The 72,089-nt window shown below is 35.9% G+C and overlaps 2 protein-coding genes and 1 long non-coding RNA gene across 25 annotated transcripts; 2 read left to right on the forward strand and 1 right to left on the reverse strand.

Moving 5' to 3' along the window:
* The first annotated feature begins 29,078 nt into the window (after nt 1–29,078).
* On the forward strand, nt 29,079–32,255 carry LOC141679059 (7-deoxyloganetin glucosyltransferase-like). The gene is made up of 4 exons (XM_074485543.1): nt 29,079–29,889; nt 29,988–30,058; nt 30,281–30,284; nt 31,384–32,255. Exons 1-4 carry the CDS (start codon nt 29,373–29,375, stop codon nt 32,253–32,255), a joined length of 1,464 nt encoding a protein of 487 aa, XP_074341644.1. The 5' UTR covers nt 29,079–29,372.
* On the reverse strand, nt 30,196–31,618 carry LOC141679060 (uncharacterized). The gene is made up of 2 exons (XR_012558015.1): nt 31,493–31,618; nt 30,196–30,549 (listed from the first exon to the last, which is right to left on the reverse strand). It is a non-coding gene; the product is annotated as an uncharacterized LOC141679060 (long non-coding RNA).
* Nucleotides 32,256–39,082: 6,827 nt separating the features above from the next.
* On the forward strand, nt 39,083–53,024 carry LOC141677937 (phosphatidylinositol N-acetylglucosaminyltransferase subunit P-like). Of its 23 annotated transcripts, XM_074484079.1 has the most exons (10): nt 39,084–39,373; nt 40,116–40,188; nt 40,489–40,607; nt 40,692–40,870; nt 41,173–41,353; nt 50,356–50,470; nt 51,088–51,177; nt 52,049–52,442; nt 52,557–52,649; nt 52,760–53,024. In XM_074484079.1, exons 1-4 carry the CDS (start codon nt 39,160–39,162, stop codon nt 40,850–40,852), a joined length of 567 nt encoding a protein of 188 aa, XP_074340180.1. In that variant the 5' UTR covers nt 39,084–39,159; the 3' UTR covers nt 40,853–40,870; nt 41,173–41,353; nt 50,356–50,470; nt 51,088–51,177; nt 52,049–52,442; nt 52,557–52,649; nt 52,760–53,024. The 23 variants fall into 23 exon arrangements, with proteins under 23 accessions (XP_074340179.1, XP_074340181.1, XP_074340183.1 ...); XM_074484071.1 differs by having other exon boundaries at nt 52,049–52,649; XM_074484069.1 differs by lacking the exon at nt 52,760–53,024 and having other exon boundaries at nt 52,046–52,711.
* The last annotated feature ends 19,065 nt before the right edge of the window (nt 53,025–72,089 follow it).

The raw sequence follows: 72,089 nt of genomic DNA on the forward strand, positions 1-72,089 counted from the left end.
TTCCTTTTAAGGGGATTTAAATACTCGCTCAAAACCTGAGGGATCCGGCTCTATGGAGTATTTTATATTCGCAACAAGGTTGCTGTTTTGATAAATGAATTGATTACTTGCCCAATGTTCGGGAAGTAAGCCCATCTAATTGAGTCGACATAAGCGACAGGCCGGGGTACGGTCTATCAAAGTGTAAGTGGCTGGGTGGCAGTCCATCAACGCGTAAGAGGCCGGGTGGCGGTCCAGCACAAGGTCCTTATGTGGCCAGGGTGATGATCGGTGGGGGATTCATCCATCTACTAGTAGAAAAGGTTACTTATTGGTATCTTTGCCTGATCAGCAAGATATCTGGTTTATGCCAAAATTCTTTTCCTTTCCAAAAAAAATTCATTGGATATTATAACTCTGTTCATACTTTACATGACAGAGATTTTCAGGAAATGTATGAGATATATATATATATGGATATATATATCAGGACTTAATGAAGTATCTCGTAACTTCGTGATTTATAATGATATTTCAAAGATTGAATCTATTCAAGTCTTATCTTGTAGTCTCATCTGGGTGATGAACTTTGAAACTAATTATAACTTGAACGGTGGTAGTTCAAGTAGTATTGGGAAAAGATATAAGTATATTGGAGTATCTTGTAACTTCATTTTTTTAAACTTATATCTAGTAAATGATAATCTTATGCATGACAAAGATTTTCAGAAAAACGTTGAGACAAGGTTAGATATATGAGATCACCTTGCAACGGTATTTTTATACAGTTATACACTGGAACTCTGTGTGTATTATGCATGGAAGAGGACTTCCCATATTTTGAAAAGTATATATGTATATATATATACTGAATATTTTGTGACTTCATCGCATTAAGATATCAACTTGGTTCATTTCTTTTGACCAAGACCTTTATGAGTACTATGAGAAGGCTCATATATTGTTAATCATTATGCATATTATTTTGGTGGGCTTGCTGCTCACCCTTGCTTTCTTCTTTCATCACACAACAACAGTTAGGAAAGATGGCCAGACTCCAGCAGACCCAGCGCAAGCGCGTGGGAAGCGTCCCGCGTCTTCTCGTTGATGTGGTAGCTGCTATAGCTGCAGAGGTAGATCTATTGTAGATCAGACCATCTACTTTTGAGAATCAATTATGTATAATTATAACTTGTGGCAGATAATGGCAATTAACTGTAAATTTATCAAGTAATCATTTTGGGTTGTAATAACTTTTAAATTGTGGATTCAAAGACTTGTACTTATTTAAATTTCATCTCTGAGACTATAACGGGTTGCGGTGTGTGTTAGTGTGGGGTCACAGCATAAGGTTATTTATTATTAATTAAGTGAAGTGATATTGTGGAAAGAAAGACCGTGACGACCCGGATCCCCGACCTCGGATCTGGGGGTGTTACACATGACTGGAGATTCTACCCTGCTCACAGAGTTCAAGGAAAGAGCTGAACCAAGTATCACTTTTAGAGATGACATCAAAAGTTATACTGTGGGATATGGCTTGATTTCAAAAGACAGTGTCATCATTGAAGAAGTTTCCCTAGTGGATGGTCTCAAGCATAATTTGTTGAGTATCAGCCAGCTTTATGATAAGGGCAATTAAGTAACCTTCAATTCAGAAGCCTGTGTTGTGACAAACAAAAGAAGCAACAAAGTGGTTCTCACTGGAGTGAGAAAAGGAAATGTGTATTTAGCTGACTTCAACTCATCTAATGCAGAATCTGTCACTTGTCTTCTCAGTAAAGCAAGTCAAGATGAAAGTTGGCTATGGAACAAGAAGCTGTCCCATCTAAACTTCAAGACCATGAATGAGCTTGTCAAGAAAGAACTGGTTAGAGGCATTCCTCAAGTGGAGTTTTCTAAGGATGGATTGTGTGATGCCTGCCAAAAGGGAAAGCAGATCAAAACATTATTCAGAAAGAAGCTTGATTCAACAATTGAAGAACCTTTGCAATTGCTACACATGGATTTATTTTGGACCAGTCAATGTGTTGTCCATCTCAAGGAAAAATTTTGCCTAGTAATTGTGGATGATTTCTCAAAGTTCTCTTGGACATATTTCCTAAGGTCTAAAGATGAGGCTAGTGAAATCATCATCAATCACATAAGGTAAGTCAACAATCATCTTAATTTTAAAGTAAGGAGAATCAGGAGTGACAATGGAATTGAGTTCAAAAATTCTGTAATGAGATCATTTTGTGAAGAGAATGGGATAATGCATGAGTTTTCTACAGCAAGAACTCCACAATAAAATGGAGTAGTGGAAAGAAAGAACAGATCTCTTATTGAAGCAGCAAGGACAATGCCATCACAGCAGAACAGATCTCTTATTGAACCCAATCAATGCAAAGAGCTAAGGATGCCATCACAGCTATGCCACCTAGTGCTGATGATGATGTTGACTATGGGACTGAGGAATCTACTGATTTCTTTGGAGATGATGGTCAAAATGAGGAGCTCATGAACATAGGGGGAGAAGCAGACACTAGCTCTAGATCTGGCCTTCCTTCATGGGCACTCTCCAAGGACTGTGATCTTCAACATTTCAAGGTTACTCTCATTCATCAAATCCAGGAAATACAAAATTCTATTCAATCTACAACAGATGCAGGCACTAGGCAGCTCTTACAGGCACATCTAAATTCTCTGCAACTGCATCAAATCCAAGGCCTCCAACACAACCAGGATATCAATTCTATCAAGACAGAGATCAATCAAGTAAAGAAGGATATTTCTGAAAGATTAGATGCCAAACTTCCAAATGCCACAATGATTGATATTAAAAGATAGTTAAGGAAGAACACTAACCTTGCAACCAAGGTGGATTCCTTGGATAAAAGAATGACTGCTATGAAAGCCTCTCTAACTGCTATACATCTTTATCAAGCACAACAAACAGACTTGCTTCAAAAGCTAGTGGCAGCACAAACTTCTTCCTCTACTCTACTTGCTGATAATAAAAAAGGGGAGAAAGAAAGCTCTATTTTCCCAATCGGTCAAGAGGAATCAAGGAGTGAGGGGGAGAAGAAAGTGCTAAACATCCAAGTCAGCAAAGTGATTGTGCCAGCAATTGCTTTCCCAAAGCTACCAGTCATGGACAACATTGACATCATAATTCTGGCAGCAGCAAAACTAAACACAGATGACAAACTGCTAAAGATTGATGTAGCAGCAGCTGAGAAGGAGTTGAATTAGGATTTCATGGAAACAAAAGGGTTTTTATTCTTAAATGATTTAGAATAAAGATATGTGTTTGCATGTGTGTATTACTTGAGAAAATTGGTGGTTGATGGTTGGAAACCCCCGAATGGGGGCACCACCGAGATGCCACCGCCACCGGTGATGAACTCCGGTGAACCGGTGGTGAGCAATGATGTTAAACACTGAGCTCTAGTATTTAATCGACTATTTTATGTTCGCATACTTGGTTGGTTTGAAATTCAAAAAGGGTTTTGATATTTTTAGTTAAGTTGATAAATACTTGGTAGGAATGAGTTGTTGAAGTTTAAGTCTATAAATTATGATTTGATTTGAATGATTGGATGAATTTAAAGCAAAAATAGACCATGCATGTGTTTATGTGAAGTAAAAGCCGCATAGGGCTTTGATTTATCAAGAATGAATTGATTTTAGTTGATAAAAAGGATTGTTTGATGGTTGTTTGAAAATGATAAGTTAAATAGAGTGTTTAATGAAATTAGGGATGAGAAATTCGAACATAAATATGAGATTGTAAGTTGCCTTGGTTCGAATTTTATTGATAAGAAAGAAGAAGTAAATTGGTGTGTTATTCTTGCTTGGATTCATTAGGATTTAGGATTAAAACTATGGAAAGATGCTTACATGCTATGTATGAGATCCAAAATTGAAATGCATGTCGTTGTTCTTGAAAATTCGAATGATATGGTTGTTTTAATTGGAAATATTAAGTTGGATTAAGTGAAGGTTTGATTGATTATATGTTATGTGGATTTGGTATGAAAATTTGCTTGAATTTGGAAGGTGTTTATAGAAAGGCTGAATGGTTTATAGTACTTAAAAGGTCAAATTCTAATTTAAGTGCTTGAATCGATCATGGAGATTAGTTAAGGATTGTATGTGAGATTTTTGCCTAATTTGCTATGTTGGTTCGAATTAAAGTATAAGAGAAAGGGCAATGATTGATCTGTGATAACTATGGTTGTCATTATAATTTTTGTCATTTGTTTATTTATATAAGAATTTCAAGTATAAGGAGCTATGTGTACCAATATAGAGTACGATTTGATTTTGAGTCGAGATATGGATGTTTATAAGTCGATTGTCAAATATATAAAGGAGAAAAGGTTAATAATATAGTATATGATGTGCTATGTGCTTATGTATATAAGCTATACTCGTACATTTGAGTCAAGAGTATAATCGAGTTATCGTAATCGAGTGATCGTTCCGGGAACGAGAGTTGAGAAACTGATTAAGGTTTTTGTTTTGATTGTAGATTCAGAGCGTGAGGGCATTCAGGCTAGGAAAGGAAAGGATATACTAGGTGGCAGTAGTTCAACCTTCAGGAAAGCAAATTCAGGCAAGTAACTCTAATTACTTGTGTAAATGGTTATAAAGAGAATGTTGTTCATACCATGTAGAGTATTGAACTGTTTAATTATGAAACCCTGATATTGATACCCTGCCTTTGTTCTTGATAAACTGTAATTGATAAGCTTAATGATTCAACCCTTTTGATATTATGTCCTTTCTGTTCAAGTTATTTATTAAGCCATGGATTATATTGAACCCTCTGATTATCCTTGTTAACCCTGTTTAATGATACCCTGTTTTCCTGATCACCCTATTGATCCCTAAATAGATGTTGATCCTTATAACTTAAGAGCTTTATCATCCCTGATACAGAATCCTTATGAATTGTTCCTTGCGTATCTTTGAATCACTCCCTGAACTTTGTTTCCTTAAAATATGAATTAAGAATGAGTTTCGACTTGAAAGAGTCCGAATGATTTCAAATTCTTGGTAATGATAAAATGAATTTTAGAAAACCTATTTGTTTTTCCAACTCAAGGTTTTCCAAATGAATTCCTGATGGATTGGATTGGGACGTAAGAGGCTAGTGGGACTAGTCCGGTCATGGTAAGAGGCTAGCGGGGCTAGTCCAACTTAAGGCTGAAATTATGCCGATTGGTACCTTAAAGACCGGATTGGAGGTCGGTACGGGCTGATCACCCATATATAATGAAATGGAAAGATAAAGTGATCCAATCAAGGGTTCTAAATGATTATTTAAAAAGGGAACTGAAACTATCCATTCAGTAAAATTGATTCTTGAAAATGAAAATGGTTTATATTGTTTTGAAAAGAGTTGATTATGTCAATGTGAAGCTTAAAGCTCGAGAACCCTGATTCTTGAATTTGTTGATTATATGATTGATTCAATATAATGAAATACTGTTGCTTTCCTCTATTGAAAGATCTATTCTGATCCTCTAATGATTTGTGATGAATGTCGGCTTTCGTCCTGCATTGTGCCTTGTTCCTTGAAAGCCCCACATTATCCTTCAAAACCTTTCCTTAACCCAAAAGCTGGAAATCTGCCACCTAGATCAAATAAAGTAGAATGCCCTGAGTTTGGTAAAGCACATTGTAAAATTGATATTGTAGAACTGCTATATAGTTACTTGTTGAGTTTTATACTCATTTGTTTTGTTTTAATCTAACCATGGCAGTTAAGCAAGAAGATGGCCAGGCTTAGGCGCACTGCTCGTAAGAGCGTACCTGGTGGTTCCTACAGTGTTGAGGGCTTCCGGTTGCCAGAGCAGGTAGTGGTATTTGTGAGTGAGCTCGCGCCTAGAAGGAAATGTTTAAAGATACAATGGGTTATCTGTCGGTTCTCAGCCGGAATCGATATTGTTTATTTATTAATATTTTAGGTTTGTAAGTTATATTTTATGATTGGTAGTTGTAATCTTGTCTCATACTTTATCCTGTTGATCCTGTTAGTAGTTAATCGGGATTTATGCTTATTTAATTACTAGATTAGAGGTGAGTGAGTCCTCATTTCCTAACCCCGAGATTGAGGGCGTCACAAGTTGGTATCAGAGTTACAGGATCTAGTCCCTGAGACAAGTAAGGATTCAAAAAGGGGTATTTTGGGAATATATTTATATCGCGAGAGAGTTCGACTCATATAGAGTTGAGTTAGACTATTAGGTATAGTCTAAGGAAAGTGTTTATTGGTGATGTGGAAACTAGAGTTAGGATGTGAGTTAGCTGGAAGCTTTATTTAACCCTAACATTGTTTCTTGGTTGCTGTTTTGTGTTTTCTCTCAGGATCCTAGTAGTGGTAGTGACTCAGACTCAGAGATTAGTTGAATGGTACCCCTGTGGACCCCATTCGACCCTCTCCAGAGGAGCCTGTGTATGTTAGTTCAGACCCAGAGGAGGACCCTTCTGAGAGTAGTGAGATCCCTATGCAGATTTCACCCTTGAGGCCAATTTCAGAGACCCCTTCCCCTGAGCCAGAGTCCGAGATGCCTAAGACTGTACCTGTCAGTGTTGGTGGCAAGTTAGCCCAGGATCGAGACTTTGTGTACTCCCGCATTCCTGAGTTGGGAGCTTTGGTGGATAGGTTGATTCGAGATTCTAGGCAGAGGACTTCAGTAGTGATGGAGGAGTGGAGAGCTAGGATTCAGTTGGTGGAACAGGTTGTCAGGAGGAGATTGGATGAGGGATCATCCACTAGTGATGCTGATGCTGAGGCCCGGAGGCTGCATAAGATCATTCGCTGGATGTTGGTTGTGTTGAGAGAGATTCTAGACGATTAGACGGGACTGCTGGTTGAGCCCGTAGATTGTTGTTTTTAGCGCCGGTAGGCTTTGGGATACTTGGTCAGATGCCGGGATCCTTTTTTCATTTATTTTGTTGTATTTCAGATTTGTATCATAGTAGTAGTTGTTGGAAGTTAGGGATAGATAGGGGGATATTTTCCAGTTTTTCCTCTGTTTAACCCTGCTATATTATTGTACCTTATTTCAGAACCTGTGATAGCCAAAAATATCTTTATGTACCCTTTGTTTAAATAAATCCATTGTCTTGCTTTCCATTGTTCACCTTAAATATCTCATAAACTGTTCTCAATACCATGTTTTAATACAACCATGTTTTCGTATAACCATGTTTAAAGCTCATAAAACCCTATTATGTGCCATGATAAAACAACACTGATATGAGAATTATGTAGTAATAGGATTGCATGTGCAAATTGGGTAAAACTTAAAACCCACAAAAGAGATTTCATAGAAACTGTTGCTATATATATGTCATGCCATCGTATTGCTAAATAATTGCTCAATCAGGTTTGTAAGAAATGGCCAACTCACCAGATCATCAAGAAGAAGAAATTCCCACCCAAGACCCAGAAGTAAACCCAGAAACCACCATGATGAGCAGACTTGCTCAGCTTTTGCACCAACCTGTGGCCCCTAAAGTTGGAAACTTTAAACACTTTCAATCTGTTCATCTCCCAGAGTTCTTAGGTTTTCCAGACCCGATTAAAGCTCAGTCATGGTTGAGAGAAATGGAAAAAGCTTTTGAGTTAGCAGAAGTTAAGGATGATAAGAAAGCTCAGTATGCAAGTTATTACCTGAAAGATGAAGCAAATTTCTGGTGGGAGTCTTCAAAGGCGTTATTGGAAGGCAAAGACTTATCTTGGGAGAAGTTCACCGAGATGTTTCTGGAGAAGTATTTGCCAAGATATATGCAAGACCAGTTGGAAATGAAATTTCTGGACCTTAGACAGGAGGATATGTCAGTAGCGGAATATGAAGTGAAGTTTTCGGAATTGTCTAGATTCGTACCTGAGTACGTGAATACAGAGGCGAAGAAGGCTAAGAGGTTCCAACAGGGACTTAAGTCGTGGATTAGGAGTCAAATAGCAATGTTGGAGATCAAGAATTATGCTGCTTTGGTTCAAAAAGCAATGATAGTGGAAGGTGAGCGAGAAGCTGCAAGAAGAGAAAACGAAGAAAGAAAAAGGAAGTTTGAAAGCTCTGAGCAAGAGCAAGGAAGCTCAAAGTTTAGAGGAAGGTTTGGAAAGAATGGTGGAGGTCTGAACCAAAAGTTCCAGAAGTTTAAACCCGGCAACGGAGCTCAGAAGAACCGCTTCCCGAAAACTGGACAACCGGGGAAGGATAGCAGACCCCAGATTCAAGAATGCAGGAATTGTGGAAAGAGACACCCGGGAAGGTGTAATAAGCTGGATATAATGTGTTTTTAGTGCAACCAGAAGGGGCATTACTCTTCAGAATGCCCAAGTGGAGCGAGGAAGCCTGATTTGGCTTGTTTCAAGTGTGGTAAAGTGGGCCATATGGCCACGAATTGCAAGGAGCCTGTTCAGAAGGCTAATGGTCTCAGGATTGCTGGACCGCCGTCTCTCCCAGCACCATCAACTCAACCTAGAGCTAGGACCTTTAACATGACGATGAAAGATGCGGTGCAAGATGTGGACGTGGTAGCAGGTATGCTTGTTATAAACTCAGTAGAAGTAAAAGTTTTGATGGATTCTGGAGCAACTAGGTCTTTTATCTCTGAAAGTATGCTTGATAAGTTAAATTGTGTTGCGTACCCTCTAGAACCTAATTTGATTATAGAGGTAGCAAATCAAGAGAAAGTTATTGCTAGCAAGATTTGTCCTGAATGTGATGTGACTATAGAAGGTCGGCACTTTTCTGCTGACTTAATTTCTTTTAAGTTAGGAGAATTTGAGGTCATACTAGGAATGGATTGGTTGTTAAACCATGAAGCGCAAATAGAATGTAAAAGTAAAAAGGTGAAGTTAAGAACCAAGGATGGTGAATAAGTGATATTTAAAGGAAAGAGGCAAGAGAAGAAATTTCTAACGGCTATTGAGGCAAGAAGATTAATACGTCAAGGATGTGAAGTTTATTTGGCTCATGTCGGGGAGAAAGAATCTGTGAAGATCGAGGATATTTCGGTAGTAAGAGATTTTCCGGATGTGTTTCCTGATGAATTGCCTGGATTACCTCTAGATAGAGAGATCGAGTTTACGATTGATTTGGCTCCTGGTACGGAACCAGTGTCAAAAGCTCCCTATCGCATGGCGCCGGTCGAGATGAAGGAATTGGCAGCTCAGTTGCAAGAATTGTTGGACAAAGGAGTGATTCGTCCGAGTGTATCCCCGTGAGGCGCACCGATGTTATTTGTAAAGAAAAAGGATGGAAGTATGAGGTTGTGCATTGATTACCGCGAGCTGAATAAGTTGACGATAAAAAATAAGTACCCTCTACCGCGGATCGATGGCTTGTTTGACCAGTTAAAAGGAGCTTCGTGTTTCTCCAATATTGATTTAAGATCTGGGTATCATCAGTTAAAGATCAAAGCAGAAGATATACCCAAGACAGCGTTCCGAACGAGATATGGACATTATGAGTTTTTGGTAATGGCATTTGGCTTGACGAATGCGCCAGCTGCATTTATGGATCTTATGAATAGAGTGTTCAAGCAGTATTTGGATAAGTTCGTTATTGTGTTTATCAATGATATACTGATTTACTCCAAAACGGAAGAAGATCATAAGGAGCATTTGAGGATTTCCTTGAAAATTCTGCAAAAAGAGAAGATGTATGCTAAGTTTTCAAAGTGTGAATTTTGGCTAAAGGAAGTGCAATTTCTTGGTCATGTAGTTAATAAAGAAGGAATCAAAGGAGACCCAGCCAAGATAGAAGCTGTAACGAATTGGGAAAGACCCAAGACTCCTACAGAAGTCATAAGTTTTCTGGGATTAGCCGGATATTATAGGAGATTTGTGCAAGATTTCTCTAAGATTGTCGTTCCGTTGACAAAGTTGACGAGAAAGAACGAGAAGTTCATTTGGACAGAAAAGTGCGAGGAAAGTTTTCAAGAGTTAAAGAAGAGGTTGGTAACCGCCCCAGTGTTGGTATTACCAGATGATAAAGGGGAATTTGTGATATTCAGTGATGCTTCATATAAAGGACTTGGATGTGTGTTAATGCAACACCGGAAGGTAATAGCATACGCGTCAAGGCAACTCAAGCCGCACGAGCAAAAGTATCCAACGCATGATTTGGAATTGGCAGCAATTGTGTTTGCCCTTAAGATTTGGAGGCATTATTTGTGCGGGGAAAAATGCGAGATTTACACGGATCATAAAAGTTTAAAGTATATCTTTACTCAGAAAGAATTAAATATGCGATAAAGAAGGTGATTGAAATTGATCAAAGATTATGATTGTGCGATAAACTATTATCCTGGAAAGGCAAATGTGGTAGCTGATGCTTTAAGTCGAAAAGAAAGGTTGAATATGTTAACGTCATCGGAAGAATTAATCAAGGACTTTGAAAAGATGGAAATAGAGGTGCAGACTCCAGAATGTGGAGGTGAAGCTATATATGCAATGTTGTTTCAACCCGAGATTTTGGAAAAGATTCGATGCTGTCAAGAGCAAGTGATGAATCGCGAAAAGGATAAGTTGACGGGAGAAGAAATTAAAGCTCAAAAGGATGGAAAAGGGATATACCGTGTTAATTCACGTATTTGGATACCTAATATCGTGGAACTAAAGCACGAGATTTTGCAAGAAGCGCATAACTCGAGATTTTCAATTCACCCTGGAAGTACGAAGATGTACCAGGATTTAAAAGAAAGTTATTGGTGGCCAAACATGAAAAAGGAAATTGCGGAATGGATAAGTAAATGTTATACGTGCCAAAGAGTCAAAGCGGAATATCAAAGGCCAAGCGGATTGCTTCAGCCACTGGACATACCTGAATGGAAATGGGAGCATATAGTGATGGATTTTGTGGTAGGATTACCTAAAACAAAGTCAAATCATGATGCGATTTGGGTGGTAATCGATCGGTTGACGAAGTCAGCACATTTCTTGCCGACAAATGAAAGGTTTTCGTTGGAAAAGTTGGTCAAATTGTATTTGGATGAGATTGTGATGCGTCATGGAGTTCCTGTGTCTATCGTGTCCGATAGAGACCCAAGGTTTAACTCGAGATTTTTGCGACAATTCCATGATCATTTGGGAACTAAGTTGAAAATGAGTACGGCATATCATCCGCAGACAGACGGACAAAGTGAAAGGATAATTCAGATAATTGAAGATATGTTGCGAACCTGTGCAATAGATTTCAAAGGAAATGGGGACGATCATTTGCCCTTAATTGAGTTTTCCTACAACAACAGTTACCACGCGAGTATTGGCATGCCGCCTTATGAAGCATTGTATGGAAGAAAGTGTAGGTCCCCTACTTATTGGGACGAAGTTGGTGAGCGCAAATTAATTGGCCCAGAGCTAGTTCAACAAACGAAGGAAAAGGTCAAAATGATTCAAAAGAGATTAATTGCAGCTCAAGATCGACAGGCAAAGTACACAAATCAAGAACGTAAAGATGTGCAGTTCGAATCTGGAGACAAAGTCTTGTTAAAGATATCTCCTTGGAAAGGTTTAACTCGATTCGGAAAGAAAGGAAAGTTGAGTCCTAGGTATATTGGACCATTTGAAGTATTGCGTCGAGTTGGGAAAGTGGCATATGAATTGGCGCTACCTCCGCAAATGCAACATCTGCATAATGTATTTCATGTATCTCTTCTAAAGAAGTATACTGCTGATGCGAGCCATATGATCGAGTTGGAACCAGTGGAAATCCAACCAGATTTGTCCTATGTGGAATAGCCAGTTCGAATTTTGGATCGAAAAGAGAGGACACTTAGAAATAAAGTTGTACATCTAGTTAGAGTGTTATGGAGAAATCCATTAGTCGAAGAATCTGTTGGATTTTTAACACAGCGGGGGCATGGCAAAACACTTTTACACATATAAAATCCAAATAAAAGCATACAGATCATGAATAAAAATTCGAGGGATTGAATCTAACCTTTAAAAATAATTCGGAGATAACGAACAGAGATCCTTAGCAGTTGCTCCTCAAGTGTGAAGCACTCCACCGGTATCCACCAAGAAAACGATGTTAAGGAGGAGGAAGGAGGTGGAGAGAATTGGGTTTTCCAAATTTTTTGGGTTTTGTGTGTGTTAAAATAAAATTAGGGTCTATAATAGTGTATTTATAGGCAAAATTTTCAGCTGAAATTTTTCCATAAATATTATTATTATTATCCCATTTATTATTCTCATTAATAATTAAAACACCTTTTAATCATTAATCCTTTTTCTAAACACTTTAGAAATAATTCTCTCTCTTGATTTAATTTCCAAAAATTAAATCCTTTAATTAATAATATTAAGAACTTTTCTTAATTAATTTATAATCAATTAAATCTCATTTAATCAATTATTAAATTTGCCAATTAATTATTTATTTCATAAATAAATAATTATTAACCATTATTAATTAATTCCTCCACCATTAAATCATTCTCTTTTTATGGTGTGACCCTGTAGGTTCAATATTAAGCCGGTAGTAGAAATAAATAATAATAAAACTATTTTATCATTATTTATATAAATTCTCTAATTTATTAAATATGATTAATTAATTAATCACATTTATTCTACATCGTGAGTGATGCTTCTCACATATCGCGACTATCCGGATAATATGAATTCACTGCTTAGAATACCAAGAACCTGTCAGTGAATAGTTACCGTACAATAAACTCCTTCTACCCTACAATGTCCCGATTAAATACAAGGCATGGATCTCGTGTCAAGCCTATCTAATTCAATCACTTGCTTACCATTTACTATGCGTAGTTCTATGCAAATTAGAAACTCCTTTCTAATTTCATTCACTCTGGCCAGAGATTCCTGAACTAGCATAAGTGGATCAGCCTTGAACATTCGCTTCCTTCACTGGAAGGGGTAGATCCTTTATTGATCATACACTATCTTCGTGTACAAATTCCTATACCCAGAAGAGCCCTAATAATTGTCCCTGGAGACTAAGAACTAAACCAAAGCATAGTTCAGTGTACACAAGATGACTATGATGACCTCAAGTCTAAGGATACTTGTACAACTATCACTAAGCGAACAACTGCTGACACGTGAGTGAACTCCATCAGTTGTTCAGCTAGGCGAGTCATGTTCAGTGAACTTATTCTATAATAAGCACCTACATACTAGCTATAGTGTCACCACACAAATGTCTATGAGAACATACATCCTTCATAATGAAGCAAGCATAGTATGTACCGATCTTTGCGGATTATTAATTACCAGTTAGTAATCCTATGACCAGGAACTATTTAAGTTTAGAGTTATCATCTTTTTAGGTCTCACTATTATGATCTCATCATAATCCATAAAAAGCTTTACTCTAAACTATGGTATATCTTATTTAAACACTTAAATAGATAAAGCCCGTAATAAAAACAAAACAAGTCTTTATTAATATCAATGAAATCAAAACAGATTACATAAAAGTTATTCCTAAATCCTTATACATGATTGGACTTAGGACATATTCCTTTCAATCTCCCACTTGTACTAAAGCCAATCACTCTGGTATCTAATACCCATCTTGTCTTTATGACGATCAAAGTGACTTTCATAAAATAGCTTTGTGAGTGGGTCTGCTATGTTGTTATGTGTGTCAACTCTAATTCAATACAATACAAGAAATGTTACTGCGCTCCCACTAACCCTTTTGTAGACGCATGGTTCATCTACGTTCTTTTTGATAAAATCAAACTCTTTGATTATCTCATCAAAATGAATGTTCCATCTTTCGAGAAGCTTGCTTTAAACCATATATGGTTCGCAGCAGCTTACACACTAGGTTTTCATTTCCCTTGGAAAGAAAACCATCTGGCTATTTTCCAGATCACATAGTCGTAGTAAGTAGCATTCGCAAGCAAAATCCGAACTGATTTTAACAGGGCTACAGGTAAAAGGTTTCATCAAAGTCAATCCATTGCCTTTGTTTGAATCCTTTTCCCAAAAGCCTGGCCTTAAAGGTCTCCACCTGGCCATCTGCTATAATCTATCTTTTGTATACCGTATACATAGATTCCATTCTGGATTTTATGGCACTATGCCATTTCTCTGAGTCAACACTACTCATAGCCTCATTATAGGTCACAGGGTCGTCATCATTAATGATCGACAACTCATTATCATTCTCAATGACAAGGCCATATTACCTCTCAGGTTGGCGAGACACTCTCCCTGATCTATGAATGGGCTGTTCCACAAAAGGTTGTTCAGTCAGAACAGGTGTTTCCACTTGATCCGTAGTAGTTTGTGCTTCTTGAACTTCATCAAGTTCAATTTTGCTCCCACTGTTTCCTTCAAGGATAAACTCCTTTTCCAAGAAGGTAGCATGTCTGGAGACAAACACCCGATGATCGGTGTAAAAGTAATACCCTAAAGTCTCTTTAGGATATCCCACAAAACTACATTTTACGGATCGATATTCCAGCTTATCTGGGTCAACTTTCTTGACATAAGCTGGACATCCCCAAATCTTAACGTGTTTAAGACTCGGTTTCCTTTCTTTCCATATCTCATACGGAGTTTGAGGAACAGATTTGGAAGGCACCTTATTCAGTAAATATGCTGAGGTTTCCAATGCATAACCCCATAGGAATACTGGAAGATTTGCATAGCTCATCATGGACCGAACTATGTCTAACAAAGTTCGATTTCTCCTTTCAGATACTAATCTGGAGGAGTCCACTGGGAGACTATACCATTTACTTTGAGATAATCCAGAAACTCTCCGTTCAAGTATTCACCACCTCGATCTAATCGAAGAGTTATAATACTATGTTTGGTTGTTTCTCCACTTCATACTTATATTCTTTGAACTTTTCAAAGGCCTCAGACTTGTGTTTCATCAAACACATATCCGAATCCAGATCTATCATCTTTGAAAGTAATGAAGTATGAAAATCCACCCATGGCTTGCGTAGACATTGGTCCACATACATCTGTGTGTACCATTCCTAGCAAATCTGCAGCCCTCTCTCCATGTCCACTAAATGGAGACTGCAGTGCCACTATGAAGTGAGATTTTCATCATCCCTTTTCTTTTATTAGTTTGTTCAATCTGAAGCAAATTATGTCACATATATATACAGACCATTATTTAAAGCACCACGTCCATAAAGAATATTATCTCTAAGAATAGAACATTCATTATTCTCAATAATAAATGAAAATCCAGCCAAGTCTAACATGGGAATAATATTCCTCACAATCGAGGGAACAAAATAACAATTATTTAAAACAATAGTCTTGCCCGTAGGCATATGTAAATGAAATGATTCTACATCTTCAGCAGCAACTCTTGCTCCATTTCCATCAGTAGAATCACCTCCTCTTCCTCAAGAGTCCTACTTCTCCTTGGTCCCTGCAACAAATTGCAGATTTGAGAACCACAGGCGGTATCTAATACCCAAGTAGAAATTTGATTTAATGACATATTCATTTCTATCATGAACATACATGAATCAGAAGCGGTAGTCTCACTACCCTTCTTCTTCTTCAATTCTGCAAGGTAAACCTTGCAGTTCCTCTTCCAGTGCCCCACCTTGTTACAGTGAAAGCAAACAACTTTGCTCTTGGGGTCTTCAGCTTTTGGTGGAACCGGCATTTTCTTACCTACTTTCTTCTTCTTGGAAGAGTTCCTCTTCCTTTTCTTAGGATTGGAACCTTCACCAATTAGAAGAACAGAACTCTTCTTAGGGGGAAAATTCGATTCTGCAGTCTTCAACATGTTGTGGAGTTCAGGCAGGCTGACATCCAACTTATTCATGTGAAAGTTCACAACAAACTGCGAGAACGAACTCGGAAGCGATTGCAAGACCAAGTCTTGGCTCAGCTCCCCATCCATGACAAAACCAAGTTGTCCAAGACGTTCAATCAAATTGATCATCTTAAGTACATGGTCATTCACAGATGATCCCTCAGACATCCTACAACCGAACAGCTCCTTCGATATCTCATATCGAGCTGTCCTCCCCGCCACATCATACAACTCTTGTAGTTGCATGAAGATAGTGTCAACATCCATATGCTCATGTTGCTTCTGTAGCTCAATGTTCATGGAAGCTAGCATGATGCATTGAGCAACATTTGCATCATCTATCCACTTACGATACACAACATGTTCATCATTATGTGCATCACTAGCAGGTTCAGTAGGCTTAGGTGAGTCAATCACGTATTCCAGCTTCTCAATCCTGAGAACAATTCTCAAGTTTCGAAGCCAGTCAGTATAATTAGGACCAGTCAATTTGTGAGCATCTAGTATGCTCCTGAGTGATAGTGCAGAAGACATAACGTACAAAGTAAATCTGTAAATGATAAACACATAACAACACTTAGCAAATATTCGATTTCATTTCAGAACACTATATGAATCGGGTCTTTATTCATAAGTGGCTCCCACTAGTTTTCCTAATTTATTTAACCCTCTACATGAAAAATTAAGCATTCATAATGCTAGTGGGAATAGGGATCCAACATTCCATTACACAACCCCGGCTGTGGCACGAAACGCCATGTAATGTTCAATAGGAAGACAACTCTTGTCAATTACATCTAATGTTATTCCCTAATCAAACTTTAGCCTCTTGAATAATTGAGTCACGGTTGTGGCACGACAAACTCAATATTCTAAGTCAAGTCTAACCCAACATTCCGTACAATTGAATCAGTCCCCAAAGGCCCACGGCTGTGGCACGTAACGACCTTTAGATTCTTATTCAATGTACACATCTCTATGTAATAGACAAGTATTTATTATTTCGAAATCAAAGCCCTCGGCTGTGGCACGAAATGACAATGATTCAAAAATAAGAACTACTTTCTACCATGTTGGAAGGCTATGACCGACACAAGCCCGTTGTGTCATTGGCCAATTACTACTTGATATTATTTAATTTTAGAGGGATTATATTACGTTACAATCATAATCATATTATAAAGAGATTCTTCCTTTTAAATTAAATATTTCAAATCAATAATCAATAATCAGATGATTCCCAGATCGGGTGGAGCATTGTCAAAAGGCGTCACTTAATAACCCTTTCTTACAGATAGAAATCTGTTGTTGACAGAATCATCCTTTCTCTCATATCGAAAATTCATATTCAATTACGTGTTTCACAAACACAAGAATCTCATGATTGTATTCAGAATATTGTTCTTAAGGTTATGAAACAATTTCACTATACTAGGTTGTCTAACAAACGCCTTATATTTATTTAAGTTCACCTAAATCTATCATCGCATGATAAACTAAGCATATATCACATATATCAACATGAATAAACATCAAGGTAGGCATGTTATATCATCTAGCACATTAGTCTAAGCATTATACATCTCTATGTATCACATGAAGCATTTAAAATCAATTCAAACGATCAAAAACAGCTTTAAAACACTTCATGGAATATAAAAAGTTTAAAACTTTTATATAAACTAAAATTGATCACTCCATTAGATCCGTCTCGGAAAAACGAATCCAACGGTATATTGCACGCCCAAAACAGAGTTACGAAACTCCCAGAAAATCAATTTTAAAATCAACAGAAGGGCTGTAACGCATTACAGGAACGCGTTACAAGCCCTGTAACGCATTCTGGTGATGCGTTACACACCTTTTAAGCCATTTAAGGGTGTAACGCATTCCGTGAATGCGCCACAGGTGTGTAACGCATTCCCGGAATGCGTTATACCCCTATTTTTTATTTTTTTTTTAGCCGCCGCCTAGTTTCTTCTCGAACAGCGTGTCGCCGTTCCTGTCATCTCTGTACTCCCGATCTTTCTTTCCGTGCACAATAGCAGATAACAGCAGCAGTATATACAAAAGGTATACAAACACATATATATATACAATATATACATATATTTACTTATTTAATTACGAATTTTAATTGAAACAACTTCAAAAATTCATAATAAAAAATCTATACATCATAAAATTATGAAAAAAATACCCAGACGATCTACAACACTTGTAGAACCCAGATCAATATTCAAAATTATTCTGAGAAACGATTTCTCATCAGACAAAATTAATCCATAATATAACTTGTAAAAATCATAATTAATTTATACAAGCACATAAAATTCTGAAATTTTTACCACAGATCTATATGAATACAACCTATGCTCTGATACCATTGTTGGATTTTTAACACAGCGGGGGCATGTCAAAACACTTTTACAAATATAAAATCCAAATAAAAGCATACAGATCATGAATAAAAATTCGAGGGATCGAATCTAACCTTTAAAAATAATTCGGAGACAACGATCAGAGATCCTTAGCAGTTGCTCCTCAAGTGTGAAGCACTCCACCGGTATCCACCAAGAAAACGATGTTAAGGAGGAGGAAGGAGGTGGAGAGAATTGGGTTTTCCAAACTTTTTGGGTTTTGTGTGTGTTAAAATAAAATTAGGGTCTATAATAGTGTATTTATAGGCAAAATTTTCAGCTGAAATTTTCCCATAAATATTATTATTATTATCCCATTTATTATTCTCATTAATAATTAAAACACCTTTTAATCATTAATCCTTTTTCTAAACACTTTAGAAATAATTCTCTCTCTTGATTTAATTTCCAAAAATTAAATCCTTTAATTAATAATATTAAGAACTTTTCTTAATTAATTTATAATCAATTAAATCTCATTTAATCAATTATTAAATTTGCCAATTAATTATTTATTTCATAAATAAATAATTATTAGCCATTATTAATTAATTCCTCCCCCATTAAATCATTCTCTTTTTATGGTGTGACCCTGTAGGTTCAATATTAAGCCGGTAGTAGAAATAAATAATAATAAAACTATTTTATCATTATTTATATAAATTCTCTAATTTATTAAATATGATTAATTAATTAATCACATTTATTCTACATCGTGAGTGATGCTTCTCAACATATCGCGACGATCCGGATAATATGAATTCACTGCTTAGAATACCAAGAACCTGTCAGTGAATAGTTACCGTACAATAAACTCCTTCTACCCTACAATGTCCCGATTAAATACAAGGCATGGATCTCGTGTCAAGCCTATCTAATTCAATCACTTGCTTACCATTTACTATGTGTAGTTCTATGCAAATTAGAAACTCCATTCTAATTTCATTCATTCTGGCTTGAGATTCCTGAACTAGCATAAGTGGATCAGCCTTGAACATTCGCTTCCTTCACTGGAAGGGGTAGATCCTTTATTGATCAGACACTATCTTCGTGTACAAATTCCTATACCCAGAAGAGCCCTAATAATTGTCCCTGGAGACTAAGAACTAAACCAAAGCATAGTTCAGTGTACACAAGATGACTATGATGACCTCAAGTCTAAGGATACTTGTACAACTATCACTAAGCGAACAACTGCTGACACGTGAGTGAACTCCATCAGTTGTTCAGCTAGGCGAGTCATGTTCAGTGAACTTATTCTATAATAAGCACCTACATACTAGCTATAGTGTCACCACACAAATGTCTATGAGAACAGACATCCTTCATAATGAAGCAAGCATAGTATGTACCGATCTTTGTGGATTATTAATTATCAGTTAGTAATCCTATGACCAGGAACTATTTAAGTTTAGAGTTATCATCTTTTTAGGTCTCACTATTATGATCTCATCATAATCCATAAAAAGCTTTACTATAAACTATGGTATATCTTATTTAAACACTTAAATAGATAAAGCCCGTAATAAAAACAAAACAAGTCTTTATTAATATCAATGAAATCAAAACAGATTACATAAAAGTTATTCCTAAATCCTTATACATGATTGGACTTAGGACATATTCCTTTCAGAATCGACTTGGAAATTAGAAAGCGAAATGAAAGAAAAGTATCCCCATCTATTTGCTTAGATTAGATTCTGGGGACAGAATCCTTTTAAGGAGGGTAGATTGTGACGACTGAGAATTTTGCGACGTAATTAAGTCAATAAAGTATGTGTTATGTGATGTGATTATAATTATGTGACTAAGTGCTGATTAATTGTCTTTTCTGTATATTAGAATTTAGGAGCGTAAATCAAAATGTTCCAATTTAAAGAGTCTGCTTAGAAGTTAAGCTGTGGTGTCGGGCCGTCAGGTAGAACGGAACTCGTCCTAATAAGGAGTTAAAGAATATAAAATGTGAATTATGTGTGATTGAATGAAATGAATGTTTAAATAAAGTATTTCGTCCTAAGTGACGTGTCGATTGATAATGATAATGAGAAGCGTAATCGAAATGCTGAGCGTCGGGCCGTCAGGCTGAACGTGACCCGGTACGCGTAAAAAAAAGGATAAAAGATTAAAGAGGGGTAAATTCTATGATCAGACCTGAGTCGTTATGTGATTGTGTATGTATGATTGCTTGACTGTGTGCATGACTATGTGCTCTGTGACATTTTTATAAAATTAAGAGAATTATGTAAGGATTTATTTAATCTTCGTGCATTTTTATAAAATCATCCGAATAAGATAAAAACATGGGATTTGTTCTGTTATCTTCATAATGGTCCTAGAGACTTTTTAAAAATGATGAGTGGATTTATTTGGTGGTCCTTGCATTTTAAATTGATTTTATGTGGAAAATGTTATTATTAAAGCGAACTTGCGAAATTCATATAAAATCAATCGTCTCCTCAAAAATCCATTATGAGTAATGGTTAAAAAGCTAATTTCGAGATTTACGTTTTAAAATTATCATTCGTATCAAATTCATCTTTTCCGAGAGAGATATTTGCAGATCAAAATTGTTTTCTTTCAAGAATAAAAAGCAAATCAGAAACAAGATAACCCAATTACCATACTACCCCTCCCTTGGTAGTATATAATCACACCCACCCTCTCTTTTCTTTCTTTTTCACCCGAGCTTCTGTCTTCTCTTTCTTTTCTCTCATTTCTTCAATCCTCTCGGGATTTTTTTCTCTCTCTCTCTCGGTACACTCTCCTTTCGATCTCTCACTTGTTCTTTGCTCTTTTTGGTTAAAGAACCATGATTGTGTGAGACTTTGTGATATCTACCTATATACATACATGCATGTCACTATCTTCAAGTTTTTGAGAAAAACCAAAGTTGGATTTGGTGGTTTTGAATTAGGCTTTCATGGAAACAAAAGGGTTTTTGTTCTTAAATGATTTAGAATAAAGATATGTGTTTGCATGTGTGTATTACTTGAGAAAATTGGTGGTTGATGGTTGAAAAACCCCGAATGGGGGCACCACCGAGATACCACCGCCACCGGTGATGAACTCCGGTGAATCGGTGGTGAGCAATGATGTTAAACACTGAGCTCTAGTATTTAATCGACTATTTTGTGTTTGCATGCTTGGTTGGTTTGAAATTCAAAAAGGGTTTTGATATTTTTTAGTTAAGTTGATAAATACTTGGTAGGAATGAGTTGTTGAAGTTTAAGTCTATAAATTATGATTTGATTTGAATGATTGGATGAATTTAAAGCAAAAATAGACCATGCATGTGTTTATGTGAAGTAAAAGCCGCATAGGGCTTTGATTTATCAAGAATGAATTGATTTTAGTTGATAAAAAGGATTGTTTAATGGTTGTTTGAAAATGATAAGTTAAATAGAGTGTTTAATGGAATTAGGGATGAGAAATTTGAACATAAATATGAGATTGTTAGTTGCCTTGGTTCAAATTTTATTGATAAGAAAGAAGAAGTAAATTGGTGTGTTGTTCTTGCTTGGATTCATTAGGATTTAGGATTAAAACTATGGAAAGATGCTTGCATGCTATGTATGAGATCAAAAATTGAAATGCATGTCGTTGTTCTTGAAAATTCGAATGATATGGTTGTTTTAATTGGAAATATTAAGTTGGATTAAGTGAAGGTTTGATTGATTATATGTTATGTGGATTTGGTATGAAAATTTGCTTGACTTTGGAAGGTGTTTATAGAAAGGCCGAATGGTTTATAGTACATAAACGGTCAAATTCTAATTTAAGTGCTTGAATCGATCATGGAGATAAGTTAAGGATTGTATGTGAGATTTTTGCCTAATTTGCTATGTTGGTTCAAATTAAAGTATAAGAGAAGGGGGAATGATTGATCTGTGATAACTATGGTTGTCATTATAAGTTTTGTTGTTTGTTTATTTGTATAAGAATTTCAAGTATAAGGAGCTATGTGTACCAATATAGAGTACGATTTGATTTTGAGTCGAGATATGGATGTTTATAAGTCGATTGTCGAATATATAAAGGAGAAAAGGTTAATAATATAGTATATGATGTGTTATGTGCTTATGTGTATAAGCTATACTCGTACATTTAAGTCAAGAGTATAATCGAGTTATTGTAATCGAGTGATCGTTCCGGGAACGAGAGTTGAGAAACTGATTAAGGTTTTGGTTTTGATTGTAGATTCGGAGCGTGAGGGCATTCAGACTAGGAGAGGAAAGGATATACTAGGTGGCAGTAGTTCAACCTTCAGGAAAGCAAATTCAGGCAAGTAACTCTGATTACTTGTGTAAATGGTTATAAAGAGAATATTGTTCATACCATGTAGAGTATTGAACTGTTTAATTATGAAACCCTGATATTGATACCCTGCCTTTGTTCTTGATAAACTGTTATTGATAAGCTTAATGATTCAACCCTTTTGATAATCTGTCCTTTCTGTTCAAGTTATTTGTTAAGCCATGGATTATATTGAACCCTCTGATTATCCTTGTTAACCCTGTTTAATGATACCCTGTTTTCCTGATCACCCTATTGATCCCTAAACAGATGTTGATCCTTCTAACTTAAGAGCTTTATTATCCCTAATACAGAATCCTTATGAATTGTTCCTTGCGTATCTTTGAATCACTCCCTGAACTTTGTTTCCTTAAAATCTGAATTAAGAATGAGTTTCGACTTGAAAGAGTCCGAATGATTTCAAATTCTTGGTAATGAAAGAATGAATTTTAGAAAACCTATTTATTTTTCCAACTCAAGGTTTTCCAAATGAATTCCTGATGGATTGGATTGGGACGTAAGAGGCTAGTGGGACTAGTCCAGTCATGGTAAGAGGCTAGCGGGGCTAGTCCAACTTAAGGCTGAAATTATGCCGATTGGTACCTTAAAGACCGGAATGGAGGTCGGTACGGGCTGATCACCTGTATATAATGAAATGGAAAGATAAAGTGATCCAATCAAGGGTTCTAAATGATTATTTAAAAAGGGAACTAAAACTATCCGTTCAGTAAAATTGATTCTTGAAAATGAAAATGGTTTATATTGTTTTGAAAAGAGTTGATTATGTCAATGTGAAGCTTAAAGCTCGAGAACCCCGATTCTTGAATTTGTTGATTATATGATTGATTCCATATAATGAAATACTGTTGCTTTTCTCTATTGAAAGATCTATTCTGATCCTCTAATGATTTGTGATGAATGTCGGCTTTCGTCCTGCATTGTGTCTTGTTCTTTGAAAGCCCCACATTATCCTTCAAAACCTTTCCTTAATCCAAAAGTTGGAAATCTGCCACCTAGATCAAATAAAGTAGAATGCCCTGAGTTTGGTAAAGCACATTGTAAAATTGATATTGTAGAACTGCTATATAGTTACTTGCTGAGTTTTATACTCATTTGTTTTGTTTTAATCTAACCATGGCAGTTAAGCAAGAAGATGGCAAGGCTTAGGCGCACTGCTCGTAAGAGCGTACCTGGTGGTCCCTACCGTGTTGAGGGCTTCCGGTTGCCAGAGCAGGTAGTGGTATTTATGAGTGAGCTCGCGCCTAGAAGGAAATGTTTAAAGATACAATGGGTTATCTGTCGGTTCCCAGCCGGAATCGATATTGTTTATTTATTAATATTTTGGGTTTGTAAGTTATATTTTATGATTGGTAGTTGTAATCTTGTCTCATACTTTATCATGTTGATCCTGTTAGTAGTTAATCGGGGTTTATGCTTATTTAATTACTACATTAGAGGTGTGTGAATCCTCATTTCCTAACCCCGAGATTGAGGGCGTCACACCAAGGTATTCTGGAGATAGAAGCTGGTGCTGAACCAAGTCAATATCTTCAAACTCTAAAAGTTAAAGGAAGAAAGAGAAATATGTTCAACAAGGATCCAAAGATTTAATTATTTGACTCTGAGGTGAGTAAAAGAATATTTGCAAGAGAAAATCCTGGAGTTGATCTTGAACAGCCAAGGCAAATGGAGGAAGACTTCAAGAATTCCATGAAGACACCAAATGATGATATTTCTGTTATTTCTCAAGTACTTTATGAAGATGATCCTTCTAACAGACCAACCAGAGGTATAGCTATAAGGGAAATCAGTCAGGCAGAAGATTTCAAATCACAATTCATTGTAACTGCTGACAAGAAGCTTAAAGGAAAATATAAGATATGAGAGAAGTCAAAGATTTCAAAATCTAAAGCCAAAGTTGTTGTAAAGAAGAAAACAGTATCTAAGGAAACTAAATATCAAATACTGATAGATCCAATCTATACAATAGTTCAAACTTATGATATTGAAGAAAAATATGAAGAAGAAGAAATCAGCAAAGCTCACCAAAGAAGGAAGATTTATGGAGCTGACTGGGCTGATGAACTGAAATTAACCAATGACATTGCTCAAGTTAAAGAAGCAGTTCCGAAGGAAGAGTAAAGTGTGATATTCACTGAAGCAAGATTGAATATGCATACTTGATTCCTGCATTTAGATAGTTTTGACATCATCAATTGGAACTTGTCCATATTTCCATAATAAACAAGTTGGGGCAGATTGTTAGGAGCAATTGATGATATCAAGCGGAAACTATCAGAAGTTCATATCAGAACTTAAGTATCAACGGATGATGATGATGTCAACAGATGATGATATCTACGGATGATGATATCAACGGATGGTGATGTCAACGGATGATGTAATCAGTATTTGTCACATCAGTTGATCTTCGATAAGGAAAATGAAACAAGAACTCAAGGCGGTGAAGGACTTTGTCTCAGAAGCATTGTATAGGTTTCCTTGTTGTTAACAGATTATGTTCATGCTATAAGCATTGCGATATTGTTATATCTTTCGCATAACCTAGCAGCTCTCAAGGATATTTGTTCATCCTTTCGAGAGAGTAAGTTTGTAATCAGTTTTTAACTGTTATTATAAAAACTATTGATTATGTTGAAACTTTGTCGAATTGATTGTATTAACTGTTCCTTGAAAGCCCCACATTATCCTTCAAAACCTTTCCTTAATCCAAAAGTTGGAAATCTGCCACCTAGATCAAATAAAGTAGAATGCCCTGAGTTTGGTAAAGCACATTGTAAAATTGATATTGTAGAACTCCTATATAGTTACTTGCTGAGTTTTATACTCATTTGTTTTGTTTTAATCTAACCATGGCAGTTAAGCAAGAAGATGGTCAGGCTTAGGCGCACTGCTCGTAAGAGCGTACCTGGTTGTCCCTACCGTGTTGAGGGCTTCCGGTTGCCAGAGCAGGTAGTGGTATTTATGAGTGAGCTCGCGCCTAGAAGGAAATGTTTAAAGATACAATGGGTTATCTGTCGGTTCCCAGCCGGAATCGATATTGTTTATTTATTGATATTTTGGGTTTGTAAGTTATATTTTATGATTGGTAGTTGTAATCTTGTCTCATACTTTATCATGTTGATCCTGTTAGTAGTTAATCGGGGTTTATGCTTATTTAATTACTACATTAGAGGTGTGTGAATCCTCATTTCCTAACCCCGAGATTGAGGGCGTCACACCAAGGTATTCTGGAGATAGAAGTTGGTGCTGAACCAAGTCAATATCTTCAAACTCTAAAAGTTAAAGGAAGAAAGAGAAATATGTTCTACAAGGATCCAAAGATTTAATTATTTGACTCTGAGGTGAGTAAAAGAATATTTGCAAGAGAAAATCCTGGAGTTGATCTTGAACAACCAAGGCAAATGGAGGAAGACTTCAAGAATTCCATGAAGACACCAAATGATGATATTTCTGTTATTTCTCAAGTACTTTATGAAGATGATCCTTCTAACAGACCAACCAGAGGTATAGCTATAAGGGAAATCAGTCAGGCAGAAGATTTCAAATCACAATTCATTGTAACTGCTGACAAGAAGCTTAAAGGAAAATATAAGATATGAGAGTAGTCAAAGATTTCAAAATCTAAAGCCAAAGTTGTTGTAAAGAAGAAAACAGTATCTAAGGAAACTAAATATCAAATACTGATAGATCCAATCTATACAATAGTTCAAACTTATGATATTGAAGAAAAATATGAAGAAGAAGAAATCAGCAAAGCTCACCAAAGAAGGAAGATTTATGGAGCTGACTGGGCTGATGAACTGAAATTAACCAATGACATTGTTCAAGTTAAAGAAGCAGTTCCGAAGGAAGAGTAAAGTCTGATATTCACTGAAGCAAGATTGAATATGCATACTTGATTCCTGCATTTAGATAGTTTTGACATCATCAATTGGAACTTGTCCATATTTCCATAATAAACAAGTTGGGGCAGATTGTTAGGAGCAATTGATGATATCAAGCGGAAACTATCAGAAGTTCATATCAGAACTTAAGTATCAACGGATGATGATGATGTCAACAGATGATGATATCTACGGATGATGATATCAACGGATGGTGATGTCAACGGATGATGTAATCAGTATTTGTCACATTAGTTGATCTTCGATAAGGAAAATGAAACAGGAACTCAAGGCGGTGAAGGACTTTGTCTCAGAAGCATTGTATAGGTTTCCTTGTTGTTAACAGATTATGTTCATGCTATAAGCATTGCGATATTGTTATATCTTTCACATAACCTAGCAGCTCTCAAGGATATTTGTTCATCCTTTCGAGAGAGTAAGTTTGTAATCAGTTTTTAACTGTTATTATAAAAACTATTGATTATGTTGAAACTTTGTCGAATTGATTGTATTAACTGTATTCACTCCCCCCCCCCCCCCGCCACAGTTGATTAAGGGCCCAACATTGATTGAGAAGATAGGGACATGTGGCTCATTATAGTCCATTCATTTTAGCTTGGAGTTCTACAAATCAACCATAATAAACTACAAATTGACCAAACATCAATGCAAGAGCTACAAGCCGACAATGCATAGCTTCTTCTTGACTTTGAAATCGAGCATGATGCCATGCATTCCTACAAATCGACCACATGGGGCCCTTGAAACTCCTAATCGACTTTGTCATTTCCTTGAAGCTAGTAATCGACCTTTTATGAAGGAATTAGCCTAATAATCGCCCTTGGATGCTTGTAAATTGATATAGATGCTTTAGCATTTTCCATATTGTCAACCTCAGGAGCTACATTGACATTAAGACCTTGACGCTCCACGATACCAATGTTTGCATTTTGAGGATGTTCAGTTACATCCTCCGCTAGAACTGGCTCAAAATTGACACTTAGAGCATCTCCGATAGTTTGCACTTTGCACCTCTCAATTTTGTCACATAATCAAAAATAATATATTTTAAATTATCTCTCTTCCATATCATTTTTAGCATCCTTATTTCAAAAAACACTTCAACGTTGGCACCTCAAGATGTCAACTTCACTAATTCAATAAAAAAATGCATAATAAAAATATATTAGAGAAATGATATATTATGCACCATTAGAATCACCTTGGGACCACAAATCAAATTTGCATAACTTTTGACACCTCAAGTTGGCACATCATGCCTACACTACTCATTTGGCACCCCAATAACATCTCTCAACTCGAATAGAGTGCTATCAAGAATAACAAGACACATCATACAACATTGGCACCCTCCCAGCACTCTCCGTTGGAGTTACTCTTGCAGGACCCAGACCAGAGGCGGATCTGGGGGGGTCCAGGGGGGTCCCTGGCCCCCCCTAAATTTCCAAATATATTCAGTGTAGTAGGCTCAATGAATGACTAGTTGCTGTAGGTTGGATGGTTTTAAGTAGTGTTATTTTCACCGGACACCAGGGTTCGAAACCCCTTCTTGTCTATATGCTTTTCTAGACTTCTGCATTCATTTGTTTTCCTTATTTGTTTCCTCGGTCTTAATTTCGAACATATTCTAAGGATGATAGAGGTGATGCATAGAGACTATTTTTAGAATATTATCATTTTTTATTATGTTTTTTTTAATTTTCCTGAAATTTAATTTTTCCTTAAAAATTTGGCACGAAAAATTTTCCGGACCCCCCTAAAAAACTTTTCTGCGTCCGCCACTGACCCAGACCCATGTCTCTATTCCACAACTTTAACACAACCAAAACGGTTTTCGTAAAACTGAGTCCAGCGCACCTACCTGGCTAAATATCTGACAAGAGATTGGTCTCTTGATAATATTAAAATTAGGATCAGGTTTACGCTGATTCAACTGTTGCACTGCATAAAAACATTTGTGGAGAATAGCTAGGATCAAAGAATCTGTCCATTCCCCGTAGGTTTCTACATTATATGTTTCCAATTCCACAACATGACGACTTTCCATTAAGCTCTGATTGGGCCTTTTAACATTGCATGACTTTCATTGACCCTTTGATCTTCTATTTGCAGAGAACCAGCATAGAGTGTTAGAATCCCTCCTCTGTCATTTCGAATAACTACACAATGCCAGGCAGATTGTCATTTGGAAAAAGATGTTCTCTGCAGTACTCATAAATATTAATCTTCACTGCTGCTGCAGCCGGCAACCTCCATCTTACCTCTGGGAACTCCATCGTTTTTTTTGTGTGGCTTAAGAAATGAAATAAACAATGGTATTCTCGCTAATAAATAGCAACCCAGTATACATCTTCCCTATCAGAATGTTCCAATGTACCCTGAGACCTTTGGTATCTAGATAAAAAAATGCTCACACCAATACAAATACAAATGTATGACATTATTAGGAAATCTTAAACATCCCTAATAAAGTAAACAAACTAACAAATTACCCTGACCCATATTAAGATACATTTGGGCCAATAATCTTACAAACCAGTCACAACCACATAGCTTAACCCAATATTAACACTTGGCTCCACCTTTGCATCATAACATTTCCTGTTTAGACAAATCATCTGCTCCCGATTTCTCCACCCTGCTTATACGTTTAAAAAATAATTTCTCTTTTATTATATGTTAATTCTTTTTCCTAATATAATATTTAAAGTGATATATTTCTGATATTTATTTATTTATTTAGTGATTGGTCATAATTACTTAATTCTCTTGAATGATTTTTTTTTCTTTTATGTGTGTGTTCTTTGTTTTGTGAGGTCGAGAATGGTTTGGGAGCTTTCTGATTCCTGAGGCTGGTATCAAACTATCAAAATCTATCTTATCATCTTATATATATATATAGAGAGAGAGAGAGGCTTAAAGGTTGTCGGTGTTTGCAATATTGTAACAAAAAACATAACAAAACATCTATGGATTCATTAGTAGGATCAGCAGAGTCAGAGAGGCAGGCTCATGTGGTTTGCATACCTGCCCCTGTTCAGAGCCACATTAAGGCAATGCTGAAAATGGCAAAGCTCCTTCACAGCAAAGGCATTTTCATTACATTTGTCAATACAGAGTACAATCACCAACGCTTCCTCAACTCAGGAGCTCTTCAGTCTGTTGGAGGCCTACCTGGTTTCGGATTTGAAACCATCCCGGATGGCCTGCCTCCATCTGATTCTGATGCCACACAAGATGTATCAGCACTTTGCTATGCAGTCTCAGAATATATGTTGCAACCATTTCAAGACCTCCTAACAAAACTCAATACTGGAAAACTTCAGGTGACTTCCATCCTCTCTGACGGTTTCATGCCATTCGCAACTGATGCTGCACAGCCACTCAGTATTCCTATCGTTTTGCTTTGGACAATTGCTGCTTGTGGATTTATGGGATTTTATCAGTTCAAAAATGCCCTTGAAAGAGGTCTTATCCCATTAAAAGGTAAGATTTTCCAAACTAGGATCAATGCACAACTGCAATAATATATGTTATTAGTAACACTACTAGTTTGCAACTAATAAAAATGAACATTGATGCAGATGAGAGCTATCTAACAAATGGATATTTGGACACCATTATAGACTGGTTCCCTGGAATGAAAGATGTTCGTGTTGTAAATCTCACTAACAAATATAGCAACATAGAAGAAAGTGTATAAAGAATTTAGCAACTTTAGGCCAAGACCACAGTTAACAAAACAAAGCATGCAGGTAAACAAAATCAGTAACTGAAATAACGAAGAGAGAAAGAAAGATGTACCCGAAACCATAGCTTTTAACAGTGACTGAAATAAAGGTTCACAGATACAAAATGCCAAAAAAAATGATCACAGCTGAGTCACCAGACCTTGCTCGAAGTCCTGGCTGCTCTTGAAGAGAATATTGCCCCTACCTGCTGCGTTTGGGATGCGCACAATATCTCCACCAGGATAAAACAGCTCGGAGTTTATGTTAACAGCAGCAACAAAAGCTCCACTTCGACCAGCACCTCAGTCGCCGGAAAATATCAGCACTTCAGGACTTTTGGGAGAGAAATGCAGAGAGGTTGAAGAGAAGAGAAGAGAATGTAGTGTGTATATTTCTTATACATTCAGTTTAGCCTCTATTTACAGGAGAGGAAAAATGAAACTGTCAACACACTTAATGTCTGAATTAAACTGCTTCATTAATGAAAAAATCAAAACTGATCAGATTTTGAATTTAAATTATTTGTAACAGCTTTTCACATTAACACTCACATTATTATCAGAACTTAAGTTAAGTTCTGATTTGATTCATCAGAACTTGTTAAGTTCTGATTTTATTCATCAGTTCTTAAGTTCTGATTCTGATATCAGAACTTGTTACAGATCAGATTATTTGCAGGTTCAATGTATTTAGACTAAGCCCACTAACAAAGTGACTTAGCCTATTTCAGTACCCAGCCCAATAATCCAGTACCCAGCCCAATAATCCAGTCACCGATAAATAAATTCGAATTAAAATAATTCTCAAATAAATAAAATCCTCGCTCAGGTCGCCTCGCGTACGCGAGACGCCAAGACATTCGCCCAAATCGCCCTTCGATTCGACCCGGTGCGGTGCGTGGCGTGGCGGGGCGCGCGTGTGTGTGTGCGCGTGAAGCACACAACAACACAATGGACCATCACACACCTTAGTAGTTGTATACTACTCATGTGGGTAATACCATATAAAGCACACAACCCCCTTTATTTATTTCAATGTGGGACAAACATTCTCAAATTTTTCCAAGCTTTTCCAAGCTACTTTCAACTCTCATTTCATATGGATTTCATTAAGAAAATTCTTAAAACCATACATGAAAATTTAAGTTCAAATATCATTGAACAATTTTCAATCATTAGATTTTAGGATTAACATCAAGAACATAATTAAATTAAGCTCTAAAATCCTAATTTTCTAACCGTTCGTTTAGGGGATCTCCCAAGCCATGTTAGAATAACGGATCCAAATGATTTCCTATTCAACTTTTTTATGGATTGCGCTCAGAGAGCAGATAATTGCACTGCACTTGTAATTCATACCTTCGAAGATTTCGAACATGAACCGGTGAATGTCATCTCATCGATGTTAGGCAGAACCGTATTAACAATAGGTCCTCAACAGATGCTTCTCAACCAAATACCATCAGATCAGAAAGAGAGTCTGAAGAGCATAGGATATAGTCTTTGGAAAGAGGATAATGCATGTCTTAAATGGCTGGACTCTAAAGAAGCTGGTTCTGTAGTGTATGTAAACTTTGGAAGCATAGCAGTCATGTCTGCGGAGCAGCTTATGGAGTTTGGTTGGGGGCTAGCTAATAGCAACTACAGCTTCTTATGGATAATTAGGCCCGATTTAATTGTGGGTGAATCCGCCAATTCTTTGGGAGTTGGATTCATGAATGCCATCAAGAACAGGGGTTTCATTTCAACTTGGTGCCCACAAGAGGATGTTCTTAACCACGCATCAGTAGGAGGGTTCTTGACACATGGAGGGTGGAACTCAATCGTGGAGAGCATATCGGCTGGAGTGCCAATGCTCTGTTGGCCATTCTTTGCAGATCAAACAATAAACTGCAAGTTCATGTGTGACAGATGGGAGTGTGGTCTGGAGATTCCTAATAATGTGAAGAGAGACGAAGTAGAGAAGCTTGTAAGATTATTGATGGATGGAGTAGAGGGTAAGAAAATGAGAAACAAGGCTATGAAGTGGAAGAAACTGGCAGAGAAAGCATGTGGAACTGATGGCTCATCTTCTCTTAATTTAGACAAGCTGGTTCTTCTTTTGAAGAACTCGAAAGTCTAGAATATGAGATATGATTCATAGATTATCAGTTAGCATCTTCTATATGCTTGGTTTCCTTCTATTGCATGTTTAATTCATTACTATTATCAGTGTTCAGTATGGAAAATTAAGGTTGCGATTTAAATAAATGAAATACTACTCCACAGTACTATCACCTGTTTGTGAACTGAAACTTTAGAGTTTAATAGTGGAAAATTTCATATCACTTCTCCAACTTACATTACTAAAACAAAAAAAAAAACAAATTCTAACATAAGAAAAAAGGAGAAAATTAAGTAGACAATCTTCAAATTTAATCTATATATCTATACTATATTATAATAACAGGAATGTGGTATAATTTGATACGCGCTTTTTTGGTTGATTTGATTATACTCATTTATAACCGTCGGATCTTTTCATATTCAAATATTAAAAGAATACACACTACTCAATCTCCGAAGTTCGAACCCCACCGATAACAAATATTTATATTATTATTTATACACTATTAAAACTCCCAGATTTGAACCTCGACAACATCAAATATTTATATTATTATTTTATACACTATCCAAGATTCAAATTCGAATTCCGCCAATAACAAATATTTATATTATTAATTATAAATATAATAATAAGGTAATGATCCAAATTTTTTTATTATAATTTTAAATAATATAGAATTATTAATGAAAACTCGTGCTATGCACAGATTGTAAATCTAGTCTTTATTATCTTCATATATATAAAGGAAAATCTCCGGGAGCTCTAGAATCATCTCAAAATTATTTATCTATTTTTCTAGATCTCCTCTATTTTAATTCAATAAAATTAAATTTCCTTTTATACATTCGAATTAATAGGGAAGATAATAAATATTTAGAAGTCAACTTTATTTTGAATTGGTTTATTCAAAATAATAGGAAAGATAATAATTATTCAGAAGTCAATCCTATTTAGAATTTATTAAAATTAAACTTCCTTTTTATACATTAGAATTAATAGAGAAGATAATAAATATTTAGAAGTATATCTTATTTAGAATTTGTTTATTCGAATTAATAGGGAGGATAATAAATATTTAGAAGTCAATCCAATTTAGAATCTGTTTATTCGAAATAATAGAGAAAATAATAAATATTTAGAAGTCAATAATATTAAGAATTTATTTAAATAAATTTTATATTTTTCTCAACTAACTTAAATCGTAATATCCTATTTAAATTTGAAGTTTAAACCTATTATATAAATGAGCATATACATTCAAATTAATAGAGAAGATAATAAATATTTAAAAATCAATTATATTTAGAATTTTTTATACATATTTTATCTTTTTTCTTAACTAACTTAAATTGTAAAACCCTATTTAAATTTGAAGTTCAAACCTTTTATATGAGGGATTCTTCTTTATATATCTTTATCTTTATTTTATATATATAAAGTAAAAATCCCGGGAGCTCCATAATTGTCTGAAATTTTTTTATCTATTTTTCTAGAGCTTCTCGATTTTAATTTTATAAAATTAAATTTCCTTTTATACATTCGAATTAATAGGTAAGATAATAAATATTTAAAAATTAATCATATTTACAATTTGTTTATTCGAATTATTTCGAATTAATAAGGAATATAATAAATATTTAAAAATCAGTTCATATTTAGAATTTGTTCATTTGAATCATTTGGAATTAATAGTAAAGATAATAAATATTTAGAAGTCAATCCTATTTAGAATTTATTTAATTAATTTTTTTAGTTTTTTCTCAAATAACTTAAATCGTAATTTCCTATTTAAATTTGAAGTTCACTAAAAAATTGGAACTTCCTTATTTAGGTCCCATATTTTAGAAAATAAAATCCAAGTTTATATAGAGTATAAAATTTCCTTATTTAGGTTCTATATTTTAAAAAATAAAATTCAAATTCATGTAGAAGTAGAAATAAAATTCAAGTTTATATAGAAGCAGAATTTTTTAAAATTCTTTATTTTTATCGTAGGTAACCCGCAACCGCTACCCTTCGGGTGCGCACTACGGGCTCACGCAATAACCTGCTAATCACGTGAACAAGGTAAACTGCATTTAAACGACATGCTCTGACTCAGGAGGCATAATCATAAATTGTCCTCCAGTGGGATTCGAACCTGTGACCAAGAGGATAGTTATCCTCTTTTTTACCCGCTGGGTCAACCCTTACGGGCTTAAAATTCTATTAGAAACTTATAATAATTAAAACTTATTTCAATTTATTCAAAATAGAAAAGAGAAAAAATTGCTACTAACATATTCGAAATGAAAAAGACTTATAATAATTAAAACTTATTTTAACTTATTCAAAATATAAAACAAAAATAAGTTAATACTAACATATTCGAAATATTAAGTATAATCACTACACTACACTTGTGTGTACGCGCGCGTGTGTGCGCGCGAGGCTCATACTGACACCATGCACTCCCACGCGTCTTAGCGTCTTAGTAGTTGTACACTACACTTGCTCATGTTACAATATAAAGCCACCAAACGCATTTTACCAAAACAATGTGTGATACAAGTTTTCATCAAGAAAACTAACCCACACCCATTTCCAAGCAAGCACTTTCAACTCAATTTTTATATGGATTTCACTAAGAAAATGCCTTAGATCCAAACATGAAAATTTGAGTCATCATTAAGATGAACAACTTCCAATCGTTAGTTTCAGGAAATTTCATCAAGAATATATTAAAAATATGTCTCAAACTTCCCATTTTCTAACATAGGGTACTTGGGAAGTTTGTGAAATTTTGAACAAAATATAGAAATAACCATTAGAGCCATGATGTTATTTTAACACAAAAACTATTTTGTTGCTACTAAATTATATCAATAACTACACTTATTTTTACACCACCATTGGATATGCTCTAACATATACAATCTATTAAAATTCGTCTGTCAGCCAAAATATTTGAATGTGAGTCTGTACCCCTTAATATAAATATAAATATACACATGTGATATTCATATACAAGGAAGGTATTGACGCGTATTTGACGTAATAATTATTTTTAAACCATATTAAGGTTAATAATAATAATTGAATCTTGATCTTAAGATCTGTTCTTTGTAGTCTTATACTCTGATATAAGGATTAGATCCATGATTATGGACTTTGGTTTTTTTCTACATTCATAATCTCTTATTAAAATATTCATTGACTTAAAAAGTAATCTCTGATCCTTAATGGTATATCATTGATCATTGATTATATTCCCATAATTCAAATCTGGAATTTATTTTGACTTTAAGTCAGAATTGTAACTCGTATTGACTCAGATTTTATCTGACGAGTTTTTGAGTTATACTTCTTCATAGAACCATAAGGATATCAGAAACTCTACCATTTAAAAGAATCTTATTTCCTGTCTCAGAATCATGAAACATTTCTGAATCTCTTGACTGAGAGTTTTCATCCTTAAAGATAGAAGACAAATTTCCGATGAAAAGGATTGTATTTGCATGTACTCTTGAATGTTTTGAGTTTTGAGTGAGTGACACACTATGAGATTGAGTGAAAAGTGGAGTGAAACACATTCCGAGATCACCAAACAGAAATCACACACTTGTATTGTGAGGAAAATAGTTACTTAATATAGTCTCATCTCACTTTGGTTGATAATCTGGCCTTTCACTCTCCATTTGAGAGGACTAGCTCTATGTCTGATACACTTTGAAGGATTACTCAATTAAGGGGGATAATGGATCACAAAAATAGTCTTTCCTCCACTAAGGGGAAAAAGGTTACAACTTGAGCCTTTCTTTAACTAAGGGGGCAAAAAAAGTCCAAAATATTCTTCTGTGTGCTCTATGGGAAGATCATGAGATTGAAGAAGAATTTTGGAAGAATCTTTATTCTCATCTGGATGATTTCACCTGAAGGGCAGATATAACGAGATTTGCAACATGTATATATCTACAACTTCACTTAAGAAGAGAATAACCAGCTATCTGCTGAAGCTAAAAGTATATAAAAGTTGATGAAGATATAAGATAGTATTATTTACAGTTCCAGAGCTGAATGTCAGAAAGCTTATTGAAGATCTATTTTTGGAGATGGAGTTAGTTGAGTTATCCTCCAAATTATTGTTTCTCTGTTGTTATTTGACCGTCAAGTGTAACAATCAAATAGGGGAGATTGTTGATTAAGATTGAAGCTATATGCATTATTTCAAAAATTATGTTTTGGATAACTCAACATAAAAAAATACTTGGAAATAATCATATATTCCACTAATTTTAGTTCAAAATAAAGAAATGGTATATACACAATGACCTTGGGAAATCCAGTGAAGAAGTCATCAACAAAAGTATGTATGAAAATTCATTAATATGTTCAAGTAACATAGTAATAAGGTTGAAGACATTCGAAGCAGATCTCAAGATTAGGGTGAAGACCTAAATGATTCTAATGAAGTTGACTGTATATAATAGAAGACTTAACAATGATTTTGTAAGATTTATAATATGAAGGTATCAGTGATCCGTGAAAGCAAAATAAGTATTATCATTCGAAGAATTGTTCAGTAAGGGTTCATATCGAACCAAAATGTACTTGAAGAATGGAAGATGCACAACTCAAAAGTTACATTATTAAAGTTTAAAGTCTCAAGAATGAAAGGTGTAAAACTTTCCAAGGCAAAATGATCATGTCACTTTCTCTAATTCTTCCTATCGCCTCTGATTGTAGCTCTAGAATCTAAGGCAAATAACAGAATAATAAGATTGAAGACATTCGAAGCGGATCTCAAAATTAGTGTGAAAACCTAAATAATTTTAATGAAGTTGATTGTATATGGTAGAAGACTGAAGAATGTTTTGTAAAATTTATAATACATAGAAATGAGAGTGGAACTAGTCATCTGTGAATCAGACTAATTACACTAGATACTAGACATTAGTGATCCGTGAAAGCAAACTAGATATTATCATTCGAAGAATTGTTAAGTAAGACATTAGTGATCCGTGAAAGCAAACTAGATATTATCATTCGAAGAATTGTTAAGTAAGAATTCGTATAGAAGTAAAATATACTTTGAAGGATGGAAAATGTACACCTCAAACATTACATGATTGAAGTTTAAAGTCTCGAAAATGAAGGTGTAAAAGTTTCCAAGGCAAAATGATCATGTCACCTTCTCTAATTCTTCTTATCGCCTCCAAGGTGATTGTAGTACTAGAATTTAAGTCAAATTGAATGTCGCCTCCTAGGTGGACCCTACAGCACATGGTCGCCTTCATGAGGTTGCAGGCATCAAATTTCTCCAAGTAGAAAAGTAAGAGGCAACATAAGCACACGTAAAGGCCTATGTCCCCTCGTAGTTTTAAAAGAAGCTCACGTCGCCTACTCCCTTGGTCCATATCGCCTCTTTGCTTCAAGGCATGATCCAAGTCGCCTCTTGGAAGTTCTGCTCGTAGAAACTTAGTAAAGAAAATGTTAATGTCACCTTATGGCTTGACACAAGTGGCCTTCAAGCTTCGTAAATAAAACTTTATATAATTAAAGAAATTAAATACATCCTTATTATTTTGCACGAGTATAAAGTTAGCATATCGAAATAAATTAATTTACTTAAGTCTCAAATTATTATATTTTATATTAATATTAAAATTAATATCATATTAAATATAGGGTGAGACTCCCAATATAAGAAAATAAAGTCTATCTCAATACTTGATGTTATCAATATAAAAAAAATGTGGCTCTAGCTGAAGTCGTTGATGTTGATAACGTGCACATAGTTGCCATTGGTTCGATTATCATTAACAACAACATTTTTTGTATTTAACAAAATATATGGGCAAAATAATAATTTTGAATAAAATATTTCCTCGAAAAGTTGATGTTGCATATTATGTGCCCGTTTGAGAAATTTTAAAATAAGTAACTTATAACTTAAAATGAATAAATGATTTATAAATCATCTATACTTATAAGTTACGTAAGTTTTTGGATAATTTACTTAAAAATCAGATTTTTTTTACTTAAATTAATTTAAATAAATAATTTTTAAATATAGTTATCTTAATTCATGAATTTTAAATTTGAATAATATTTACAAACACATATTTTTAAAGCTAAAGTTAATAAAAAAAAGCGGAAAATGAAAATAAGTTGAGAAAAAGTATGTCACCGCTAACATTCAACTTATCAGCTTATAAGTTAAATTTACAACTTATAAGTTGGGTCGATAAACACTCGTCCATAAGTACTTACGGGCTTATAAGTGCATACGCTACTTATTCTTCGTTAACCAAACAGGCCCTATATATCTCTATATCTATATAATATTATAATAACCGGAATGAGTTATAATTTGATTCAATATTATCCTCTAATTTTGGTTATTAAAAAAATAAATAAATAGTATTATATATCCGTTAAACTACTAAATTGTTAAAATACTAGATATAGTCTATTTATCCTACTAAACTACGAACACAACGTATCCCATTATTATAAATAAATAAATAGTATTATATATCCGTTAAACTACTAAATTGTTAAATCACTAGACAAAGTGTGCTCATTTTACAAAAGTTATTCTATTATTTTTATTATAAATTTATATTATTATACCGTTACAAAAATATTTTAAAAATTAGAATATAATGAGATAAATAAAATTTTTAAATATTAGTGAAAATCCGTACATCACACAACAGGATTTAATCTAATATATAATACCAGATTGATTGAGAAACCAACAACTAGAGTGAAATTGGTCACTTATTTCAAAATGATAAGATTTGTTAATTTTATTAAAAAAATTGTTATTTTTATCAATTTTTTGCTAGGGTAGGAGGGAATGGTAATTAATATGTAAACTGAAAAAAGAGGAGAAAGGGCAAAATAAGAGCGGGGCAGGAGGGGAGGGGGGATGGAGAATCGTCGTTCAGTGAACAGTCCAAGAAGAATACTGCGCCTCTCTCGTGATCGAAGAGCCACTGTCTTTTTTAAGGACACTGATGATCATGACCAACTTCATCCTCAACCAAAGTCATCATCATCTTCTTCTTCTGATCGAGATGGTGGTCCCAAACCCTCTGAGGTTTACGGTTTTGTTGGCTCCATCACTACTGTTGTTACTCTAGGTATCTTATGTTACTTTTTTAAAAAATTAGATTTCTTTTTAAAAAGAAAAATTAGACTTTTTAAAAAAATTAGATTTGTTTTTAAAAAGAAAAATTATAATGGAGTTTTTGTTTACGGATGGATGCACACCCTGTGTTTGATGAAATGCTAGACCGTAATAAGTGGCATTTCATCAAACACAATTTCATTGTCTTCGTAAATCTGTAGACTACACCAGCAATAGCAGTAGACAAGCAGTTTACTGTGACAATAATAATATTGGCAATAGTACTAATAAGCACACCACCAGCAAAGGTAAGTACCCAGGCCGCCGATAAAAAATTTAAAAGAGCTAACCTGATAGCAGAAAAGGAAGAACCACATCTACAAAAATCATTGTACTTACAAAGTGAGGGGAACAAGAGAATGCGCATGGGTACAGACTCGAAATAAAGCTTAGGTGATATTGGTTTATTTGGATCTAAGTAGAAAAGTTTTACAAGTAGAAAGTGAAATAAAGGACTGGGAGACACTAGAAATTGAGGCAGTTTAGTTCATTAAAATAACCATAAATTAACTACAGTGCACTATAATATCATAATTAATGCATCCTGGTAGTAGTGTATATTCCAGGGAAGTTCTTGTGTATATGGAACAATTGATACAAGCAGTAAATTTAGATTTGTTTGTAGTAAATTATTATTTTTTTGTGTTTTACCCATTTGTAATGTTATATCACAATTCCATTTCATACTCATGCAGTCGTTTTCCTGGTGTGGGCATATGTACCAGAGTATTGGTTACATACTGTTGGGATCTATTACTATCCAAACAGGTATATACCCGTATTTTTATAATTTAATAATTTCCTCTCTTCTCATTAATAACAGTTCTGCAAATCGCCGACAAAGGGTTGGTGCAGTGGTTGAGCTCTTGCCACCTCAGGAGGAGGTCGAGGGTTCGATCTTGTGTGTGTGTGAGTTACTTAGCAGTTAAAAAGAATTCTGCAAATTGGCAATTTATCGTTTTACAAAAATGGGTTGCCTTGGTAGATTGTACATGACCAATACTGTATGACTTTCTAATAGTTCATTTGTTCTAATCCACTTCATTGGGCATTGTATTTTGCATTTAGGTATTGGGCAATAGCAGCACCAACGTATGCTATGGTGACCCTAGTATTAGTGATTGGATTTTACATTGGCATCAATTTCATGGTGACCCCTCCCCCAACTTCCTTTAATACTATATTTGGTGAGTCCTAACCCTTTTGACTATTTACCTGCTGATGAGATACTTTTATTTGCTTCAAGTAACTAAATCAAATTACCTGATTAGTTCCTTTTAGCAAAAAATTTGATGTACTCTCGACAGATGAGTACAGCAGGAATCCTGTGAGCTCTGTCCTTTTGACGAATGAAGATCAGCCTCCTATTCCACCAATGTTCGATATCAACATCAGCGAAATCAATGATGCCATGTTTACCAATCCGAGATAAGAATTGCGTCTTGCCAAGGTAAACCTTCGCAAGTAACTTTTTCGTGTGTCTCATTTTCATTGGTTTCTTTTCTTTGGAGTTTTCTGAAAGTCGTGGACTCGTGGCTCTGGATAAGTCTGTTAGGTACAACTGTAGTCTGTGAACAGTTTTGAACTTTTCTCATTCCATATTAGGTTTTGCACTGTTGTAGAACCTCTGCTTACATACATTGAAAAGAATGTTTACAAATTAATGATTCCCTGTTTTAAGAATAAAAAATTCAGCATGCATGCAAAATTTTTAGGTATGAATTTACATTAATCTCTTCTTGCAATTTCTAGACTTCAGGCAGCACAATGGAAAATGGCAATCCAAGAAAAGTGCATAAGAGCATCTCCAAGAAGCTCCTAAATGAGCTCCTAAATTAAAATTTGAGGAGAATGCAATGAAAAATGAACTCCAACAATCTCCTTAAACTTCTTCAAAAATTTAGGAGTGCCAATATTCTCCTCAAACTTAAGAGTATCTCTCCTCTCTCTACTCTATTTTTTATTAATATACATAGCTACATTTCAACTTTCTACCATTATTGCATTTATTTCTAAAAATATGCAAGTACATTTAATAATAAAAAATAACTTAATAGGCATAACTAAAGATATTGTTGGAGATGATGAGTAATTTTGTATCTTAAATCCTTAAGAGCCAATTAATTATATTATTTTTAGCAAAAAATTTAAGAGCTTGTTGGAGTTGCTCTAACAGACCACTTAAAAATAGGTTTACGGCTTGTGATTTTCGTGCTGTGTATAATAAAATCATTTGCTAGTGCCGGTTGATATTCCCGACTGAACCTTGATATATAGTAATAAATTCGAAAGACGATGACAAATGTATTATGTTCCCATTACTGGGTTATGTTTATTCATTTTATCCTTTGTGTAGAGCTTAAGAATTCTAAAGTGTAGTGTCTGTGAATATTTAAATTAGTGCAAATGATCAAAACCACACACAATAAAATATTTATGCATTATATGTGTGAGTATGTAGTCCCACATTTGCTAGATGAGCCTGAAATGCAATTCTTTCAAATGTGAAGATAAGTTCGGAAAACATGAATTTTACATGTGAAACTTGTTTAAATATTCGACTACACTACGGTCATCATCATGGAAATGCTACCTTGACAGTCTTGGAATTGAACTAGGACGAAGAACTTGGTCTATCAGCAATATAATGTCGCTTATAGGATAGTTTGATGTTTTGTCCCATCCTTGATATTTTAAGATAAAAAAACTGTGACGGGAAACATTTGGATTGCTAACTCTTTCATGTTTGCTATCCTAGATTTTGGTTTTCAATAATTGGGAAACCAGAAATTGATGAACCCTGCTCTTTAACTGCTTACATTCGCAGCGTTCGCAGATCAATAGACAAGTTGACTGCTATGAATGTAAAGAGTGGGCCAATGCTATTAACATATGCCAGGAGAGGGACCAAGGGGGCCAAGTAATATTACAAGACAATTGGAAGGTCAAAAGGGTAATTACTGAAGAAGGGGCAGAAGAGTCATTTCCATTTCCAGGAGAAACCAATATTAGGGCAAAGTAAGAGGTGAAAGGGTATTGTGTATTGAATTGTGGTTTGGGTATTTGGAAAATGCCACCTCTAGAATGTGGTTGGGTTCCTTGTAATCGAGCGTCTGTAAGATTACAATCGAGTCATTTCTATCTTTCTAAATTAAACGTTTATGTTCTATTGCTCAGAGTGTTGATTCCATATTCAATTACATAGATCTATTCATTTACAATTGTGTCAAATCAATTTAGTCTCTAGAAAAGTAGTATCAGAGCCAACAGATCTATGGCCCCTTCTACAAATAAGGGTCGATTAAAGAAGTTAGAAGAGCAGCTAGAGGCAACCCAGAATTCGATTCGCGAAAACAGATCGAGAGATACACAAGAGGTACCTATCTCTTCAATGAGAGATGACCAACTGCAGTTTCAATCGAACATCAGATCGTCCCTTACAGCCCTTCAGAATGGCAAGTCCAAGCAATACAGTAATCAAACTGATCTCAACGATGGTGGATTGGGGTATGGTGAAGGGAGTTCAAACGGTGGGCAAAGAGGAGCAACAAACGGAGCTGGTGGAGATGGGTTTGTGGAAATGGGTTTGGTGAAAATGGATCGGGTTTTGGAGCAGGAACTGGGCCGAGTTTTGGAACAGGAATCGGGTCGGGTTCGGGCGGAGGAGCCGGGTCGGGTTCGGGTGGCGGACCCGGGTTTTTAGGGCGAAATTCATGGCGACATAAGAAATTAGACATGCCTCTCTTCGATGGTACTAACCCCGATGGGTGGATCTTGAGGGTGAAATGTTTCTTTAATTTTTATGGGCTGAATGAAGAGAAGGTTGAAGCCACAGTGGTGGCACTGGAGGGACAAGCTCCAGTATGGTTTCAATGGGAACACCGCCGACGACCCATTGAGTGCTGGGAACAGGTGAAGACCTTGCTACGGAGACAATTTCGATCTCAATTTACGGGTACCCTGCAAGAGCAATGGTTGGCTCCTCGTCAAGAAGGTACCGTCACTGACTGTTGCTTGGAGTTTATTGAATTATTGGCTCCTCTAGATAATGTTTCAGAAGAATTATCCTTGGGGTCAGTTTTTGAATGGGTTGAGAGAGGATATTAAGGCCGAAGTTAGACTATTGGGCCCTCTTAATGTAGATCACGCCATGGAGTTGGCCCATATGGTAGAAGATAAGCTCAAGTTTGGTAAAACAAAGGGAGAGAGTAGGGTTGGAATTACTCCCAGTTTCAAGCCCGACAGTTTTTCGGCCAATCTGTGTTCTCATCACGATCAAATGTCAGTAGTTTAGCCCCCTCACCCAAGTCCTATAGCAGCTATGCTCAGTCGGGAGTCTCTACAGGCAGCAACCCTATACCAATAGCCAAACCTGTGGGGGAGTTGTGTAGATTGAGTGAAAAAGAATTACAAGAAAAACGAGCAAAGGGTCTTTGTTTTCGGTGTGATGGAAAGTGGAATATTGGGCACAAGTGTCAGAGGAAAGAACTCACTGTTCTCTTGACTCAAGAAGAAGGGTCGTGTGATGAAGAAACTGGGACGGTCGAGTCTGGGGGACGACGAACTGGGAATTGACGAGGGAATACACCCAGAAATATCACTAAACTCAGTTGTGGGGATTACGAGCCCAAAAACATTCAAGCTTCGGGTTGAGGTGAATGGCAGATCAGTAGTAGTCATGATCGACCCGGGGGCAACACATAATTTCATCTCTTTAAAGCCAATGGAAGAATTAGCAGTGAACTAAAACCCTTCGAAACAGTTTGGGGTATCATTGGGGACGGGGGAGATGGTCCAAAGTAATGGTGAGTGTAAATCTGTGGTTCTTAAGTTGCAAAACCTTACGATTGTGGAAGATTTCCTGCCTATAGCTCTTGGCAACTCTGATCTAATACTTGGTCTGCAGTGGTTGGAAATGTTGGGAACAATGACAGCCAATTGGAAATCACAAAGGATTAAATTCAAACTGGGTAACGATACGGTGACGCTCATAGGGGATTCCTCATTGGGTCGATCAGGAATTACCTTGAAGGCCATGCTAAAAACATTAAGGAAAGAAAAACAGGGTTTCTTGGTGGAGTTTAATTATATGGGCACTGGGGGGGCAACAGTAGCAGTGAGAAGGGTGAGACTGACGTGTCGGGGTTTTTGTCACCCCTGATCAGGAGTTACAAAGATGTGTTCGATCTTCCACAGGGCTTACCACCAGCAAGGAGACCGCTACCCGCAAATGCAGAAGGACGAGAAGATAGAGAAATTAATCCATGATATGCTGACCGCGAGCATAATACAACTCTCTCGTAGCTCTTTCTCTAGCCCGGTGCTCCTTGTCAAAAGGAAGGATGGCTCTTGGCGATTTTGTGTGGATTATCGCGCATTAAACAAGGCCACCGTTCCAAATAAATTTCCAATACCCGTTATAGACGAGCTTTTGGACGAGCTTCATAGAGCATCGATATTCACTAAATTGGATCTCAAGTCAAGGTATCATCAAGTGCGAGTTAGAAGCGAGGATGTGCCAAAACTGCTTTTCGGACTCACGAAGGGCATTACGAATTCTTGGTAATGCCATTCGGTCTCACCAACGCTCCTGCAACATTCCAAGCCATTATAAATGAGGTATTCCACCCCTATCTTCGCAAGTTTGTGTTGGTTTTCTTTGACGACATACTTGTGTATAGCACGAATGAGAAAGAACACCTTATACACGTGCAAACAGTCCTGGATACACCCCAAGGTAGCAGCAGCTTTATGCGAATCGAAAAAAGTGTGAGTTTGGCAAGAAGGAAATAGCTTACCTTGGGCATCTAATCTCAAAACAAGGAGTGGCTGTGGACCCATCCAAGGTACAATCCGTGCTGGATTGGCCAATTCCTCAGAGTATTAAGGAACTTCGTGGTTTTCTTGGCCTCACGGGCTATTACAGAAAATTCATCAAAAACTATGCCCACATTTCTTCACCTCTCACGGAGCAGTTAAAGGACAACTTTGGGTGGAACGGGGAAGCAACCGTAGCTTTTGAGCTGCTCAAGCAGGCCTTAATATCAACCCCGGTGTTACATATGCCTGATTTTTCACACCCCTTTATGTTGGAGAAGGATGCTTCGAGCTACGGGTTAGGGGCTGTTTTGTTGCAAAATGAGCACCCTATTGCCTACTTTAGCAAGGTTTTGGGGCAACGAGCACGTATGAAATCAATTTATGAAAAGGAATTGATGGCTATAGTTTTGGCGGTGCAAAAATGGCGACACTATCTCTTGGGTCATACTTTTGTTATCCGCACGGACCAAAAGAGTCTGAAATTTTTAATGGAACAAAAGGAGGTGGGGATGGACTACCAGTGTTGGTTAAGTAAGCTAATGGGTTACCATTTCCAGATTGTGTACAAGTCAGGGGTCATGAACAAGGCAGCAGATGCTTTGTCACGTTTATCAAACGAGGGAATGGGGTTGAACAATATGATTACTGGTGGGGAAGTGCACTGGCAAGAGATTGAAAAAGAGTTGCAAGGGGACAACTTCATTCAGCAACTAAAGGATGACTTGACAAAGGGGAAAACTTGTCCAGGCGGGTATGAATTGATTAAGGGCATGGTGCAGTATTAAAACAGAATAGTGATACCACCCAACTCGAAACTCGTCCAAACACTATTGCAAGAATATCACGATTCTCCAATAGGGGGACACTCAGGAGAATTTAAGACATATCAAAGGTTGGCAAATGAATGGTATTGGGTGGGGATGCGCAAGGCAGTTGCCAATTATGTTCGAGAGTGCAATACTTGTCAACAACAAAAGCAGTCTACATTGTTGCCAGCTGGGTTATTACAGCCCCTGCCTGTGCCTACTCGTATATGGGAAGAGATCTCTCTGGATTTCGTTGAAGGACTCCCGAAATCGCAGGGGGTCGACACCATTTTGGTTGTAGTAGATCGCTTATCTAAGTATGCCCACTTTGTGGGTTTAACACACCCTTTCTCTGCACCAAGTGTGGCCCAGGTTTTCGTAAAGGAGATAGTTCGATTGCATGGGTACCCTTCTACTATCATCTCCGATAGGGACCATATCTTCATGAGTCTATTTTGGCGTGAGATTTTCGGGTTCAGGGGGCTGCTTTACATCGCAGCACGGCGTACCATCCTCAAACGGATGACCAAACCGTGGTGGTGAACAAAACCTTGGAAGGATACCTCCGTTGTTTCATTCAAGGGAAGCCTCGTAATTGGGCTAAATGGTTACTGTGGGATGCATCTACAAAGCATTCTCTGTTTGAACTCCACTCATCCGTTTTACCAAGGGAGACACCGCGGTAGCCTCATTAAAAGAACAATTGCTGGAGCGGGATGCAGTTCTGGATGACTTAAAGGCTAATATAATCAGCTCCCAGCAACGCATGAAAGCTTATGAGGATGCCCATCGACGTGAAGTTGAATTCCTACCGGGGGAGCATGTGTATCTACGACTACAGCCCTACAGACAGAAATCTCTGGCCTCCCGCAGCAATGAGAAGCTTTCACCATGATTCTATGGGCCATTTTCTATCATCAGTCGTTTGGGTAAGGTGGCCTACAGGCTGTAGTTGCCACTCACAACCAAAATCCATAATGTTTTTCACATTTCACAGCTAAAGAAGGCAATCGGACATGCCCAAGTACTACCTACTATTCCGACCCAGCTTACTACTGAATTGGTGCTCGAAGCAGAGCCAGAAAAATTGTTGGAAGTTCGTAGCATTACTAATGGTCACCATTCGAATGTGGAAGTTCTTATTAAATGGGTAGATTTGCCAGGGAGGACTTCCATGCTCTGAATCTACGTTTTCCTCATTTTCACCTTGAGGACAAGGTGGCAGTTTGGACCTCGGGTAATGCTACGAATGTAAAGAAGAGTGGGCCAGTGCTGTTAACATATGCCAGGAGAGGGACCAAGGGTGCCAAGTAATTTTACAAGACAATTGGAAGGTGAAAAGGGTAATTACAGAAGAAGGGGCGGAAGAGTCATTTCCAGGAGAAACCAATATTAGGGAAAAGTAAGAAGTGAAAAGGTATTGTGTATTGAATTGTGGTTTGGGTAGTTGGAGAGTGCCACCTCTCGAATGTGGTTGGGTTCCTTGTAATCAAGCGTCTGGAAGATTACAATCGAGTCATTTCTATCTTTCTAAATTAAACGTTTATGTTCCTGCTCTTTAACTGCTTACATTCGCCGCGTTCGCAGATCAGTAGACAAGTTGACAATATTATAATTTCTAAATACATGCTAGCTTAGTTTAGGATTAATGTGCCTACAAGTTTTGAATTTTTAGGAATCAAGAGTTTTCAAACATCAATATGCAAGAAGCATGTTTCGCATCCTCACCTTTGACTCTCAAGTGCTTCACCCTTAAACACCAAAAAAACAAACAACTGTTCGAAAGGAACTATTTCTGTGATATCCCAGTTTACTTGAATAAATAATATTTATTGATTTGTTTATTTATTAGTGGTACGTAATTGAAAAGGAAATATTCCATAAAATTTTACATATTTTTGAAATGCATAATATGTTTTTATGTTTTATATGAGCTGATTTTTTTTTAAAACTTGTGGTTTAGTTGTAGACTTGTAGTGATAAAATTTTATAAAATGAAAATGAAAGAGAGATTGTTAGTAATGGCTAATGATATGAGTAAAAAGTAAGTGAATATCTAGAATTTTATTATAGATAGCTGCAAGGTTATCACGGAGCCAAGTAGACCCTCGAAGCCCGAGTACCTTCGTGAAGACTAGTCGATAAGTCGCCCGACTAGTCGTAAAAAGTCGACAAAATGTTCATTATACATATAATTACTTGATTTAATATATAATATAATTGAACATGTTAGTTTTATAATTTAAATCAAAAGTAATAGAATAGCGAGTTCAAAATATACACGATACACCATAATTATTGTTATGAAGACCCAAGTCGGGTTACAAGACTCTTGGGCGACCTTCACGTCAACTAGTCGACGACAAGTCGAGCTTCGAGGCTCTCGGCGCTCGATTACCTTCGCGTCGACTAGTCGCTGACTAGTCGTCTTCGTGATAACAATGGTCATAGCTGATGAATATAGATAATTTTAAAAGAAAAGCAGTGACAGATGGCATCGTAGAAATAGCGCCGAGTGTTTAGCAATTAAACGTGGCAACTAAATAATGAAGTCAGTGTCTTACTAGCAAATACTGTATTCACTTGAGAATAAACAAATAGGGCTGAACTTCGTGTTTTAAGGGTTTGGAAACATAAAGAATTTGAAGAGAAAAGGGCTAAAAGAGATTCACTTGTATAATTCCTCATCTTGCTGAGGTACTAATCTCAACTTGCAAAAAGTGCTTTTATGTTTATATATTTTATTATATATCTAAAGTTTCTAAGAGAACGATTTGCTTTTCGGGTAGTTATGTATACTGGAAATTTTGGTATAGCTTAGTTGAAGTTATGACTCCTAGTTCTTAAAATTAAAATAAAGATTTAGATAAACTTAACACTGTGCGTTAGAGTCCATTACACCAGATTGTGTAATTGGTTTTGTAGTAAATTTACTATTGCTCTGAGGTTTCATTCGCATGCCATTGTACTATTAATTGGGAATAGAGTTTTTATCTTAGTTTGCACATATTAGAATTTATAATCTAGTATACCACAGAGTAGCTCTGTTCTGTTAAATTAACTTCTTGATCACCCATATTTACCCTGAAACTATGGTTATATGAAATAGTAAGAAATTAAATGGCACCACTGTTATATAGACAAGGAATATTTGGTCAAAGAATTACTCCCTCCGTCCCTAAAAACGTTTCCCATTTGTGTTGAACACGTTTGCCAATACATACTTTTGATCGTTAATATCTTTAATTTCGTAGTAGTATTAAATATAAAAATTTAACTGTATTAAAATATTCATAAATACGAATCCAACAAGATCACTCATAGAGCTGTAAACGAACCGAGCTGTTCGTTAAGCTCGTCCGGTTCGTTCGAGTCCGAGCTCGATAAACTCGTCCGATAAGCTTATCGAACTCGAGTTCGAACAACATTTCTTGTCCGATAATCTTAACGAACCGAACCGAAATTTTAAGGTGTTCGACTCGAGTTCGGTTCGTGTTCGGTTCGTTCGTTAAGCTCGAGTTCGGTTCGAAAAAAATAGTATATTTATAATATTATATGTATAAATAATATATGTACGAGTTCGGTTCGAAAAAAAAAGGATATTTATAATAAAATATGTATAAATAATATATATTATTAATAATATATATTAAATATATTTTATAATTATTTCATTTAAATATTTTATTTATAAAAATTATATATAATTAATAGTTTAATATATTTTTTTACTTAAAATAATATTTAAAATTATTTTTTTTAAAAAAATACAAATGATGTTCGCTAACAATTCGTGTTTGTTCGTGTTCGGTTCGGTTCGATATGTTCGCGAACAGTTCGTGTTCGGTTCGAATATTACCGAACTTGAGTTCGGACAAGAAATTTTGTCCGATAAGCTTATCGAACAGTGTTCGGTTCGTTAAGATTTTGTCCGAGTTCGTTAAAAGTTCGTCCGAGTTCGGTTCGTTTACAGCTCTAATCACTCATGATTATATTTGCTCTTATAGATTAGACGTAAATTAATAGTCAATCGCTCACCGTGAACAGTGTACAAAGTCAAAATGGGAAACGTAATAAGGGACAGAGGGAGTAACTTAAATGCGAATATGGTATACTTTTGTTTGTAGCATTACGAGTATATGAGAAATTAAAATTTTAGTACAAAGAAAATTATGTTTCCTGTTTGGAAAATCATGGCAGTCGTAGTTGAGCTTCCTTTAATGTACAGTTTCGGCGACATAAGCACTAGTAGATTTAAAGCTAGTTTTATTAATTGTTAAGGAATTCATTTTGTATTATCATATGCTAGATGCAGGACTTAACCTTAAGGTCGTGAATACATATGCAACTAGTAGATCTTGAAGTTGTCGGATTGATGAATGTGAATTGAGTTGCTAATTGAGTTGCGATCAAATTTTACTAGGGTAAGTAAAGTAAAGTATTTAAGTGCAAAACAAAATTATGTGTATTAATATATGTTTGTCTATTATGATTTTTGTTCTTACTTTTATTAGCTGGCACGATAATTATGTGGTACCTTCACAGATGGTGTTCAGATATTATATTTTGCTATGTACGTTGCAAATGCTGATAAATACATGATATGAGATTATGCAAATGTTGAAAAGTGAAAACGCAAAAAAAATTTATGTAGTAATGTGTTACTGTTTCGAGAAGGTGACATGGCTCATATATAAGACAGCTCGAAATAGGCCGAGTAAGACAGCCTCGAGTATGCTGGGTAGGACAGCTCTAAGTAAGCTGAGTAAGAAAGCCCTAAGTAGGCTTAAGAATGTTAGTTCGTGAATATGGTTCCGGACACGCCAAAAATCAAATAAATTGATGAGCGCTGTCACATATTCTTCGAGTCATTTATCCTTGACGAAAAATGGGCACAAGATAAGGGCCTAAAGATAATAAAGAACGCAATACTATGTGATATAATTAAAAGCATGTCGAATTTGCATATGTCAATAACATGTTATTAAATTTGATACTTTACTTGCTGAGCCGTGTAGCTCATAATTGTCTTGTGGTGCAGGTAAAAGTACAAATTATATCAAATTAAGAGCGAGATGGAGCTGTACCGATCCTGGTGATGTACATATGGATATATTGACTATGTGGGAGGGTACGTATGATATTTTAGTCTGCATGGTATGTGTTGTTTTCGTCGTATTGGAATGAATAATCTGCCAAGGCATGTCTAAAAAGAAAACAAGTAGATCATTACAATAATATTAGATAAGGTAGCATCTCATAGACTTTTTAGTAGTAAAAGAAATCAGGTGTTACAAGTTTGGTATCAGAGCTTAGGTCTTAAGAGATTATGTGGACCATCCATGGTACACATAAAGGAAGGGAAAGTTCCACTCGCAAGGAAGTGTTTCATTCGGTCTGTTTTATATATTAGTTGTTGATACAAGTTTTATTTTTTATTTTTTGAATTATAAGACTTTCTGGTACTACATGTTGATATGGCTACCTAGTATACAGTGAATGCTACATGTTGTAAAGAGGCATAAGTGGAATTCAATATATTTATCATTTGGTCGGATATAGAAAACTCGTCTCGCTATTGTCAGTGTTGGGTGAAACTTAAACATGAATTTTGAATAGTTAAATAGTATTGTTTAATTAGTATCCTATTATTTATTCAAGTCAGGCCTGTAAGATTAATCTTTAGAGTCAGAACCTTCTGTTGTAGACTTGTAGTATATATTATTCTTTGATAGAGAGCCCGAGGGTAGTTTAAAGCTTTGATAAACAGACCTGTACCAGAATCTCAATAGTTATCTGAGATAATTGAAATTGGTGTGCAGCGATTAACTCATTCAGTTCCTTTCTATCTACAACCATTTTGCGTGATAGATGCCTTTCAGTAAATCGTTGTACGCTCTACTAATACGTGGCATAAGATCAGTTAGTAGTACACTTTAAAGTATTACTACATAAGAAAAAGAAAATTGAAATATGATCCAGGATTATTGTATATGCAGCAGGCCTACTGATGCTTCTAAAGATTTTTGGAGATGCAGAGGGTGTAAGTAAGATTGTCAAGGGGGTGTGATGCACATAATTTAAAAGAAGTAATAGCTTTGGGAACTGGTGTCGACAGAATATATAGATAGTACACATAAAGACATTGAGAGTTGGCCTTTTTAGAGCAGTTACTCATATAAAACATAGGAAAATGGTTGGACTAGATGAACACTCCTGTGTGAAACGAGAGTATGATTATGAAGCTAATTGGTTTTTGTACTGATGATTGTGGAGTATTAGACGCCCAGAATATTAGACGCCCATGAGTTATTGTTAAAAAGGGTTGACAATCACATCTTCACATTAAGTTCCAAAAATGTAGCTGGCGGTACTTGCAATACTTATGGAATCAAGGTGGTGATATTTGGCCCTGGCTTGAATATTTATGTTTTCTAACCGGGACACTGCTTCCATTTAATTTCTTAAGAGAATTATTGCGCCTTAATCTTGTAATAGTGTATATTTCAGTTCTGAACCTGAGGCACTTCAACGGATGAAATGTTTTTTATCTCGATCTACATGCTCAGTCATGTACCTACTGGATGTAGCGTGCTCGAGAAGGTTATTTATCTTGTAGTTTGATTAGAGTACCATTTTACTTGATGTTCAGAAATGCAATTACTTACCTAATAATATTTATATAGTATTTTAATTTTTTTGTACTGAAGAAGGTCAGAACTAGATGTACGAGAGCCTGATCCAACAACGTAGAGAAGTTACACAGCACACATCGAAGATGAGTATACATACCAAAACGACGCACTCGATCTTTTGTTATTAATTAACCTATGCCACAACAAAAAATTTAGGCCTAGGAGAGCACCTGGTGCCAAAATAAGTGTTGCTGTAAACGTAACGCAACTACTTGGCCCAGACAACTTTACCCCTTATAGTTTGATGCGTCTCTCCCATATGATCAAACTATTGCCACGATTATTGAACGAAATTGTTAAACACTCTTTAGAAAGTCTTCTCAGTCCGAGAAATCTTAAAATAAATAATTTATGATTTAAAATTTATTATAAACAACTTGTAACGAACAAGTAGGTAGATGAATATTTCTGAGTTATATAATTATTTAAATAATTTATTTATGCCTCAAATTCTTTTTACTCAAATCAAGTAAATAATTTTTAAATATTATTATCTTAATTTGTAAATTTTAAATTAGATTAACATTTAAAACCATACATCTTGAAACTAGGGGCGTTCACGGATTGATTCAGTCCGGATTTTCGTTTTTTTCGAACCGAACTAGTACGAGCGGTTTTTTGAAAATCAAAACCAAAGTAGACCAGTTAAACGCCGAGACCAAATTAAACTAGATCATAAAATAACAGATTGGTTCGGTTTCGAACCAGCGGTTTGAACTTAATCATTTACTTTTGTTTCGTATTTATTAAACTTACAATTTAACAGTTATTTAAGTAAATGTAATATAAAATTTATTATCTATTAATATTATATATTATATACAAGTAATATGATATATATTTATAAATATGTAGTTTACATATGACTTTTATATACTGTAATTTAATTTAAATAATACTAATATATGAATTAGAGTATAAATGCGAAATATTAACAATTAACTCAAGTTTTTATTTAAAAAGTAATTTGATATTTTTAATATAATATATAGTTGCACATACACAAAACCATAATTTGTAATCTTGACTTATAGGTATATACTAGAATTTTTATATATTATTATATAGGGTCTTACTCAAATGAGAATCAATTTTAAAATGAGACACACCACACAAATTTAAAGTTACTTTTAATCTACACCACTCATTTTAAATCTCAACATCATCTTCTCCAAATATCACTACCTCCGTCTTCTTTCTAAACCAACCAACCACCACCACCTCCAACCACCGGACATCATCATTTCCGGCAACCACTACCTCCGGCGACCTCCAGAAAATCACCACCGTAAAACATATAATCACCACCGTCAAAATAAGAAATCACCACTAGAAACACAAAAATCACCCCTCCGGCCACCTGTAAACAACAAATCACCACCGGAGAAAAAAAATCATCATAACTGATCATCACTTTTATCCACCAGATCTGGCCATCAACTCCGTTCATCAACTATGATCACCAATATCATCACGAAAATCACTAGATCTAATTACAAAACACAATGATAAACTTATAACAACCACATCACCACCACCAAATATTTTAACAAATCTAAGCACAAGAAGAGTGAAATCGTCGGAGATGGTGGTTCAAAAAGAAAGGAGGAGAAAGAAAGCTTATGGGCGAGGAAGTGGTGACGAAGGGGCGGAGGAAGGAGGAGCAGCGACGTAGGCAGGGCGACGTAAGGTTGTGGGGTGGGGCGGGGCTGTAGCATATTGTGGTTGTTGGTGGTGAAAGTAGGGGGATGGTGGTGGTATAGAAGAGAGAGGAAACTGGTGGGTGAGTGGTGAGTGTGAAGAAAGAGGAAAGTACAGGTAGATGGTGGTTATCGGCGGTGCACCGGAGCAAAGGCGGTATGGGGTGGGGAAATACGGGCAGGGGTGGGGGATGAAGATTAGAGAGATGGGATTGGGTTGGGTAAATGAGCAGAAGAGAAAATGGATGGTGTGGATTAAAATTAAAATATAAAAATATTTTAAAATGGAGAACTAAGATTAGATATCAGTTTTCACAATAATGAGGGTTCTCATTTGAGCAACTTCCTTATTTTATATATAATGGTCTGCTTTGATTTAAAAGATTTTAATTTATTGAAAACTATAACCAAACTATATATGCGTGCAGTTCAGTTAACCGAAAACCAGCTTCGGTTTTTCTTGGTTCAGATTGTCCTGCTTCGGTACGAATGTTTGACGGATTTTTTGAATACCCCTACTTGAAACTGAATTTAATTAAAAAATAAAAATAAAAAATCAAAATAAGTTAAGAAAAAATATATCATATACAATTTATAAATTATAAATTTGATTTAGAAATTGGGTTCACAAACGAGTTTAGAGCCCCAAACAGGCTAGTTTCGGTGCAACTTTTCCCATGGACAAAAATGTGATACGACTATGGGAGTCTGCACTCTACATCATCAGTGTCATGTCATTAAGTTTTGAGTGTATACTCTCCATAAACAGAGACGTAACTGTTTGTGATGCTCCTGTTTTTCGACGCCGCCCGTTGACATATAATTGCCCTTGCAAATTTCATTTCTTTCGATGCGTGTGGACGGTATACGACAATAGAAGATTACTTATTGATCACTTCGCAGATGAGATGGCCTTGGATCCCCCTCCGAAAATGATCATTTAAGTATTTTATATATATAGATGTCATGTCACTTAGAGTTTGTTTGGGTATGATATTTTTGACTTTAAGCTAAAAATTGTATGATTGTGTAATAAACCACAAAATGAATTAAAAGTAGAAAACAACTTAAACTCGTAAGTCGGTAGGTGGTACTTTTTTAGATAACTAATTTTATTTGATAAAGATTAATACTTGCTTTCCAATGGACACTTTACCAAATTATTATTATTTTACATTTTTAATATTTAATAAGTTACCCATAATATAAAATTAACCAATCATATTTAATTTTAATTTTTCACTTTTTACTTATCCTTTTAAGCAACTTTAAGTCCTAATTGATAATTTTAGTCTCTTAACGAGTAAAAAACTTTTACGTGTAGTTAATAGGGTGTATCGTTTGGGATATCTTAAAATAATTAACTTATAAACTAAAAATAAATAAGTGCAATATAAGTAATAAGTAAATAGATACTTATAAGTTATATAAGTTTTTAGATAAATTTATCTATAAGTCACTGTAATTTTTACTAAATTAAATAAAATATAATTAATTATTAAATATAATTATCTTAATTTATAAATTTTACATTCGAAAAATACCTAAAACATATATATTAGATTAATACTTATGGTTGAGTTTTTTTCATCATAGCTTACTGAATCAACACGGATGAAATCAAAATTAATCAAAATAAGGTGGAAAAAAGTACGTAAATTACAACTTTCAACTTATCAGCTTATAATATGAGTACCCAAACTTCTAGAGATCCCAAATTGGTACCAAAAATGGATCCCAAATATCAATGACTAAAAATCAATAAATAATAGTGATCTCCCTCCATTCAAATAAATTCCACCAATAAAAAAAATCTCAAACTATCAAGTCACCCATGCGATATCATTTGTTACCAAATTTTGGTATTCAATTTGATACCTCTATCACAACTAATAAATTTTACTTATAAATTTAATCGACAAACACTCTCAAATAAGTATGTACGAGCTTATAATTAGACTCCTATAAACTAGAAGCCAAATAGACCCTAATAAACCGTAAGATAAGACCGACACCAAAATCGGTCGAAGTTTTTGGTCGGTATTTACGATGTGGCAGCAAGTAACGGTCAATCAACAATAATTTGACTTTTGATCTTAATAATCAATCATTTCTATTTTAATACTTTATCGACCAACTTGCAGTCGGTATAAATGGTTGAAATAAACTAATATGGATGTCATGTCAACGGCCAGTCAATCAATATTGATTGCGGTTGTAATAATCTATCATTACATATTAAGTACCATCCGATATTTGACTTTGGTTGGTATTTACATTGTAATTCTGACCGATTGTAAATGTTGATCATTTTCCCCCTTAAATTTTGTGATTTTGACCGATTGCAAACTGATAGAGGAATTTGGTAACAACAAAATATGAGGTTCGTCGCCGGAATCAAGATCTATAATGGTGATTTTTCGCCTGAAAATTGAGCGGAGTGTGGTGATTGTGATGATTTCGGGGCTGAGATTGCTTAGTATTGGTGGTGACTCTTTAGGGCTTTTGCTTTCGACCCCTTGCAATTTGCCTACATATCCCTATTTATAGGGAATCAAAACTACATATTTTTTAGGGAACAAGAAACCTAATAGGTTTAGATTTCTCATCCTGAGGACCATTACAAAACCTACTGGAAGTCGTCTTCTACTAGGTTTAAAAATGTCCGCCGATGAGAACTAACCATAAAGGACCAAGGCTCGTTCGTGGCTTCGAGACTTCACGGATAAGGCATCTCGCCGGCCGAGGATAACCCTCCGCTCCCAAATACAGAGCCCCTACTAGATTATAGGACAAGTGATCCCAAATTTTTTGGTGCAAAGTGATCCCAAATTTTTTGGTGCAAAGTGTAGGATACTCCGAAGTCTCCCAACGAGGATACCCGTTGACTACAGAGACAGAGCTCATATACCAGAGTTTACCCCACATTCTCATTGAAGACACTCATTGACTACAGGAGTAGGCCTTCCGTCCAGGCATACCCATGGAGGTCTCTAACCATGGAAACCGCCTTTCTGTGATTGCATTGTAGGAAGGATTTTTTCAATAGAGTACCTACATAAAATATGTAAGTAATAATCATCTATCGTCTTTCGATCCTCATGAAACGTCCAGAGAATCTGCCTAAAATATATCTGCTGCTAGCAAAACAACAGGGAGTGCCCCTAAGATCCATATAAGTTAGGGCGTCCCTAATCTTCTGCCCTGGAGGGCGCACCCTTTGTTTCTCAGAAAGGGGGCAAGTCCTAATTTGATCTGATCTTCATAATTTTGCTTCAATTTTGTCAAATTGACCTGATTTTGACCTGAATATTGCTTATACCAAATTTCGGACATAACAACTAACCCGAATTTCATATGCCATTGAAAATGGGATAAGAATTTTCAACCCCACGACGTTGATCGTTTCCCCATTGAATTTTTTCAGTCAGTATTGTGCCATGTTTCTTGTTTCCTGTAGTGTAAAGGAAGAAAGCGAGGGTTCAATTTGCGTACTTTCCAGATTAATAAAATCCTAAATTAAATGTTGCTTACAAGTTGATGATGTATAAAAACGAAGATTGATAACTCCTGGGTGCGGGACTGCTCCTTCGACGCCGTGCCCGGATCCTTCGCTACGGTGGTGGTGTAACTGTCATGGGGTTCCTATAAAACAACACCGGAAGGGGGGTTTGGGTCATGCGGCGCTTCCGGTGTGAGAGTAAGAACTCGCTTTTTGGGAAGATGAAGATAGATAAGAATGTAAGGTGGTTGTGTGTGTATATGAGTGTGAGAGAGTGATTAACCCCAAAACTTTTCTTTGGGCTATTTATAACCCAAATATAAGATTTAGGGGTTGGTACCTTTGAATCATAGTCATTGGTTCTAGGAGCGTAAGACACCTGGCTGGGGTGGATGCCTTACATGTGCCAGGACATGAATGGTTGATGAATGTTCTAAGGATCTCCTGGCACGTGCCCCGATTATTCTCATGATTGATCAATGATAGCTGACCCTATCATGCGTTTGGGCACGTGTCTTACGTGCTGAGGCTCCCAAATATTGGGCCGCCGGGACTAGGTAGTCTGGACTAGTTGTATGCGGGACTAGAAGGAGCTAGGAGTCCGGACCCAGTCCTTCTAGGAGCCATATGTACTATCATGTGCTCCCACTCCCTTCTGCAGATTTCCTGGATGAGGGAGTAATGCTGATAATGTTTGCAGTTCGTTGCCTGTGAGACAAATTTGAGCTTTCCTTGTCCCCCAGTCCAGATTGTGTTGAGATAGGCCAAGCCGGACTAAGGTAGATTGTCTTTAGTAGATTTTGATCTTTCCTTGCCCCCAGTCCGGATTGTACTAAGGTAGGCCAAGTCCGACTAAGGTAGATTGTCTTTAGAGAAATTTGAGCTTTCCTTGCCCCCAATCCGGATTGTACTGAGGTAGGCAAAGTCGGACTAGGGTAGGTTGTCTTTAGAAGAATTTGAGCTTTCCCTGCCCCCAAGTCCGGATTGTATTGAGGTAGGCCAAGCCAGACTAAGGTATATTGTCTTTAGGGGAATTTGAGCTTTCCTTTCCCCTCAGTTCAGATTGTATTGAGTTAGGCCAAACCGGACTAGGGTTGGTTGTCTTTAGAAGAATTTGAGCTTTTATTGTCCCCAGTCTGGATTGTATTGAGGTAGGCCAATATGGACTAAGGTATATTATTTTTTAGAATAATTTGAGTTTTCCTTGTCCACCAGTCCGGATTGTATTGAGGTAGGCCAAGCCGGACTAGGATAGGTTGTTTTTAGAAGAATTTGAGCTTTCCTTGCCCCTAGTCCGGATTGTATTGACGTAGGCCAATCCGGACTAAGGTATATTATTTTTTAGAAGAATTTGAGTTTTTCTTGCTCCCAGTCCGGATTGTATTGAGGTAGACCATTCCGGACTGAGGTAGATTGTCTTTAGAAGCGTTTCAGCTTTCCTTGCCCCACAATCCGAATTGTGTTGAGGTAGGACAATCCGGACTAAGGTAGATTATCTTTTAAAGAATTTGAGCTTTCCTTGACCCCATTTCGGATTGTATTGAGGTAGGCCAATCCAGACCAAGGTAGATTATCTTTAGAAGAATTTGAGCTTTTCTTGCCCCGCAGTTCAGATTATGTTGAGGTAGAGGAGTCCGAACTGGAAGTTGAAACGGTTTTGGGGTTTTCCCCCCAATGATTTGAATTTTTACAGTTGTCTTTTTTGAAAAGACGTGTCGTATTCATGATTGTTATATATTATCGTGTATATATATAATTGTATATATGTGTAGATCTTGGAAATTGACGATTGGTATGAAGTCACGTGGCGCGGCTGTCCACATTCGTCCCTCTCTATAAAAACCCTCTCTATAAAAACCCTCTCTTCTTTTTCTTTTACCGCATCTCCGAATTTTTTACTCTCGAAGACTCTTCTTTCTTTTCTCTCTTCCTTTGTCATTTGATTTTGCTGCTTTAGGGAGATCGAAGGTCAGTGATATTCTCGTTGTTCTCTACTACAGTTGTCGAAGTATTCTCGCTTGTAAGTGTTCACATCTTCATTTATTGCCTCCCTTATTTAATTGCAGTATATGTGTTTACATTGCTATTTTTTTGGTTTGGTGCTGTTTTTGTTGAGTTTGTATATGTTCTTGGTGTTTAATATGTGTATGTATAGGTTTTCTGTACGTTTTTTGTTGTTTGATTCTTTGGTGGAGGCGTTTCTGTGTTTAGGGTTTTCTTGCTGAGTCTAGACTGTTGAGTTTGGTCCAGACTCTTGTTTGTGTTTTTAGGTCTGTATTAAAGATATTCCTGAGTTTGTGGTTTTGTTTTTGAGTCCATACTTGTAATCAGAGTCCAAACTCTTCTGTGGTAGATTTTGTTTTTGGGATCCGGGGTGTAGTTTTTGTCCGGGGTGTTACAGTCCCGGAAAAGGGATGTGCAAATATAATAACTGAATATAGGGTAGTCTGGATCATTATAGGTTATAAAGTAAAAATTTATAGGGATTTAGACTAACCAATCTCATTGCTTTTAGGTTTATGGTCTGGATTAAAGCTCGTGCCAAAGTGTACTTCACCTGCTACCCGGGACCTTCTGATTCTGAATCTGACTGTAATTCTGACCAGATAGAGATGGGGAAGAAAGCTTCTACTCCAGAGTCCCATGTGATTAAGAAGTTGAAGGTTGCTGAGATTTCTCCTAGGAAGGTTCCCTGCACTCCGGACGGGTAATGTGTAGATATTTCGAACTACTTTATTACTAAGAGTGATGAAATTGAGAATAACTAGTACTATAGAAGTATTAGATCCGGGTACGCTGGACAGCCTGATGGGAGTCCGGGCAAGGATGAAGCTGAGTTCGATCGAAAGTTCCAAGGGATGATCTTTGCCAAGGAGATATATTATTTGAAGGAGGAATACTCATTTTTGGACCATGTTGCACAGGACAACACTGTCCAGGCTACTTTTCAATTGGATTACCGGATTGAGTGGAGGTGGCCGCTGCTTGGAGAAAGGATTTATCACCGGCCCGCCAACGGCTTTGTTCCCGTCTGGTTGGAACACTTGAGGTCCAGGTGGAATCCGCACTGGCATTTCTTTCTGAAACACCTTTGTAAGCATGTTTATAAGTTGTCACCAATGCAGATAACTCTGAATGGTATAAAATGGATGTCCTGGTTCATTGCTAGTTGTAATAATTCCGGGTTTAGCCTACCTTCAAGCTCTAGAACCATCTTTTTGCTTTAGTTAGGTCAAGTCAGAGGCCTTTGTATGAATTACGGTTCTGGGCTGCTGAGTGTGGCTATGGGTCCGAACACAGGCCAGTTGTTCAAAAGTCATCCTTGAAGCATTGGAACGGGGAGATGATAATGCCCAAGGGTCTAGACCTGTTTTACATGCCTCACATCTCCAGTGAGGGTGTCCAAACTCGTTTTCCAAGGGCCGAACTTAGGGGTGAAGCTCTTGAGTTAGTTTTCAATTTCTGTGAATGTCTTGGGGTTTAGCTTACCCGAGATTCCTTTATGAACTATAAATTTTGAACCATCTTGGCTGTAAGTTTGTTTTTCTTTTTTTCTCTTTCCCAGAGTTATTTATTTTGTGTGTACCTGGTGCGATGTATTTGTGAGGTTTGTCCGGACTAATATACTTGTTTTTTATTTTTCTTTGACAGGTCTTTCGTACTACAACCCGAATATGTATGCCTCGGCATATAGCGACGCTCTGTTGGGTTTGGGTTCGGCTTTCAAGCTGTCCAAGAAAGCTTCTATTGTTGGGTCCGGGTCTCAGCCCCATCTCAAAGAAGGGTCTCAGAGTAACGCAGTCTCGAAACCGGACTCTACTGAAGATATTAAATCTAAAGCTTTCAATAAGGGCTAAAATAAGCCCCATCACTCTAAAAATCTAAAGCACTTCTCAAAAGGTATTAAATACAATCAAAGAAACTTTAAATAGAGTGTTATAATTTTGTAAATCTATAAATGGTGTGAATCAAATTGGACATGACCTCTCCTTGTCAAATCAAGCTTTCAATAAGTATTGAAATAAAACTTCAAGAGCTTCGCACTTTTATAAGAATAGAGAGATACATTTAGAATATGTATCTATTGATTATATAGGCTGATAGGTTGGAGAGAGAAGAAGACTGCGTGGCTTGATAATATACATTCATTTTGAAATGCACAGCTTGCAAATTTGCCAATTTATATTCCCCGGGATTTAACTTGCGACTAGTAGCTTACAAGAGCCTAACTTGCGACCTTAAATCCTTGTATGAGTTGTTACTTGCGACTAGGAGAGACATAAGCAATTTCCTTAGCATTTTTGCTAACTTGCGACTTGTGAAGCCCCTAGAAAATGAATTTGCCTTAAAAAAATGCTGACTTGCGACCTTGGCTTCCTAGAATGAATTAGTTGCGACCTTGAGTAGCTACTAAGAGGCTTACGGGCGACTAGAGCATCTCATAGAAGTTTTGTACCTAGTTTTTATGCAAGCACTCCTAACTTGTGACCATGACACCAAGGAGGGAGTTTTGCCTTAGATTTTTCTGCTCAACTTGCTAACTTGCGACCCAATTACCTAGTATAGGCTTGTGACCTCACCCCCTTGTGTGGCTTCTAACTTGCGATCTTGTGTGCATGTAAGGCAACAAAATTGATTCTACGGGTCCCTGAAAACACATGCATGTATTTCTCTCTCCTGCTCCTTTCTAACTTGTGACCCATACTCTCTATTAAGGCTAGGGAGTTGTTTTTGTCTTAAAATAATTACCTTGCATGCTAATTTGCGACCAAGGGGTCCATACATGCACTTAAAATTTTATTTCTGCTCCTGTTTAATCCATGAGGCTCGTACCAAGTCAAGATCAGTTCTTGTAAATAAGTATTGAACTGTATTACCAGGATATTGCTTCTGATATTCAATATAATGATCAAGGTGACTCCTACCACAAGGTAGTGATCACTTTGACTTAGTTTCTGTAGAGCACTGCAATCCTAAAGTTGTCTTGTCTTCAAATCTTCTCTCTTGAGTCTTCGTCTGAATCATAAAACCTGTATTTCTGAATATGAATCCTCACTTAACAATCGTTCTAATGATATTACTCAGTTTCTTTCACGAATCATTGACACCTAGTGCAATGCCCTGGTTTACAGGTGACTAGTTTCGCTCTCAGGTCTTTGTACTATATCTTAACAAATTATTGTCAAGTCTTCTGCCAAATATAAACAACTTCATTAAGAATCCTTGAGATCTTCACACTGACTTTGATAACTGCTTCGAATGACTCCAACCTTATTATTCCGATGCCTGAACATGTTAATGAACTGCATACGGATCACTGTTGACGTCTTCTTCACTGTAGCTACCAGAACCATAGTGTATATGCCCAATAAACAATCTGTACCTATTCTAGTGGAATATAGATTATTTCAAAGTCCTTGTTCTATGTTGAGTTATTCAACCCGTATTATTGAGTTATACATGCAGCTTCAATCTTGCTCAACAATCTCCCCTATTTGACTGTTACACCTGACGGTCAAATATTAATGGAGAAGCAACAGTTTGAAGGATAACTCAATCAACCAAAACCAAAAATCTTCAATCAGCTTTCAACTTTCAATCCTGGACTTGGAAAATAATACTATCTTATATGTACCGCATCTTCTATATACATTCAGCTTTAGCGGAGAACAGATTCTTCTCTCCCTTATGTAAAGTTGCAGATAGATACATCTTCCAAATATCATCTTCAATAATCTTCAGATATTCCCATATAGCACATAGAAAAAATTTTGGAACTCAGAAAATCAAGACCCAATAATCTCTCACCCTAAGATGAAAAATCCCCTCCTTAGTATAATAAAGTTGGAAACTCCCTTTCTTAATTACAGAAAAACTATTGAATCTGGATAAACTCTATAATCTCTCCCCCCTTAGTTGAGTAATCCTTCAATGTGTATCAGAGTGGAATTTTAGGATCAAACAACCAAGTAAAGAGATTATATGTTGTAACCATTTCCTCACAGTACAAGTGTATGTTTAGTGATCTCACTTTGTATTTCACTCGACTCCACACTAAAGTGTTTGTCACTCAGTCTCACCATGTGTCACTCACTCAAAGCTCCAAACATCCAAGTGTACTTGCAAGAAAATCCTTTTCATAGAAAATTTGCCTTCCACCTTCAAGGATGGAAACTCTCAGTCAAGAGATTCAGAAATGTTCCTTCTGAGAGGGGAAATTAGGATTATTTTAAGTTGCAGAATTCCTAAACTTCCATGAAGAAGTATACCTCATAAACTCGTCAGATAATATCTGAGTCCTCATTTATAAACTGCAATTTTGACTAGGTCAAAATCATTTCCAGATTTGAATTCTGGGAAGATAACCAATGATAAAAATATGCTATTAGGGATCAAAGATTTCTTCTAAAGTCTGTGAAGACTTATCAGAGTCTCTAAGATCATAAATCAATACTTGTCAGAGCATAGATAAATGTGCCCCAGATCTTAGGATCTTAACCTTAATCCAAAAAATCAGAGTCCAAGATCATTTTACATATCAAAGACTAGGATCTGAGAATTAAGATCAAGCAACTTCCAGGATTTCAACCATTGTTAGTGACCTTGATATGGTATAACAACAATTGTCGCGTCAATACATTCCTTGTGTGTGTGAATCTCACATGTGCATTGAAAATATTTTAATCAAGGGGTAGTGACTCTTATACAGATGCCCTGGCTGACAAACAAATTTTTAATAGATAACATTCTTTTTGGAGAATGCACCTAGTAACGGTTTATATGTCTTTTCAGCTCTATATCCTTTTGAGAGAATACAGATGGGCTTACAGATGTCTCAGGTTATAGATACCCCACTTCTTTATGAGAGACAAAGATGTAGGGTTGACCTAGCCTTCCTTATATTGTGCTTCTTGGCACTATCTCCCTCATTCTCAACACAACTCCAATACCAAGTGGTAATACCAATTGTTACTTTAGATGTATCAAAGCAAAAGTGGTACCAAATGGTTAATATATCATAGTAAGGTAATGGAATACTGTTTGGGAAGTGTTTGGTTCTAATGACTTGGGTTAGATACTATGAGGTTTGATAGGCTCATAGTCAGTTCCTAAAACCACCGAGGGTATTGAAGATCACAAACATCCGAAGTACAATATCAGAGAATTTAATGATAAAAAACAGAGTGATCTCTAGTCCAGAGAGTTTTACCTTTACTTACCACAATATGGATTCATGAAGGGTGTCTCAGATGATCATGCTTTCTGATTCTTTAAAAAATGCTACTTAATCAAACCTCATTAGCTCAAAACAGTTCAAGTTAGTCTAATACAAATAAATACTATAGAGGAAAGAGAGTGAACATTGTTCCAAACTTATAAGACTTGCATAAGGTAATCAGAGTATAAGAAGTATACAAGTATCTAATATCCTGAACAGAGTATAAGCATAACAAGATCATCATAGTTACACATAGGATCAACATATAAGTCATAAATTTAATCATTTATGCCAAGAGTACATTCAACAAGTCTATACCAATTGATTAGTCAACTACAAGACTAAACCAATTAAAAACTACACCTAACATAACCATATCACAACTATCATTAATCATGCTGCATATTTATTCTAGCACAAGATAAATAGAGTTATTCTAGCATAAACAGAGAATCAGAGTGTCAAAGGAATCTGTTGTAAGAGTTACCTAGGGTCTGAAACTCAAAAACCATACAGAATTACTTAGAAAACATGATTTAATCACACATAATCTAATCATAGCACTCAAGTTAGTTGCACAGGATTTTAAGCAGGATCTAAGCCTATAAATCAGAGTTATGATAAGATCACAAATGAGGTTACAGGGTCTTAGATCAAAGTGCAAATAATATTGAGATGTGGGTGTGCTAAAATAAATATCAATATCATGAGTATTTGTATCAGAGTAAACATATAGCATGTAAACATTCAAACAACTCATATATTGTATCAAAAAATCTAACTTACTTACTACTAGCATATAACATGTTACGCATGGTAATCAGTTAGCTTCAAAATAAGTTTACAAACATGGATATATATAAATGAAATTGACATTTAAACTTACTTTCCCATGTTGTTAACTTAGATTTGTGGAACATTGCTTGTTTTCCTCCCCCCTGAGTTGTTGCTGAATCAAATTTGAGATTTGGTGCTATGAGGGGAATAAATCTTGAACTTGTACTAGAATCTGGATTTGGATCAATCCCTATTATATTCGGAGAAAGCTTCAGACTTATTTTCGCTCTTGGAAAGATCTTCATTATTTAAAGATTTTGATCTATCCTTGAATCTGGGAACAAGCCTCCACAAATTTAATTTTCAAACTGATTAAGTTCATCTTGCATGGCAATCACTCAATCTGGATCTCCAAGAGCTTCACTGCTTCCTTGGTTCCATTTGTGATAGAAAACCAGAATCTATTCAATTATTTGCAGCAGCTCTTCTAACCCTTACTCCAGTATTAGACACACTAAGTACCAAATGCAAAAGAAGGTATTTACTTCATTCTTTACGTCTTGGTAGACTAGGTTTGGTGACTCTGCATGTCCAGAATTAAGTTGAGTCTGACTAGTAGATCCTTGTTCTTCTTCTTCTGATCTTCTAGCCTTTACTCCGGTATCAAAATTACTGAGTATCATATGCCAAGAATGGTTTTTACTCCGTTCTTACATCTTGGTAGACTAGCTCTTGATGACTCAACATTTTCAGAATTATATTGAGTCTGACTAGCGGATATTTAATCTTCTTCTTTTGCTTCCCATGAGTTGTTGTCAATATGATCTAGAATCTGAAGCTTGTGGATTGGTTCCAAAGATGGTATGATTGTGCTTCTTCCAGTTTCCACTATAATTACTTTCATCTGAACCATTTTCACTATCACCACTTGTCAATTCGTCCTTCAGAATCTGAATTTTAATAATTAATTCCAAAATTGTTTAACTATCTTTGCTTGTCTCAGGACCATTCCTATCAGAGTCTGAATCAGAATTATGATCACTGACAATATCATTTGCATTTATATATTCATTTGGAACAACTTCAGGTTTGTCTTCATCATCAGAAAGAACTTCAACATCTAGATTGTCTAAGATGTCTTCCTTCTGATTGCCTGGGAGCTTGCTGTCATTAAATGTTAATAATGACAAAAATAAAATCTCATAATCAAACATGATTTACTATCCACTAAGTATACTACCAATTATGATATTCAACAAAGAACTCATTAATTGTTAGACTCCGTGGAAATTGAATTATATTCAACTATGCTACACGCATAATTTTGATCTTAGTGAGTTTTTCAGAAAAAGCAATTTAAAATATCTCACTATTATCAAAATCTCACCACTATCTTGTGATAAAAAATTTAACAAAATTTGTCAATAAATTTATTCAAGTATGTAGTGTTACACAACTCACCATTAACTAGTGATAACACTATCAACAAGAATTGTTACTAGATTTATTAGAAGTTTATAGTGGTACAAATATCACCACCAACTAATGATATGAATCATCAAGAGTTTATGATGTTACATATAACACCACTAACTAATGATATGAATTATCAAGAGTTTATGGTGCTACATATATCACCTCTAACTAATGATACGAATTATCAAGAGTTTATGGTGCTAGAAAACTCATCACTAACGACTGAAAAAGATTCTCAATAGTGTAATGCTACTAATCTCATCACAAACCACTGAATAAATCATCAAAGGTGTGATACTGATATTCTCATCATAAACCACTGAAATGAATTATCAGAGGTGTCATGTTGCTACTCTTATCACAAACCAGTGAAATGAATTATCAGAGGTGTGATGCTGCTATTACTTTAACAATTTGATTTATGGAGCAAAAAATAAAGTTGAATTGCTTCAAGGTCCATAAATCAAACTATTAAAGTAGAAACAAAACAGATAAATGTAACAAATATTCAACAAATATATGCATTTAAATATTGAGGGAAATATGACATTCCCAATTTCACGCAATATCCTGTAGTGATTCCTTTGTTGTCATATCCAAAGGTAACTACTGGGCCATCTCACTTGTCCACTTCTCGTAGGGCTCTATCTTCGAACTCTTGTTTATTAAATATCCAATGTTCAAAATTCACATTGTTCGCTTCACTTTTTCTTGCCCTGTCTATATTATGGATCAAGTTTTTTTTGGTACCCAAACTAAATTAGGTCCATTGGACTTAGAAAGATTCATAGTTTGAACAATATCAGATGCAAACTTAACATGCTTTTATTTCTCATCGACTGACTCCTTCTTTTCTTTAGAAACCTTAAGAATGCCTTTAGGATTCCAAGTAGGAGTTTCCTTCCTAACCTTAGGAGGACTGACAGTCTTTGCCCTATCATGCTTTCTACTCACGTTCTTATCATTATGCTTACAAGTAGTGGATGGAAAATGCATCTAATTAAGATAATACGACAAGGTATTAAAAGCACATGGCATACATTTAGATTTATGACATGAATGAGAACTAGGCATGTTAGGCATGTTATGCTTATTATGAACTTTACCTTTATCTACTTTACTAACAGTACATGCATATGCAAGATGCGAAGCAGAATTACATTTAAAGCATAACTTCCTAGAGGAATTAGGTTTTAGCAGATCTTCATTTTTATTGCTAACACCTAACTTCCCATTTCTATTGCGTTTGTTCTTCTTTTTAGCCTTGTGAACATCTCTATCATCTAAGTGAATTTTAGGTTCATCACTAGAAGTTGACTCCTCAGATGACTCTACAGTTGACTCCTCATCAATAGAGATATAGTCCTCAACAAGCACCTCATCTTCATTGAGAGAATCAAGAGTAGCCTTTTCGTATAACAAATTATCGACCTTTCAAAAACTTGTAATATATTTGAAGAGTTTGACTTACCATTATCAATATTATCTGATTCTATCACATGTTTTTGTCAAATATCACTGGATCCAATATCAATTATGGCTCTACTGATTTGGTTGTCAATAATTTCCTTTGCACTAATAGCAGAGTTCTGATAACCTTTCAATTTAGATTCTACCTCAGCTATCTGACTCCTATAGATAACATATAAATCCTCACTGGCTTTGACCATGTTCTCTAGGCATTCATTACGTTTTTTAAGATTATCTAATTCAACAGTAATTAGGCCTAACTCTTCTTATCTAGTGAGCATCAATCTATTCTTAGATTTTATTCTATATATTTCCTCTTCAAAGCTGGTCACACTAGCATGAAGTTGAAATAATTCTACTCTTCTATCCTTATCACAATATTTGCAATCATGCCAAGATAGATTTGTAGTGGTCTTAGAAGATACCTGCGATTAAGAGGTTTTTATTGATGTTGGATCATTGCAGTCTTCTTCCTCTACATCTGTACCATTTCAGTGATTTCCATCACTGACTAATTCTTTTCCTGATATTTCTTTTGTCCATCTTCATTCCTTCTCAGACACGTTTCTTTATCCTTTGCTTGTATGGACTCTTCCATTTCACTGTTAGAGTGTCCCTTTTCTTTATCATCACATAATTCTTGTGTGTTTCCTTCAATCAACTGTTCCTTGTAGCATTCACTGGATACTGACTTTGTATGTTCTCCATCTTCAAGATTTTGACTGTTTCCACTAGATGACTTAACCTTATATTTGGAATTTCTTCTGAATTGAAGTGCACTACATTTAGAAGCCATCTCAAACATAGTTTGGTCTTTTAATTTCTCAAGTTCTTCCAAAGAATAATAGTCATCTATAGCTTCTTCATTTCCAGTCAGATTTGATCCACTTGTAGAAGCTTCCGAAGTCAGTGATCCTTCAACATTTTTTTTTCATGAACCCTGCATTCCTCTGCTACAGGACATGTAGATTATTTCATGGTTGTTTTACTATTGTTTAGTGTATCAGACCCATATTTGACATTTCTCTACTTTTTCTCAGCTTCATAGGTCTTCAACTTGTCATAAAGCTAATCCAATGACATTGTATTGAAGTCCAATCCTTCTCTGTTGGATGATATTTTATTTTTCAAATGATTGGGCAAGGAAAGAATAAACTTTTGTTTATCTGTTTTTGTGAGTATTTCTTCCCAAGTGTACTCATCCCATCCAAAAGTTGGGTGTACTTTCCAAGCAACTGATTGATACTTTCACCAGGAAGAGATTTAAATTCCTTATAGTCAGACATCAGAAAATTCAATCTGTTCTTATCTTCAGTTCCCTCCACTATAGATTCAATGGTTTCCCACATGTGTTTGGCACTAACACAATCCTTAATCCGATGATGCATGTTGGAGTCCATTGACTCAACTAAAATTGATCGAAGACTTGTATCCAATTAAATTAATTCCTTATCCCTGTCAGTGTATTCAGACGGATCCTTTGGGATAAATTCTTGAGGAACTCTACTGTCTGAATCTGTAGTTACAGAAATGTCATCTCTTGGTACAAATGGACCACTCTCTAAAATTCTCTTGTAATCAGAATTTACTACTGAAATAAACAGCGTGAATTTTTTCTTCCACAATTTATAGTTGTTTTCACTGACATAACTGAAATAAGGAACCTTGATGCCATTATCTGTCCGAATACTCATATTTTCAGATCTGCAAAAATTCTGCAATATAACGTCTCAAAATTGATAACCCAAATAGTCAAAATCCACCCATACCAATCAATCAACCAATCCACAACAATCAAGAATACTACGACAAAAAATTAACCCAAATCAGATCTACACACCAGAAGCACTCCCAGACTCCGCAATAACTAAAACCAACACATAACTTACTAATCTTACGGATCTGATCTGTATATCGATCAGAACGCTCTGATACCAATTATTAGGTGCAAAAGGTACATACAGGGGGGGGTGAATGTATGTTTTTCATTTTTATTAAATTAATGCAGCGGAATATAAAATCTAAAAATGAATAAACAAATAACGAGATTCTGGGTAAATATTCTTTTATTCAAAAGTATAAATACCCGGAGGGTTTGCTTACAACTCCAAATTCAAAGATTCGAAGCTACAAATATAAAAAGAACCAAAGTAATAAGCTATAAATCTAGGTTTCTTCTTATCACTCTAAAAATCTAAAGCTCTTCTCAATAAGTATTAAATATAATCAAAGAAGCAGTAAGTAATGAGTGTTACAATTTTGTAAGGTTTCAAATGGTGTAAATCAAATTGGACATGATCTCTCCTTGTCAAATCAAGCTTTCAATAAGTGCTGAAATAAAACTTTAAGAGCTTCGCACTTTTATAAAAATAGAGAGATACATTTACAATCTGCATCTATTGATTATATAGGCTGATAGGTTGGAGAGAGAAGAAGACCGCGTGGCTTGATAATATCCATTCATTTTGAAATGCACAGCTTAAAAATTTGCCAATTTACATTCCCTGGGATTTAACTTGCGACTAATAGCTTACAAGAGCCTAACTTGCGACCTTTAAATCCTTGTATGAGTTGTTACTTGCAACTAGGAGAGACATAAGCAATTACCTTAGCATTTTTGCTAACTTGCGACTTGTGAAGCCCTTAGGAAGTGAATTTTCCTTAGAAAAAATGCTGACTTGCGACCTTGGATAGAATGAATTAGTTGCGACCTTGAGTAGCTACTAAGGGGCTTACTGGCGACTAGAGCATCTCATAGAAGCTTTGTACTTAGTTTTTGTGCAAGCACTCTATAACACCCTTGAAATCCGGGGTATAGATTTGCGGCATTATTAATAACAACTACAAACTAAATCTGCACAAGCGGAATATAAATATAATAATTACCCCGAACTACTACTACTCAGGATCTTTTACGGTTAAGAGTTGAAAACAAGAACAACACACTAACTTTATTACAAACCCAAATAAAAATAATCTGTCTCAAGAACTCTCTTTGTTACAAAACTTTATTCTATCTACATTCTCACCATACAACTTTTATTCAAACCACACAAAACTTTTATTCAACCCAACATTACAACTTATCCAGTTACACCTGATCTGGTAACTCAAAGCTCTCTTCGGGAATAGGAAGGAACACTCTTTGTGACGCCCTCAACACAACCAACAAGAATCAATTTATCAACTTATAATCCACAAAAT

The sequence above is a fragment of the Apium graveolens genome, chromosome 8 (genome assembly GCF_009905375.1).
Source record: "Apium graveolens cultivar Ventura chromosome 8, ASM990537v1, whole genome shotgun sequence".
In the NCBI taxonomy this organism is placed as follows: domain Eukaryota; kingdom Viridiplantae; phylum Streptophyta; class Magnoliopsida; order Apiales; family Apiaceae; genus Apium; species Apium graveolens.

Excerpts from the sequence above, each read along its gene's own strand:
- LOC141679059 (XM_074485543.1), top strand. The coding sequence starts at position 29,373 with ATGGATTCATTAGTAGGATCAGCAGAGTCAGAGAGGCAGGCTCATGTG. Across the intron at positions 29,890-29,987 it reads AGGTCTTATCCCATTAAAAG|ATGAGAGCTATCTAACAAAT; the intron begins GTAAGATTTTCC and ends ACATTGATGCAG.
- LOC141677937 (XM_074484078.1), top strand. The coding sequence starts at position 39,160 with ATGGAGAATCGTCGTTCAGTGAACAGTCCAAGAAGAATACTGCGCCTC. Across the intron at positions 39,374-40,115 it reads CACTACTGTTGTTACTCTAG|TCGTTTTCCTGGTGTGGGCA; the intron begins GTATCTTATGTT and ends ATACTCATGCAG. Across the intron at positions 40,189-40,488 it reads ATCTATTACTATCCAAACAG|GTATTGGGCAATAGCAGCAC; the intron begins GTATATACCCGT and ends TTTTGCATTTAG.